The following is a 72,089-nucleotide window of genomic DNA, read 5'->3' as shown; positions in this document are numbered from 1 at the left end:
TTATCCAGATCCTGGTTTGATCCTTATCCTGATGCTGGTTTGAAACTAGGTCAATGCTAGTAATGCTACCGGAAGTAGGATTATCCTGCCGGAAGTGGATAATTCAAAAACAGCATCGCTATTTTAAGCCATTAAAAATAATTTTTGGGGTAACTTTTATTTGTAATATGTATTTAATGACTTTCCTTTATCTGTTTTCACTTTTTACCGAAAAAAATAGCGATTTTTAACGAATTTCGTTTTGTCGTATTGCAATCGTAAAGAAACAAAATGGCGACATAGTGTAAGTTGGAAGTAAATCTTCATCTTGCGAAGTTATCGTAACATACTTATATGATATTGATTGCAGCTAAAATGCGATGATTTATCCTTTTTGTGATGCGATTTCAGTAGGTGAAATAGCCCTAGTGTGTGCAACGTGTAAGCATGGAAACGTGATGGGCAATGAACATGATGAAGTTTGTGTCCTGTGAATATTTTAGCGGAAATATTATGCTTTAGCCGAAATGGAAAAGTCGTAATCCAAGGAACCAATAGATCATCAGTACAGTCACTACAACCACTCAGAGGGTATGTAAACATTTTTTTTTTTTTTTTTTTTTTTTTAAAAATAAGATTATATAAAAATGGTAAAGATTATGTGTTACAAAAAATCAAAAACTCAAAATTCTGAGCGATTAAGGCATTTAAACATGGTAAACCCATGTGATTTTAAAGGTCAATTTTTACAATTGAGTAAAAACTAAAAAAATAAATGATTTTTTTTTATTTAGAATCTGCAGATGCAGTATTCTGTAGTTAATCCACAAAGTATCAAGTCAAATTATACATAACCCATTGTTGCAACCACGGCCAAAATGTACAACCTTCTCCCATTCTGACCGTGGTCAAATGAGAAAGAATATTTTGTAGCTTGATCATCAACATTTTGTAGCTCATTAAAATACTGACAATTTGCAAATAAAGCAAAGTAAGATATTTTACTTTGATCATGATACCCAGTCGCAGCATAAGAAACACTGTTGAATGAATGTAAATTGTTCATTTCAATTGGGATGGAAAGAAACCCATGTTCACTTACAATGTCATATGACGTCACAATAAAGATTGAGGCATCAAGATAACGATTAGGAAATTTTTTGATCAAGCAGCCACGAGCAGGAGAGCTTCACGCTTACAACAATGTGGTAATATACATATATAACCTGACCGACTGATAACCAAGTCCACTCAAATGTACTTCACTCAAACGTAGTACATGTATTTCAACTTTTGAACCAATCTAGAAGTCAACTCTTAAACAATAGTATGCATGGTTACGGATTTTATCTTTGCAGTCTTAGTTAGGCTGTTCCCTATCAAGTACTGTCCTGTGTCTAGTTTACGAGTAGAATCTAGATTGTACTTAAGGCTTTAAACAGATATATTATTTTTTCAGAAGGCAGATATGTATCTATCCTGATATTTGAGCTACAATACAATGTCAATATGTATCAAATATTTGAATTGGTCATGTTGATCAGGAAGTCTTTTTTTTGTATTGAACAAGATGTGTTTGTGAAACACTGTGCGGCTGGCGGTAACAAAGTTAAAAAAAAACTGTTTTAGCATATAGGTCACAGTCTAGGTCATATTTAAAGGTCATTGATCTCAATGTCGTTTGAAAGAACTTTATCTGGAATATGTTGACGGTGCGACCGTTAGAGCGAGCGCAAACTCTTCTTTTGTTTTGCTTTAGATCGGGCTCGTCAAACCGCACGTGACATTTGGTGCGTCTAGACTCTGACGTCACATGACGTATGTAAGTCGCAATATACCGAAAAAAAGTTGAGTACGCATGCCAAATATCAAGTCTGTACCTCTCAGAGTTAAAAAGTTATGGCGAATGTTCAAATTGACAATAGACAGACGGACAAACAGCTGAACAGATAAACAGACAGGACATAAACAATATACGCCTCAGATCTATCGACCTGGGAACATAAAAATTTTAAAACAAACCATTTCTTCACAATTATTTATGAATAATTTTCATTTGATTTAAAAGAATAAGCTGTATACATGGTATATATCAGCTGTAAAACAAAATTATTTTATATAAGTGGTGACAATTATTACTGGTATGTATTTTTATGTAAACAATTTGATTTTAAATTATGTTTATCGTATATAATTTAATTAACACAAAATATAAGTATAAACAAAAAATTGCCTTATTCTTTTTGCGATATTTAAATATTTTTACATACATATTGATATACGAGTACTTAATCCTCACACAGAATCTTTATTATCGATTAATCATTTCAGCCTCAATGGCTCCTTTTAAATTTTACTGGAGTTAAAAGAGAAAAGATGAGTGTTTGAAACTGTGATCATTACTTTGATATTAAATAGCCAAATTATGTTCAAGTTAAAAGTTACTTATTGTCATTGTGCCCCTATTTCATAGCAGAAGTTTTAGTAGTCAGTGACAATTTATTTTCTTTTACCTGTAAAAAAATTAATTGCTCTAAATGTGTAATATTAAATAATTTCCTCCTCAACTTTGTATTTTGTATATTTGTGTGATGTACACATTACTCACTGTATAAAGTTAACAACTGTACTTAAAACTGTATTATTAGCATTGTTTTTTAATATTTGGCATTTTTTGAAATTAACCTAATTAATGTTTCATATTTTTCAGGCCCATGACAGAGTAAACAAAGCAGAAATTCCCCCAGGATTAAAGTATGCTGGTCTTCTCTTTGGACCTAAATCCAGCTGATGAAATTCTATCTGTTAAAATAGTGAAAATTCAACCCAGGAACTTCTGTTAATCAGACAGTGGCATTAAAACCGTTGTGATGATGTGCGCTAAATCCTTTGATGACATACATAATATGTATATACATTTTAAAGTTATCTCCCACTTAGATCTAAAATGAAATGGACAGAATTTAAAGTTTAAAGTGGATTTCAAGTGATTTGTGTATTGTACATAATTAGATATGAGATGTATGTAAATAGAAATGCATCCTGCTCTTTTGTACAATCTTACAACTGTTCATGATGATTGTCCATATATAAATTGATTTTATAGAATAAATGAAAACATATATTTTACAATATAGTGTGATGTTTGTTTTAAGTATAATGTACTAATTGAGAGATACATGTTTATATGATATTCTGTCCAAGTTGTATTTTTAGTATATACATTTTAAAAAAAATACTGCCCCTGATATTTTATTTTTGAGGACACCAACATTCCATGTAAATAGGCAATATTTCTGTTACATGTAGTATTCTTATTGAAGCTGAATGAAGTATATATAATTCTTAATTGCATTTTCATGAATACTCTAAAAATAGATTTTTTAGGTCACTTGAAAAAGAATATCAAACACTTATTGATGACTGGTAAAATTTTCACTGATGTGCCAAGATTAATGAATTGTAATGACAAAAATAGTAATACCGGTGTGTCCTGATTCATTTAATTCTTAATATTTTGAATTTAAATAAAAACATTTCTTTATTTGGATTTAATTCATTTAAAACTTTATTTGGAAAATTCCATATTTATAAATCTGCAATAAGAAACTGAATGTGGGGGTAACGCATTGTTATGTAGGGTATTTTAGACTGAAGTAAATCATTTAAATACACAGAAAAATAAGCTTGTAGTATTTTAAATGCCTGGGAAACACACTTTTTGACATTTTAAAATTATGTTCACTATCCATAGGATTTTAAAACCAGTACAGGGAATGAAAATGACTCCACCATCAGCATGAATTCATTAGGCCGAAATAAAAAATACTCTTGTTTCCTTTCCCCCCTCCTACCCTACATTTTACCCTCCGACCCTAAAAGTTTTTATTACATTTTCATTTTTTGGGTTACTATTTTACTAAAGTTGACCAACAATATTTACAGACCTAATACATCGTAAGTGTACAGGATACCTTTACTTTATAAATCTTTTTTAACTAACTTTCTTGTTATTACATACTATATGTTCTGGCAGTTCTGCATTCATTGAGTTTTGAAAATAATTTTTTTTCCCAAAATAAAATTTTTTCCCTACCTACCTACCCTAATTTTTTTGGTCAGGGGACAGGAAACAAGAGTATATTTTCTTTTGGCCTTATAGCGTGTTCGTTATAACCATGTTTTACTGTGTAGATATTTCTTCCCTTACATCATGATACTAGACAGTGTAATAAATACATTTTCCTAATTGTTTAAGCCAGTAGTTTAAATCATCCAATATTTATATATGCTCTAGTGTACCATAGATTAAGAGTTTGCTGCTAGCCAGATAATTCTTTTCATCTTGATGATATACATGTGAAATTAAAACTGTTAAGGGACTTCGACCATCAGTCAGGAAGGACAACTCTTTAATTTAATTCAAAAAGTCTTTAAATGAAGCTCGAAAATTAAATCTTTTCATGCAACAATTGTCATTATATGCCTCTCAATGTGCTTCAAGGTTCTTTGAACTTCTCAGAAAGGTCTAATTAAAAGTAGAAATTTTTAGATACCAATGTTTATTAACATGATATGAAATTAGAAGTGATTTATGGAGCTTTGCAAAGAACCTTGAAGCACATTGAGAGGCATATAATGAAATTTGTTGCATGAAAATATTTAATTTTCAAGCTTCATCTGAAGACTTTTTGAATTAAATTATAAATTAAAGAGTTGTCCTTCCTGGCTGAGGGTCGGAGTCCCTTAAGTACCGTACAAAACAAATTTCACAATTTTGAAAATGAAAACTTAACATGAAATTTACATTAACATTTTCTATCCGTTTTTCTGTTCTGTCTTAATTAAGCGCCTTGGTAAAATGTTCATTTTCTGAAAATTTAACAAAATCCTAAATCATCTTTTAAATTACCAAATTTTTCTTCTACCACTCCTTAGAAGCTAATAGTGCTGTATTAGGGCACAATATATTTGAGGTAGGAGTAGAACAACAAAGTACACATGTAAAATTTTAACTTCATGGAAACAATAAAAACAAAATTTCCAGTGTCTAAAAATTACAATTTATTTATAGTCAATGCCAAGTTAACCAATGAAATTATAATATAAATGAAACTACAAAGTGTCCCATAACATCTTTTAGAATTTTATGAAATAGTGTAATCATGGAATTATTAGATTAATAGTTTTACAATTCATGTCCCATATTCACTCTTTTTCACTTGTATTATATTATGTCAATAAAGTCAAATAAATAAATAAATAGAATCATGGTGTTCACATGAACAAATGAAGTTTTTTTTTTCTTTATCACCAGTAGTTTCTTTCAACAAATTCACTTTCTAGAATTTTTTTTATTGTAAGTTATAAATCCACCATTACATCATACTGTTCATGTCCTCTACTGTCCCTGTCCTCTACTTTTAGGAATGAAGAACACTTGTCTTTTTAAAAAGCAGAATTTTGTTTGAGTTATCAGTCTCCGACATAACTGTAGATTGTCCGGTCCTTTGAATGAAACCATATAAACCGAGTTCCAGTGTCGCAGTTCATGTAGGTGTTGGTACGAAAAAGATCTCTCACTTTTCAAAGGCTTTAGTGCTGAGTACAGGTTAAAATATGCAGCCCTTCACCGGAACGTGTTGGCGTCTTCATATGAATGAATTAGATCTAGATTCTTATGTGCAGTGATGAAGCAACAAAACTGTGGACTGTTCATAGCACTCCATTTCTATAAAAGTACAAAGAAGACAAGATTTATTTATTGATGATTGATCACCTTAATATTATAATTATTTTTTTTTTTTAATCTCCCACAATTTTAATTTGGGAAAAACACAAATAATTATTTATAGCATATATAATTATATAGACTTCCTGTTGATTAAAGTTTGTGTATTTAATTGAATTGAGATCTTATTTGCAAGGGTATAAATGGATTCAAGTACATTTAAAAAATAAATTCTACACTCAGGACATACTAGCTGCAGATCTGTAGCTCTCCAAAAAAAAATATATTGATAGACCGGAGAGATACAGTGCCACCCATTGAAAAAACTGTATATTTATTGCGCACAAAAAAGTGCGCTTGGTTCTCAAATTATTTCTCCATGTTTTAAAACTGTAATCTCAACATATTACTAACCATGTGTTCCTAACATATTCTTTCGCTGTTTCCACAACCAAACATTCCTCATAATTGTTGTTAATAATCCTCCTGAACCTGATATTGTAGTCTTCAAACATTTTGCTTATTTATACTGCCATTTTGGTTTCAAAGATAATTCGGTCCAATATGCTTCGTTAAGATGTCAACTACGAGAGAACTTGATTGAGGATAAAGGAATTTTTTAAAATCTTTCCTTTTTTGTAATTGAGGTAAGAATTTGGAAGAATTAATCAAGAACCGAGCACACTTTTTATGCGCAATAAATATACAGTTTTTTCAATCGGTGGCACTGTAGCTCTCCAGTCTATCAATATTTTTTTTTTCGGAGAGCTACAGATCTGCAGCTTAGGACATACAAACTACTTTGTATACACAATTTTCCACTATGAAGATGCTATTCATCAAACAAGGAAAAGAATATGTAGTGAAAAGTTTTAAAATAAATGTATGCATATTTTCAAGCACAGATCCTCTCTTCTATATATCATAATTATTTTAGCTATTTCAAAATGATTTTTTGTACATACACAAATTCATTTTTCTGCAGAAGTTTTTATAAAGTTAAGAACTTTCGCATTAAAAAAATATTTACACCAGATTCATTAACATAAAATCAACCATTGCATTGGATTAATTATTACGTTTTGTTCATTACACCTCAGTCTATGATTAATTGCTTACAGATAATCTCGTCAAAGGCACTGCGACTTTTATTTATGACTTCCGTAAATTTAGAGGAAATTCGGATTGAAAAACTTCGTATCATGTGTATGCCCATAAAACCCAACGGAATTTTGTAGTAATTAGTCATACTCACAATATCATACTTTTATTGTATTGTTAAACTGATTTTTCATGTGCATGCCTAACTACTTACCCCTTTATTACCGATCTCAATCAGCAATCCGTGGCGTGGCCTCACCAGTAGACTCCATAGCGTTTCCGTTTGGTGATCAGCTGATTCAGATTTGAAAATATCACGGGGTTATTGCTATTGAATTAATTTAATAATAATCTTAGGATTATATTGGCCAATTTGTCTGCAAGAAATACATTCTTTGTATTTATTTCCGACTGAAATAGGAATGTCTATTTTGCGGTTTCGTTTTGTGAAAATCAAATCTGTAGTTTTAGTAAACCAGGATAATCCTGATTTTAAGTAGGTCAATGCTGGTTTTAAAATAGGTCAATGCTAGTTCTATCCTTTGCTTGCTGATGCTGATCCAAGTAATGCTGTTTTTTTAAATGCTGATGCTGATGCTAGCTCTATCCTGATCCTACTTATGCTGATCCTGATGCTGGTTTATGTAACAAAATTAGTTCCCTGCACTGTACCTTGTAATTATCATCTTTGCATACTTCAATACTTGGTACTTTTTTATGAAGAATTTTAGTCAATTTTAGTTGCTCTTAAGCAAAGAGCTGTGTCAGGCAATTTACTATCAGCCAAATAGTTCATACTTCCATGACCGCATGGCACAGTGGTTAGATCATCCGCTTTAGAGTCGCAAAGTAAGGAGTCAATCCCTATGTTGAAGGTTCGAATCCCACTTCGGGATGTGGAGAGCGGTCCTTTGGATGAGACTGTATAAAACGAAGTCCTGTGTAGCAGTTGGTGCTGGCACGAAAAAGGTCCCTCCCTGCTCAATGGCCCTGAGTGCCGAGTATAGGACAAATTTTGCAGCTCACCACCGGCAAATGGTGGCGTCTCCTTTTGAGTCAAAAATTCTCGAGAGGGACATTAAACAATACACAATCAATACTCTTCACTGTAGTTAAATGTACCATATATATCATACTTTGAAATATGTACATGTAATTTAAAGTAAATTCGCATCCTAATTTATTTTTTATGCCCCCACCATGGCAACAGTTGCACACATTAAACTTAATGTAACATATGAATAGGAATTTGCAGGTCAAGTTCAAATTATGTCCTGGTCTGATGATTTTTAACAGTTAATAATCCTTTTTAACCTTCATACAAATTTAAAAATATGGCATTTGAAATTCTGTCTGCCTGCAGGGGCATTTGTGTCAACACATCTGGTTTAACAAAAGAACTTTGCACTGGAGAGATTATTTAATCTGGACAATTCTTAAAATTAAAAAAAAAAAAACAAACAAGAACAGAATGAATTCAAATAATTGATTCCCAATAGGAAGAGTGGTAATATTAATTAAATACTTTGATATTTAGTTTATTAAAATCTATAGATTGTGAAGACAAGATTATATGGTCATTACGCACGTGCATTCACATGCGCACGCGTGCAATGCTAAAATTTGAATGAAATTGGTACACTTCTTGGTAAACGTTGTTAAAGTCTCAAATGCATAGAGTTTGTCTTATTCAATGAAGCTTATAGGGAATATTGCACCAAAAGGGAGTTGGGGAGCGTTTGGGGAACATCTGTAACGGTCCCCGTTACAATTAGCACTAGTTTAGTATATTTTTGCAAGATGTCAGTTGAATAAATCCGATACGTAATTCACATTGAAAAGCCAATTACATTTGAGTTTTCGCGCGGTTTGCGGGAAAGAAAAAAAGAGGGCGCAATAAGCGCTTCCGGCACTATTGTTGAGAAGGTAAACAATCCTATTTAAAATCGGTGGGTGACATGGATTTTGTCGCGTTCCTTTCAGAAGATGAAGAAGACTATTTAGATTTATTGTTGAGTGGGGAACTTGTTGAAGAACGAAAAGAAAACGATGAACAATTTGATCCATCAAACCCCGATCAATTCGGGTAAGTATATAACAGCTGTATAACGATACAGGCTATACACGCTGGAGAAAAAAATCAAGAACTTTTTTTTTTACCGAGACCTAATGTAAAAATAATTAAATCAGAAAATATTATTATGGTCTTGCATTACTTTTTTCTTTGGAATTATTTTGATCCTACTGGTAAATAAAAAAAAAATTGTGAAGGATAGTCTCGACATCATATACTCTGCACATGAGCAACAGGTGCCCTTTACACTTCACGGTTCGTAAAAATAATATGCTATTCATGTGACGATCAATATACAAGACTATCATACTTTTTCTTAACTACTGTATAGTACGTACGAAATTGAGCAATTTTCAGAGGAAACATTTCTCCTTCGACATCATACTTTTCCTTCAATGCTGTAAAACATTAAATATTTAAGTGGGGAGATAAAAAGGCCAGTGCTTGGTAGAACATTTACTGAAACCCATTATATACTTTTATTCATAATTGCTCCCAATCTTATTTTGTAAATGTGTGTTAAAATAATAACTTATGAGAGTATTAGTTCCTGGTTTTTTCTTAATTTTTTTAATTGTCAATATGTAGGCTTGCTAACGCAAAGGGACGTAACTCGAGTTTCTCTAGTTTTATGTGTCTCTGACGTCATGCACATTTTTGACATCGAGGGTAGTTGTCTTTTACTGCTTATTTCTAAATGAATATGAACGATGTGTTACGAATGATTATGAAAGAAATTTAAGAAATTTAAAAAATGTTCCCGCCACATGCCTTTAGCTAGAAAGACCGTAAAGCACATCTTACCACGAAAAAACCAGAAGGAGAAGGCGAACGGTAAGCGTGTTTAGACTCTCATAATGTGAAGGCACCGATCTAACTATAATGTTTTAAACATTTAATGGATCTTGTTGCCATTTATATGCAGAATTCAAAGTTTATTGTAGTTCAAGGAATGAGAAAGTAGTTTATCCCATTTCGTGGAAACAGATTCAACGTCATTTTCTTTATTGCGGAAATAGTTTACTACCACAGAGACAATCAGCACATTTCTAAAAGATGTTCACGGACTAACAAACAATCTTCACAAAATAATTGCTTATTTAATTCAGAATTCAGTTTATCTCGCTGCCTGTAAAGTGTTGGGAATGATATCAAAATTGATCACAGCCCCCTTTTGGAGAATTATTGAAAAGAATCTAAATATTTTAGACCTTAACACATATTTTGAAAGTCTGACGGTATACCTGGAAAGACAGAGCAAGGATGCATCAGGATTTGTTTCCGGTGACGAGTTTCCATTTAAAGAGAGTTTAGTTGAAAAAGACAAACTGTATGAGAAACCTGTGGAACCAAATGCTGAAGTTGATCATTTTGTAATCCAGCTTGCCCAGTTGCTGTTTTGTGGTTTCCACAAACTTGTTTCAAATGCCTTAAAGGAACATTTACCAGGTGGAACATACAGTAACCCTTTAGAGAAACTGAGAATGCAAAGCAAATCTGTTGTTCCACACAATAAAATGAGCGAGAGAGTATTTTGAATGTTGGACAACTTTATAAGTTTTCGTCCATATGCATCAACCATAACAAATGAGGCTTTCATAATGTTTTCTTTTAACAAAACAGCAGAATGGTTAGACTCGTTACCAGAGGATGAAAAGAACAAGATGATAACCGACAGTATTTCGGAAGGAAGAGTATTCAGAACACGATTTAAAGACCGTTGTAATGCCATCATTGAAAAACGAAGACAGGTCCTAGAAGAGAAAAAGATAGCCCTTGCCAAAAAGGATCAAAATCTACCAGCAAAGCGAGAAAAACAAACTAATGAAATGGCATATTATGGACTTTGGCAGTCAAGTGGAAGAGTTGATGCTTCACTTGCAGAGATTGCCAACGAGAAGAAACAACTGAAGGCACTTCAGGCACAAATTCGCTTTAGACAAAAGATGTTGAAACAAAGACATGAAAACAAGGAGGTTTTTAAATTTAGTTCAAAAGGTAAAAAAAACATCCTATTTCTGTATTAAAAGACAACTTGATAAAACTTATAGCTGCTGCTTATCATGGCCCAGATACAGAACCGCAAAGGACCGAAACACCATTAATGGCTGGGAAAAGGGTGAAACACAAATTTTCAGACGCCATGTACATAGGAAGAGTTATAAGTGTTGTGCCAGGTTTTGTGAACTTCTATAACATTGTATATGATAATGATGTGGCAGAAGATGGAATTACTGAGTGTGTGTACACTTATAAACTTTTGGATGATTACAAAGAGGGTGATCTAGAGATTATTCTGGAGGTATCAGTTGAATGCATGGCATTCCAGATGTATTCTGCTGTTACAACTTTTGGGAAAAGGATGATGTTCAAGTTGCTACTTAATTTGTTGGAGTACTAACAATTTTTTTTACAGTTTCACTTTGATTTCTGTTCTCAATTCAGGTACTCAGGCATGCCAAGTTTGTTTTGTTTTTGAAAGTTGTTGCCATTATTTTTTTCAATTCTGAATTCAAATTTTTACGTTGGTGTTGGAAGTTATGTAACAACTGCATTTACACTTCATCACTGAAACAAAGAACAATTAACCATTTTAATTTCACTAAAGCAGAACTCATATATTTATATAAAATAGATATACGCTGTATATATAATGATTAAATTTCTAAACTCATTAAAGTCATGTAACATGTTTGTCATTTGTTTAACATCCCTGTCAAGAATTTTTCACTCATATAGAGACGCCACCACTTGTTGGTGGTGAGCTACAAATTTTGTCCTATACTTGGCACTCAGGACTGTTGAGCAGTGAGGGATTTTGTTCATGCCAGCACCTACATGTACTGCGACACAGGACCTGAGTTAAACTTTATACAGTTAGATTAGATGAAGATCCGGACTTCATGTCCCACAGTGGGATTTGAGCCTGCTACGGAAGGATGAACTCCTTACTCCGCAACTCTAGAGCAGACACTCTAACCACTGCACCACATGCTTGTACGAAATATGTTTGATTAAAAGCTTGTGAAAATTGTGTCAGAATCTGTCATATGCAAACAGCATGGGTACCTGGACAAGGGTCACTGTTGAGGAGATGTACAGGTAATCTATGAAATAATGTTATGAACAAGACAACTTTTAGTCTGTCAGAGTTAAAACATAGTATGATGTTTTTTAGCATAGAGTTTTTCTCTGATCTCATTTAGTCTGGCATCTGTCTGTTGGTCTGTCTGTAAACATTTTACATTTTCAACTTCTTCTCTAGAACCTCTGGGCCAATTTCAACCAAACTTGCCACAAAGTATTTACAAGTTCTTTAAATTCAAGACTTCCAAATCAACTTATAGTATCGGTAGCAAAGTGTAATAGTCGACGTTATGGTGATCTGGCCTGTTCACATTATCGCTTAAAGCAAATTTATATATTTAAGAATTATTTTCTTGGGCTGGAGGATTTTTGATATAACCTTCTCTAGCAGTCAGTCCTGCATGTCTAGCAAATTTTGCAGCAAGTTTCAAAAACTAATTTTTTTCAGGGGGGGGGGGGGTGGACTTGGATCTTGGATTTGAGGTTTTGATTTCTAATTAAATTATATACTTAAGACTTTTGGAATAAATGTATTTTAAATATGCTATTTTGTAAATTAAGGAAGATTGTTTACTTCATTTTCAATTACAGGTTTGTAGGCATTTTAACCTACATGTCTGTAGTGGATCTCCAAACTTTATAGAGATATTGGTCAACCTGTCCCCTGTACAAAAACAATGTTGTTTCATTTGTCATGAACATCGCAAGATTTAAAGCTTTTTTGTCTTTTCTGTAAATCAATGCTGATTCTGATAAAGGTGAGCAAATATTTCTTGTAAGGAAATACATGTACATAATATTATTCATAATCCCCAAGTTACAATGTTTCATGTATGTTATCTTGTATGGAGGCTAATGTAATCTCTAGCTACTTCAGTAAGGGGCAGCATTTTATAATGGTCTTCAAAGGGAATCTTACGGAAGCCCATTTAGGACCTATCGAAAAATATTTTTGAATCCGATATAACGAATTGTCGAATTTGTTTTTACGAATTTAATTCGTTATAACAATTTCTTCGAATTCGTTATAATGAATTTAATCTCTTATAGCAAATTTGATGATTTCGTTATAAAGAATTAAAAAATTTGTTAATACGAAGTAAACTCTTAATAATATATTCTGAAACTTGTTATAACGAATTGAATTTGTTTAAACGAATTCCATAATTTGTTATAATGAATTAAAGAACAAGGTATGGTTTCTATACAGATCTTGCCCTGTGATTTTCTAAAAGATAAAACTGGTGAAAAAGATGAAAACTAATGCTTTCTGAATCATTGAGATTCCATGCAGAAAAATTATACAAATCATTTTTCTCCCATGTGTTTTTAAATGGTAATTGTGACGTCATAAACATGCGCATTTTCCCGTATTTTCTTCAAAAGTTGCAGAAGACACCAATATTCAATTGAATTTTCTTTCAGAAAATATTGTCATCAGGCATGGCCCACAAAGATTTTGAGATATATAATTTGTTGTTGTTTTTTTTGTATGATTTTTTTTGTTGTTTTTTGTACAACATATCAAAAAATGAAAGTGGGCTGTGGACACTATTTTCTAAAGGAAGATTACCCTTGAAATTGGCTAATTTGAGGGTTTTTCTGTGAAAGATACAGAAATGCATTACATTAATGACGTCATATTGGCAGAATGGTAATCCTCTGTGCCATACTCTTTTCTGATTTATCACAGTCATTGACTTAATTAATATATAGGCCAGTTTCAAAACTTTTTGATAACATAACATTTTTAGGGCACAATGAAGCTAAAACCATACCTTCTTAGTTAAAGCGAATTCAACAAATTGTTATATCAAATTCATATATATATTTTTATAGGCCCTGTTTTTTGAATTTGATTAAACAAATTTAACTTGTTATAACAAACTTTAGAATTTGTTTAAACGAATTTGATTTGTTATAACAAATTTTTGAATTCGTTTTAACGATTTTAATTCATTATAACAAGTGTCAAGAATTCGTTACAATGAATTCAACAAATTTGTTATAACAGGTTAAAATCCTTATAACAAATTCAAAGAAATTGTTATAATGAATTAAATTCGTTATAACAAATTGGACAATTCGTAATAACAAATTGGACAATTCGTTATATCAAATTTCAACAATATTTTATAGGTCCTGATTGGGCTTCTTTAGAATCCAAGTGTGACAATTTAAAAGAAATTCAAGTCTCGGTACATGGTCATATTTGAAAAACGACACATTGCCAAATGAAGCCATTTTTTCTTATACTGTATGTATTATACACATGTATTGGTTTTAAATAAAATATTGTTTCACTTCTGTTCAGATGATAAGCTAACAAGAATACGCCATCTTTTGGAACACGTGGAATCCATATCGCAGTCCTTGTTTCAGCCATACGAGTCTGTGTCTGTGGACGAACGGATGGTAGCATCCAAGCATCACTACTCAGGAATCAGGCAGTTCATACGTGACAAACCTATTCGTTTTGGTCTAAAGTTGTGGGTCTATCACTGGCTATACCTACGCATTTTTTGTTTACCTTGGCAAGAAGAGGTCAGAACTCAAAAACAGAACAAAGAGACTTGCATACAATGTGTTGATGGAATTACGCAAGACACTTTTCAATCAAGGACATAGAATTTATACTGATTCGTTTTATACCACCCAACATTTGGCTACAGATCTATTACATAAAAATACATATCTGGTAGGTGCTATTAAAAAATCCAGTAGTGCTATGCCCAGTTGCCTGAAAGACATTGAATTGTTTGAAAAGGTGTCCACACGAGGAGATTTTCGATGGCATAGGGACAGTGATTTTGTGTATGTGCAGTGGAGAGACTGCAAAACGGTGACCATTATTTCTCCTATTCATAAAGGCTCTGCAATTGGAAACTGTCAAACAACTGTAAACGAGCGGTCGGGCTATAAGAGGAAGGTGCTGCAACCAGTTGTTGTTCAGGACTACAACAATAATATGGGAGGTGTGGACAAATCCAACCAGATGCTTAACAAGTATCCATGCTACATCAAGTCAATCTTTCATTGGTGGAAAGTTTTGTTTTTTTATGGTATAGACATGATGATTGTGAATTCCTACATAATTATGAAGGAATTCATGAAGTGTAAGACAGAAAGTTCAGTTCATGGGGTTTCAGGTACCTTTGGCCAGCTCGAGTACAGTGAGAGTCTTGCAGTTTATTTGATGAACTTGGTTCTGCTAATGAATGTAAAGTTCAGTGCTTACCGATGATATCGATTAATCGGAAAGACTATATACTGCAATGGAGAAGCGTCTTTAAAAGAACAGAAACTTCTAAGTACCAAGACACAGTATTTTTGTGCTAAATGTGAGGTGCCTCTTTCTCTGCAGAAAGAGAGAAACTGTTTTCTAAAGTGGCATTCTCCAGAGGAAACAACAGTTCAGGATTGGGCTAAAGCTAAGGGAAGAAAAAGGAAACTTTTAGGTTTAATTATTTACTTTCGGTTAGAGATTTTGACATCTCCATGTGTAAATATGTTTTTTTTTTCAAATTCAATTTAAAATATACAATGTGAGTGTTTTATCAGATGCAGCAATTGGCCTCTCCTTGTGTCATATTTCACGCAGCACTGTTAAGGCTTACTATGAGAAATCAACGGAAAATAGAAGCGCAAAAACGGGAATTGTTTTTAAACTGAATTTATTTCTATTCAGCTGTTCTGTTATCACAGAACTTAAATACTTATGGAAATAGCATATTATAACCTACTCTGTACTGTATGGAGTTTGGTCCAATCGATGAACAGTCACGTGATAAATGCATAGTAGGTACACGGAATGTAGGTCAATAACAAATTTCAATATCGCAATGGCATACCCTAGTTGAAATAAAAAAAATAAAGCTATTAATTGTTTTTGCATACTTTGTACTTTCTGGAAAGTGCTGCTGCTTTAAATAGAATTTGCGTTTTAGTAGTTAAAATTTCAAGTAAATAGGCCCATGTCGAAATATGTTTGACTTTTACCAAATATTTTGTGTATTTATAAAATCATGCTGTCGATTTAAAGAAAGCAGCAGCACACTTTTCAAGTTAAGGAACATATCCTTTATTTATATTCAAAAAATGGTCAAGATTTATTTAGTGTATGTCCTTTCGAAAGAGCGATTTAATGGGGCACCTCGATCTAAAATATACCTAACCTGAACATAAGAACAAAACAATTCTTTAAATACATTCTCTCGATAGTTAATGAATAATTGCACTAAACAAAGGATATACATTGGTATTATTAGCCTATTAAAAATCTGTAAATAATATTCCGTTTTCTAATAAAACGCATTTTTCATTGTTAAAAAATTCCCAAATTTGCCTCTCACAGCACATGAAATACAAGACAAGTTCATCGAGATCAGTGATTTGTTCAAAACCAGCTGTATGGGATTTAACTAGCGACTTTTGTTAATTGCCTGACGTCACGGCGTCAGGCTGTATAAGGATTGATATTTTCATTATCCGAAACTATGCGATCATACCTAGATAGCTAGATTTTATGCAAGCTGATTTACATTGGAATTCTTTACATGCATTTTAAAAGAAACAGTTTTCAGAAAAAAGAATGATGTTACTGATGCGAAATACTGCAGTGTTTACTTTCTTTATCCTTTTTGCATGGAACAATTATTACATGTGATTCACCGTTTCAACATGTCCGTGTATCCTTTTTTTCTGCATTTCTATACTACTGGATCAGTCCATTTTTATTCTACTAAAGGGGTGAATCGCTCTTTTCGCGCCAAATATTACTGCTTTCTTCGCGCCTTTTCCTTGGATTGTTCTATTGTATGAATGGGTGTGCTAACTTCCATGGAATTAAATAAAGTTTATCCTTTTAATCTTCTTCTAATGCTTCAGAAATTCAATCTACAAGTTAATGTTTTATCTCATTCTTTTAAACAACATATCGTATAATATATCAGTATACGGACATGCAACAATAAAGAAATGATGATTCTTATTTCTCGCGATCCCGCGGTTGGTTTATTCCATAAATGGACTATAGTCCAATAATTATAAACAACACAGTTCAACAAGTCATGGTCTCCAGATGCATGTTCTATTATATGTCTCTGTTCAGATGCACACAATAAATAAGAAACAAGTGCAAATCTTGGATTTTTCTTTCCACAAATGCCTAAGTATTGAATTTACTTATTTCATTCTCAATATATGATAATGTCACTACTCCCCCCTTTTTCTTTTAAGAAAAAACAAAGAATTAATGAACACTAATTACTACTGTTAACTTCAGCTTCTTCTTAAAGTTAGATAAAATCAAGATTTCGTTAACACAAGGTTTTCAAAATATAAAGTAAGGATACATTTTAAACCCACAAAAGTACATGTCTTGCTCAAAAGGTTTATCACTCCTCATGCAGATATTGATTGATTTAGTCAGGCAAGCTTTTTAAAAAGCTGTTACTTGTGCATAGATAAGTTTTATTGTTGTTTATTATGCTAATACAGTTTAAAGTTGCAAATTATTCCATTTTCGGTAATATGAGAATGCACAAAAGTTCTATTTTGACTACCTATAGACTTTTCCCGTATAAAGGCCCCGCCTACTTTTTCTAGCCTTAACAGTGCTGCGCATTTTAAAATACCCCAGGTCAAGGTCATTACACATTTTGAGTCACTAAAATCCTCTTTGTCAAAAAGGAATTTTTGATACCTCTTCAATACTACATTGGACTTCATTGATAAAAAAAAGTAGAAAACAGGGTAAATTTTCAAACCCCTTTTTTTCAAAGATTTTGGAATGTGGGGCTGTCAAGTTTCCGTTTGTTTTAAAAATACCTTTTTTGAATTATTAATGTCCATTTAAATGACTAAAAATAATAATTCACGAACATTAATTCATTGAATTTCATTTCTTTTAAAAATCAAGTCTGTAGCCATATGTTTCTGTTTCAATGGCAACAACAATAAATATTGCATGCACTACTTATATGCTTCTTGAATAAAGTATTGTGATGAAAACGTTTTGATGGTAATATTTGCTAAATGATGTGTTAAAACAAAGAAGATCATTAAAAATTGGAACATTTCAAATTTTTGACATATGGACTAGTTGCTTAGCAACATGTATTTAAAAAGTGTCTCCATGGTTACCTTAAAAAATGAACTATTTGTGAAAACATGAATGTTGAGGCTGTTTGTATCACAGGTTAGTTTTACCTATTTTAACTTTAAGCAAAAACTATAAAGAATTAAATTCAAGTTTTCAATTATTTTCGTTACAAATATTTAGCTTTTGGTGCTCTTTTTCCGACGGGTGTGCAAAAGGTTGCCATGGCAACCAAAATTTTATTTCATGTTGTTAATCTTGACATCCAGTCGAATCTTTTCATATATAATGCATGTATCTTTAGCTGTGTATTTTTCATTTTAGGAAGCATTTTAGGAAGCATTTTTTGAAAATCTTATTTCAGCCTTTAAATTTAGCCAAAAATGCCCGAATGTAAAAGGAAAAAACAAAATGTATTTTTACAGACATATTGTAGATTACTTAACCTTCCAATATTATTTCAGAAGTCAATGCCTCCTCTTAAAAAAAAGTTGAATAAGAATGTCTTCACATACAGACGTGTCAATAGTTTAGAATATTTAAGTGACGTACCATTGTTTTTTAAAGGGGGGAAAGCCAGAGGAAAAAAAATCAACTTATCTGAAAAAAATCTTGACAATCAAAAAAGGACATCCATACTTGAAAAAACGAATATCGTTGGAGGAGGGATGTAGGTTCCACTTCTTACTTCACTCTTGCTTAATACTGTAACATAAAAAGGGGGGCTACCTGCCTTTCAATGAAGATTACGTTTGGAAAAAAAGTGAGGGAACGAGCTCCTCCCAACGAGCCCAGAGGTTCGGGCAACAATTATAAAGTGAAAAGCAGGATAAACTTCTTTCAAAAATAATAAAAACTGTCTATGACATCACAATAGTAAATTGGTGAGGTAGACCTGGAAACTAAACAAGAGAAAAAATGTCCAAATAGAATTGCAGACAATTTTCATATACGTTGTAAATTTCTTATATAGATACATTCACAGACAAATATATGCAGAAACAGTTTTCGAATTTTTATTTGTCTTAACTTCCCGCCATTTTTTCATAGGAGTATACTCGCGTAACACGGGTTGGTCACCCGTGTCGAAGATGTCTTGTTTTATTTACAACTCTAGTCACTCGTATCGCTTAATTAATCGAATATACCAATAAGGTTGCCCCAACCTCTGTGACCCGTTTTACAAAGGAAATTAAGACTATAACCAAAAAACTTCTGTTGATTATATTATTACGGTCCTCCGTTTCCAACGGAAGACCTTCTACTGATTCTGTTGGTAAAGATTATTATTCTTTTTTTTTTCTTCTACTTCCTAGACGCCAACTTTGAGGCCTCATATCTCACTCATTTATCAACGGATTTTGCTCAAATTTTCAGACATTATAGACATTATTAAACTCTATCAGCGTGGTATCTAACATTTCAAAAATTCACTTCCGCTTTTGAGTTATTCCCCTTTAAACGAAAATTTATAGGCTTTCGTTTCCGGATAAAGGCTCAGAGACCACAAAAGCTGGAGCAGAAATTTTACTGATTTTGGGTAACAGAAGGATTGAAGTTGTGCACATCGGTTTTTGTTTTTCGATTTCTGTATTCACAATGGCGCTATATAGGGGTCAAAAATTAGAACGCCTAAAAGAGCGAAAATTTACACATATTTTCCTTTTTATCTTGAAAACTAAAAATATTTTGTTAAGACATGTAGAACAAAAGTTGTGCATAATTGCAAGGACTTTCATGTAATACCATTCAAAAGGGGCTGGCCCCTGTAATTAGGTCTCTATGGAACTTGAAAGTTTTTGCTTTATAACTCAAAAACGGTAAATATTTCGATCTAGATCTTACGAACAAAATTGCTCTTTTACACCTTTTTGATCTGATGAAAATGCTGTTTTGTTCGATTATGCCGGGAATATTGCGTAATAACGCGGTAGAAAGCAGGCAAGGTAAACAGGTAGCGTTTTTCGGATTACATTCACCTTGTTTGTTTACAATTATATAACACGCCTCCCTCGATAGCGCGGGGCAAAGTCGGTCACCGGGAATCAATCGGCGGGTAATCCAGCGACCCACAGTTATACATAAATAAAAACACAGAATGGTTAAATTCATTCTTTTAATATATAAAATTGTACCTTAATACTATCTCTGTCCTATAAAAATATTATTTTGTTCGAGTCTTACGTATTATAGGAAAGAAAGCTAGGCAGTTCTCATCTTGCTATTGAAGGAAAACTCTGTAGTCTTTATGCGCAGAATTGAAGTAAACTTGCCGTAAGTAATAAATATTTTACAATGCTGTATCACATCTCTTTTTTTTAATTAGGTTTTAAACGTGTTCTTTGGTTCCCGTTCAGAGTATTCAATGGCATCATTTTCCTTTTATTAATCAAGATGTTTCCAAGAGAAAGAGTTTTAGAAAAAAACTTTTCTTCGTTAAAATATGAACACAAACAATATGAACGAAAACGATACACGCCCGGATCTCATAAAAAGAACTTTTAAAGAGTCAAATTATACAAAAATTATTTACTGCGCAATTCTCACATTCACCTGGAACCCAGATTTTAAGTATATTGACTATTGCTGCGTAATCTTACGATTACACGCATCCAAGAAAATCTTAAGCGACACGCCGCGGCGAACCATTGACCCCGCAGTCATAGGCAAAATAATTGATGTATTAAAACCATTTTACAATTAATGGAAAATTATTATTGTCCGATATTTGAGATTAATATGTTGGCTTATCTTCGTTTTAAATTTGATCGTGATACATGTTTATCTGAAACAGCTATCTTGGTTTTGTGTTTGTTTACAATTACGCGACCAACCAATCCTTCCGTCGCTTGTTGACATTAATTTACACAGCGTGGTCGAATGTTAAATCTTATTTTACAAACTTACGGAAAACATTATTTTCTGTAAGTAAATCGAATCTTTCAAAAATATTTTAAAATATCTTAGGTTTGACTTTAGAACAAAACGCTGGGGGTATTTATTTTACATGTACATTTATCAGTCTTCAATTTTTATAGTTCGTTAGCTCCATGTGTAATTTGACTTTTCGTTTTGAGGATTAATAGCGTAAGGACTGGCGATCTGCGGTTGCTTTACTTCAACCAATATTGATTTAAATGCACAAGCTTAATTAGCGCTTTTAACACACAAATAAATCCGTTTTCAACACAAATTTTCCCAAACACATTTTTTTTTGTTCATCACAGATTTTTACCATGGCTATTTCAGTTTTAAATTTTAAAGAGAATCTTCCGAATCATAAGGATCTATTCAGAATTTTACTCATTAATTAAATGGACTAAACATCGATAAGTATCTCCGGCACATTTAAACTTCATAAGTGACTTCTGTGCTGCACAATGCCTATTTATATTACACGTTGAATAGTCAAGTTGAAAAAAAATAATTCAAGATTTTAAAGTAATGAATTTTATTTGTTTTATAATTTATTCAAAACCTGTAAATGATTAGTATAGTGTGCTAACCTTTTAATTTTGTTCCGTGATTTTAAAAATATCAGTAGCAAGTTATACGCTGTACATGTAAGTAATACATGAAATAAACCCGCATCGTATGTACAGAATCGAAAATTTAAGAATTTTATATATAACAATCTACAGCTACTGAATATCACAAACGTATCATGTAATTACACACTTTTATGACCTGATTAAATTTATACTATCAAAATCATAACCGGCACCATAGTTAAACATTGTCTTATAATCGGCACTTAGTGCCTTTGAGCAGGGAGGGATCTTTTTTGTGCCAGCACCTAAAGCGACACAGGACCTTGTTTTATACGGTCTCATCGGAAGGACAGGTCCCCACGTCCCACACGACGTAAGGATCAACTCCTTACTTCGCTAAGTAGAACAGACGCTCTAATCACCGCGCTATGCGGGCGACCTTGGGGATATAAAATGAAAACAATGAAGAAAACGGTTAGTAAAAAGTAAGAAGGGGTCGTTTTAAAGTATTATTCTTACGAACTTCAGGGCAAGAATGAGAAACCATATTTACGAAAGCTTCCTGATATAAAAAAAATTACTTTTTTTCAAATCATGACTAGAGTTTTCCCTTGCAAAGTGATTGTGTATTCTGGGGGGTAGTGTGGATGGAATGGGAATTAAACGGTCTGTTTAACTGTCCATATGTCTGTCTGCCCCTTAAAGTTTTTCCCAGAAGGTCAGGCTATAACATAAAGAAACCAGAAGCTTGTACTCGATACAAAGATTTCAAGTGATCCTAGGATGTGTCATTGTATTTATATATTCAAGGCAATATTACTGCAAATTTAAGGTCACTGGAGAAAGAATTAATGTTTTGTTGCATCATTTATATGTAATCGAGAATATCTGTAAGCTCATACTTGATACAGAGATTGCTTGTGACAAAAAGGTTTTTTTTTTACGATTTTGACTCAGAAAACAGTATTTTTTTCATTCTGACTATATTTAAGTCCATACTTGATACAAATTGCTTATAGTCCGCCGGTTTTCAAATGACTTAAATTAAGGTCATTTTAGCAAATTTAGGGCCAATGACAGAAAAGTTGTAAAACTCCTGTCAAGGTTATGAATTTCTAAAAGTTGTTTCAGATTGAGGGTTTGTCTTGACAAAGAGTCAAGGATATTCTGTTAAAATCAATGTCACTGACAGAAGAAATCTTTTCTTTTCCACGCTATGAACTAGTAAGTGAAAATCATTGGAGGCTCTTACTTGAAACATAGATTACTTATGATTAGAGGTTGTGTCATGACCCTGATCAAAGGTCTTTCTGGCAAATCAAGGTCACTGACAGAGAAAAAATGTTTAAGCATAACATTGTTATTAAGATTCACTGGAGGCTCATGCTGAGAAGAAAGAATGTTCACATTAGAAAGTGCTGTAACCTTGACCCAAGGTCGGTACTTCCTGTCCACAGCTCCAACGGAAGACCTACTCGTTGCTTTGCAACGAGCTCGGCTCTAGTATTGGAGAATTAATTGCTTTAAAATTTGTTACCATACAAATATCAATCTAAATTCCTTTTAAGAAGAATAAAATTGCAGAATTAAATTATGATCTAAGGCGTAAGTTCTTTTCGGGCCACTGAATGTCTGATAGATGCATATTGATTCACTAAAATTATTATTAATGATTTAAAATCGCAGCATATTAATATGTCGTGTAAATTACATTATGTAGTTAAATTATTAATAATTCAGTTTCAAGATAATTCAATGTGAGAGCAATTACTGTAGTATAATGATATCCTATACATTTTTACCTTGGAAATTTCGGTCAAATACAAAAAAAAAGAGTCTCACAAGCTTATCTTTAAACAAGCTAATTCAGAGAATTCGTGTCCCCCGCTTAGGGAAAAAGTCGGCTCCCCCTGACTGAATTTGTAGAATTATTAAATGTATACATGTATACTGAAGGAAATAAAATACATGTATGGCAATATGCATATAAAGATTTGATTGCTTATTCTTTATTATGTGTATAGAAGATTTTTTCATATGGTATATTTATCACACTGTAATGATGATTTTATAACCTCATAAATTTTTCATTTCACATGCTGAATACTATCATTTAGTAAAAAAAAAAAGTATTTAAAAAAAGAAAGAAAAAAAAAGAACGGTCCGACCGAGATTCGATCCCGGGTCCTCTCACATTTGAAGCGAGCGACATAACCACTAGACCACGGAGTCGCTTTACACAAAGTGAGGTATATGCAGAACTAAAGTCACATACATGTATATATTCATGTTTTCATGTTCGGTATTCTCAAAATTTTACACAATCCATGGTGTTTGATTTATTTAGCCTTTATTAAACAGTTCTAATAGATGTAATAAGAACATAAAGTCCGCCGAGAACCTGTTTTATACGCAATAACTCTCCTCATGCCCCTGCGCTAAAAATAGCGACATGTAATACTATAAATACTAATAAAACAAACGGGGCGGGGCACTTTGAGAGGGGCGAGAGACGTCCTAGGGAGTTTTGGTATAAAATTACATTGCATCAGCTCAAAATCTTCTTGAAATATCGCCCGGAAATGATAGTGTTACACACAGAGAGAATGTATGAATTTACGACCTTGAACTTTGACCTTTTGACCTCAAAATCAATAGGGGTCTTCTTTAGGCCACAGGGAGTTGTTATGTAAAATTTCATTGCAATAGCTCAAATGGTTCTAGAGATATCGTGTGGAAACGAAAGTGTTTTAACAAACAGAATTTGCTTATTTATGACCTTGACCTTTGACCTTTTGACCTCAAAATCAACAGGGGTCTTCTTTAGTCCATAGGGAGTTGCTATGCTAAATTTCATTGCAAAAGCTCAAAGGGTTCTCGAGATATCGTGTGGAAACGAAAGCGTTACAGACAGACAGAAAGACGGACGGACGGACAAACCCAAATTAATATCCCCCACTTTTCAAGCGGGGGACAAAAAGATAGGTGAGCTAGCGCCGTGGAAAATTTTACACAGAGAATAGGAAGGTTCGTGATGAACTGATTTATTAACTCCGGTCCGAAGCGGTGGTTTTTGGCATTTGGAAAATATATTTGTAAAAATTCTTTGTTAATAAATTCTTTGGGACCAAATGACATGCACACGGATTGTAAGAACGTTTTACCTTCCAACTGAGTGCAGTAGGCTGTTTGAAAGTATTACGAATTGTGCATTAATAATAAAATGGACGCCTCCCGCCAGCCAGCTTAAATCACATGTTAATTTGTCTAGAGATTTTGTGAGCCATCGGGCATAAAGAGGCTTTACTCCTGGAAGCCTCATGCCAGTCTCAATGTGACCAGGAGAACCGCCGTCACACGCAGTTGTGCTGCACATTCACCAGCATACACTGTACCCGTCTTGGAATCTTTATTTCCTTTGACTGATAACTTTATCTGTTTATATTGATCTCTTTATCGATTGAATAAGATCCAAGTTTACGCCAATGATAATTAGTAATTAAAGCAATTATGAGCCTTAGATTTGAACGATAGAATAATTATTCCTATTGTAAATAATTACTGTCCTGAGCTTTGTACATAAGTGTATTATCAGTGTATTATCATATTACATATCATATTACAACCAAATTTGGTAAACAAATTTTAACAACAGATTCAAGTACTTTGAATTAAAAAGATTGGACTATATCTTGATATTTATCACAATTATTAACGGATTTAAATGGGGTCGCGGAGGAACGTCAAAACTGAGTTATTAGTTAATTATACACTTTTAGCGTTTACAGTCATAAAAATCTTATAAATGAAATTAACTTTAAATGCTTAAATAAAGTGTTTTTTATTACTTCAGAAGCTAAAATGTATTGAATACCTTGCTTCGCTTAAAAGATATCAAATTCCAAAGACATAGGTTTGATTGAAAACAGAGAAAAAACATGACCTCGGAATATATCAAGAAGCAGCGAGTAGCAATAAACATTTTCGCGTCTGGGAAACCTTTAAATACAAACTCTGAAAATACTTGGTGGAACCAGGAAATATATATTAAATCGTCGAACCATGCATTTGGTTTAAATGGAGAATACAATTCTTGATTAGTAGAGACTTTGAATCGGGTGATTGACGGTCTGCAAAGAAACAGTTTATAATTCAAAATCTTGTCCAAATAGTTAGTAACGTTATGAAACGTGATGCGCGCTTTCATTAATGGGCATGGAACTTGTGAAAGCATAGTTACATGATAAAGAATTTGAAAACAATGACAATCTAACTTAAGGTACTAATTGTCAGCAAACTAGGTGTCAAGTGATATGGATAATTTTTTATGGATGGGGAACACCTTATAAACCGTATATGAAATGAAAAGACAGCGTAAAGTTTTAAAACTCGATCGATGTTGTTTTTGACGTACAATGTTATTAACCATGATCCGTGGCGATTTGACATGTTGCTTTTAAAACTGGCTAACATTGAGTTCCATTTAATAAAATGGAATAAAAATTCACACATCGATAAAAAAATGTTTTTACATATAAAAAAAAGGTGTACTTAAATTTAAGAAAAAATATATAATGAATCACCCTCGTAAAAAAGTCCAAACTACGGAGAATCTCTCGCTCTCTCTCTCGCATTCTTGTACAAAAAAAATTATGAACCAGATTGAAATGAACATTTTCAGCCTTATACAATGTTTTTAATATTTAAACCAAAAAATCCATTTTTGTGAAACTTTGAGAGAAAAATTAAAACCTACGCTGAAAAATGATTCAGGTTGTTATTTTCAATTTTAGGACAAAAGTTTGTATCATCTGTCCTTAAAATCGAAAGGGATACCAGGTAAATATTAGTTGATGCTGCTATTCAAAATCAATCTCGAATTGCCATTTAAAATAGCTACTTTTATATCTGACCCTATTCAGAATATTCAAAATTTGAGTAGTATCGCGAGATACATGTAGATAGATAGATAGATAGATAAAATCAGTCAGATGAAAACAGGTGAAATGACATACTTATTCAAAATACAGCTTTTTAATTTCTGTTTGATTGAGTTTTACTGTGGTGTATACTCGTCACTGTCAACTTCCGCCCTTTATTTCGTTATCCCCGGATGTGAAGATAAACTTGGAAATAATGACCTTATATCTGTGGAGAACACAGACTCGCTGACTGAATGTGCTTTATCCTGTGAGACGAGTTGTGTCTGCTTTGGTTTTCATCGCGGACGGAAGTTATGTAGAAAGCAAACACAATGCAAATCGTCGAGAATGGACCAAATTGAGATTGGATGGATGTACTTCACACCCAATAGAGGTATATATTTTTCGAGATACATTCTTCAGCATGATTGATTTTGCTGTATTTTTGTATAAGAGGTTGTTTTCAATAATTAAATTATTGAAGTATGCTGTGTTTGAACAGTAATTCATTGTAGATTTTGATACAGGTTGGACATGTAACAGTGACACAGGCAGATGTTATAGTCTAAACAGCACAAAACTATCTCAAGCAGAAGCCATGGTAAAATATTGCTTTTAATAAGGTCTTTAAAAAGCTAAAGTATTCGAAATTAATACGCAAACTTGACTAAGTAGTTTGTTACTTGATATATAAAATACATAATATATATAAAAAAAAAACGCATGCCTCATGTGTCTCAAATTTTGACGCCCGTCAATAAATTTTGGCGTTTTTAAATGCAAAATTTATTGCAACTGACTCCCTTAATAAAATTCTACAAAACACATTAGCTAAAATTTAATGTCTTTACAAAATATATTATCCGGTTTCGTCTCTGCAAGATTCGTTTCTCCAAAAATAAAAATAACACAATTACATTTAAGATATCAAGATCAATAATTTAAGTATAAATCTAGCAAACTGAAAGTAATGGAGAATCGATTTATTTTAAGTCATTCCCGGTTTAATTTATTAATTTTCGGTAGAGTCTCTTTAAATGTTTATCTAGCTCTTATTGTTTTCAAGTCGTCTGTTTATGTAAGTAGTATAATTGAAAGTTGTGTTAAATATCATGACTCTCACTTTAAGCTCCCCTCTTTACGAGAGATCCAATCGAAACCAAGTTAATTAACTATTACATGTATATTTGTTTGTTTTTCATTCTACGATTTGGATCAAATCTAGGAAAACAACTTGTTTCAATTTATTTAGCTCACCTTGTCAGAAAACAGAAAAGCTTATGTAATAGAAAGGTGTCCGTCTTTCTGCGAACATTTGTTACATTAAACGTTTAAATCTAAAGTTTAACCTTGATAGTTATAGATTAGTTTAAACTTTAGATTTAAACATTTAATGTAACACATTTATTAAAAAAGCTACTCTAGGACAGTTCTGGTCTGCTTTCAGTATAACTTGGCACAAAAGTATACCACATTAAAAAGATACAGAATTCGTTATGTCGGTTTTAGAGTTAAATGAACATTGTTGCCATGGTTACTTAATATGAAATTGCATTAAGTTTATTTCTAAATGTATCCACAGTTTTAGACTGCTTTTAATATAACTTGGCACAGAAGAAAAATAAACTAAAACAAACAATTTTAAGTATTGTTGTTGCAAAGTTTCAAATCCTATTGCTATTTTCCTCTCTCTTGGTTATAAGTATGAACCAGTAGATCTACAGTCTAATTTGAGCCATCTGTATTTCTCGATGTACCATAATAAGATCTATAAAATTTGAAAAAAATATACAATAACCTTATAATTTTACAGCAGTCTTGCTATAGGCGCAACTCCTACCTCGTGGAAATCAATGACCTGGAAGAAAACACCTGGATTACTACAAACATTCTAAACGCTGCTTGTAAGAAAGTTACAATTACCTTATATTTCTTCAAATTTCATTTATTTGTAAAGCAACAATTTGAGTTTTTTTTTTTTTCAAAGTCAGCAGTAAAATACAGTGTAAACTGTCTAGTAAGACACCAGAGTAATCCAAAATTCTGTTAATTCCGGGGTTAAAATTTTCCATTTTACTATTTTCCCCTGTTTTTAACACATTGAAAGAGTATTCAACTTCAAATTAGTTCGTTTCTCCCTCAGCTTGTAGCAATCGCTATCTTTGTGCAACATGGACCGGGGGAAGTGACAGGGCGACAGAGGGCGCGTACATTTGGGAACACTCAAACACGACGATTGGATTTACTCACTGGAGCAGGTTTAACCCGGACAACAACAATTTTCCAGAACTAGAAATGGATTGTATCGACATTTTTTATAACGGAGAGTGGAATGATCGACCCTGTTCTTACTTAAATGCTTTCCTTTGTGAACGGGAAAACAAGTAACAATGAATAATTTGTCTCCAGCTTTAGTGTACAGTAAAAGAATTATTGTCATGTTCTCTTTCATATTCTTTTTACATATACAAAAACAACTCAAACACAAATATAGAGGAGGCGACAATGTTAGCCTCCTCTGTATATGTCAGTCCTGAAGCTTCTAATTTGAATTTCCACATGAGTATCGTAAAAGGTAATATCTGATCTCGTAATATTGCACAGCTCTCTGGCCCTGACAAATCCTGCATATCCAAGAACAAAGAATAATCTAATATGCAAATCAAATAAATTAGACAAGTTACTTTTCAAGCTAAAGACTAGGAATTATAGGTTTTTCTTGTTCATTGAAGTATTTGTAAAGTGCATAAAGCTCCTTCAAAAGTCATTTTCACAAGTTTGTCAGAACACGGGTTTAGAAACAATTTTTTTCTCATGATACCATTGCACTGCATGAAAATGAGGGGTTAGCATTGAAAATGTTGATTTACTCCGAACAAGATGAGATATGAAGAAAGGCACTGTTTCAAGCTTTCCTGGTTGAAAAGATAAATAAATTGAGAAATAAACACCAATGACCGAATTTAGAAAAATGTGTATTGTTTTTACTTAAAGTGTACTTTAATTTTGATGCCCCGATAAAACCTGGTATATTTCAATCAGTGTAACAATGTCCCCCTCTTGTCCAATGTACCCAATGTGAATGGTTGAAGAGCTGAAATCATAACAAAACGATAACATATAAAGTTTTAATTTTATGAAGAACAAGTTGAATTCAAATAGTAAACAGTTTCAAAAAAATTTAATCCTGGCTGTAAGCCTTAACTAATATGCATTTAAAATTCATTTTGACTCTCAGCCTACAAAACGTACTATGTATCTAAATCCTGGCTCTCAGCCAATGAATACAAACATCAGGCTCTCAGCCAAACATACGCATAGGCTCTCAGCCAATCAATACACACATCAGGCTCTCAGTCAATCAATGCACATATATCAGGCTCTCATCCAATCATTACACATATCAGGCTCTCATCCAATCATTACACATATCAGGCTCTCAGCCAATCATTACACATATCAGGCTCTCGCCAAAATTAGGCACTCGTATTACGATGCAGAACATCACTCCTGACTCCCAATCAAAATTACGGATAAATGTCTCAACTTTAGAACATAAAACACAAATGCACCGAATAAGTCTAAATATCTAAATTAACACGAAGTACTAGGTATAACGTTGGAGAAAATTTTCACTCCAGCAAAAACACTTTCTTAAAAGATCCTGTAGTGAAAAAAAATTTCTTGGTTTGTCATATTCAATTTAGTACGACGGCGTATTCGTGCCATATTGAAAATGAAGAGAAAATTTTAAAAAATCGTTTGTACGATTTTGTAAATCGTTTGTACGGTTTTTTTAAATCGTTTGAATTTAGAAAATCGTTTGTACGATTTAGAAAATCGTTTGTACAATTTGTTAAATCATTCGTACGATTTGTAAAATCGTTTGTACGATTTAGAAAATCGTCTGAACGATTTTAAATAATCGTTTGAACGATTTAGAAAAATCGTTAGTATGATTTAGAAAATCTGTATGAATGTTGTTGTTATGGACCTTTGTTAGCATACAATCTTCGTCTTTATCTATTTTTTTCCCTTAAACACACTCCCTCCGGATTTTCTAAATAGAATACATCGAATATCTTCTTGAGAAACGGTAAATCCTGTCATAATAGCTTTCCAGTACAACCACCTGTATCCATGCAATTGACCACATGACTCAAGTGTTTCCTCGATGAAAAGAGCTACGTCCCCTATGTCGGATTTATTCTTTCGTCTCAACAGTCCCAACTTAGCTGTTGTCCTTTCCAACGTCCGTTCACTAACAAAGACTCGGTGAGATTGCTAAAGGATTTGTGCAATTTCCGAAAAGTGAAATATTCCTTGATCAATTTTTCTCTGTCATTCATCGTGTGATTTATTAAATGTGCTATGCGTGGATACGTTGTCCTACTTGTGCAATGTTTTCTACTAGGCTTCGATGTGTAATAACAAGAAATACAATTCGTACAAACGATTGTCTAAATCGTACTAGTCTAACGATTTTCTAAATCGTACTAACGATTTTCTTAATCGTACAAACGATTTTTTAAATCGTTCAAACGATTTTCTAAATGGTACAAACGATTTTCTAAATCGTTTCAGCGATTTAAAAAAAAACGTACAAACGATTTTATAAAATTTTCTCTACATTGTCATTATGGCACGAATACGCCGTCGTAATTTAGCAAATCACAAAATCTTTAAATTTTCCATCTAACATCTATACTTATAAATTAACAAATTTTACAAATAAACTCTGAAACGGCTGCACAATAGTTATTACTAAAGCCTGTAGGAATACAATAGGTATTAAGTGATGTCCGTAAATTATATTCAGATTTCACTTGCATAGTAATTATCGTAAATCTAATTGAAAGTCTACTTTGATTTTCGAATAACAGCCTCGAAATAACACTGAAGAGAGTAAAGTGGTGGCGGATCTAAGTAACTGGCATTTATTAAAATAACACAACAAGCACGCTTGTTTATTTCATAAAGCGTCATTAACGAATTATTCAATCAAAAACTTGATTTAAGTGATGTAAAAGAAGTAAACTGTGGTCATTCATTAAAAAACAAAATGTGCAAATCCTTTCTGTTTATGTCCGATCTCCTATTTGTTGAAATTTCTAGAAGTCAGGTTCACATCGAACCCGATGTATAAAGAAAAATGAATGGACATGAAAATAAATGTCAAAAAATTGGTAACAGAATGAGGTTGTGAGTATATCCTAGTAAGTTGTGCTTAAATGTTTTATAAATAAATGTCTATTAATGGCCATGGTTATTTGTTTAGACATAAAATGGTACAATATTATTTTTAAACAATTTACTTAAATACTATTAAAAATTTGTTCTTTAATGAATACATTTCAGTTGATATGATACATGAAGTCTTTTATTTTTAAAACATTTATACCTTTTAGGTCTGAATGTACCTTTTGGATTGAAAAAAAAGCTTAGTTGTACAGTTAAATGTGCACATCCATTCTCTTATCCGTGATGTAAATGGAAATAGATCATCTGAAGTATATAATAATCAATAATTTATAGCTCAAAATATATTAAAATGAGGTTTCTAAGTAAACATGTAAAGAGTAAGTCTCAATGAGCACCTTAAGTACATGATGTATAACATAGTACAACAGAATAAAGATAGTTTTTGGAATAGTTCTGTTAGCAGTAAAAACAGATTGAATTTTCACCGCGCTTGCACGGGATTTCAACTAGTAGTTCAAACAAGAGGCCAAGGGCCACATCGCTCACCTGAGCAATTGGCTAGAAAAAAGCACATATCAGATCTGAACTGAAAGTTAACTGAGGAGGGGGGGGGCTTGAATTTTAACCCCCAAGGGGGTCATGATTTGAACAAACTAGAATCTACAATACCTGAGGATGATTCCCTATAAATATCACTAAGCTTTGAAGTACTTGAAAAGAGGATTTTAAAAGGTTTCCCTATATATTCCTATTTAAAACTTTTAACGGCCATTTGGCCCCACCCTACCCCCGGGGGTCATGATTTGAACAAACTTGAATCTACACTACCTGAGGATGATTCCACATGAGTTTCATCATTCTTGTATCAATGGTTCTTGACAAGATTTTTTCTATATATTCCTATGTAAAACTTTGATTGGCCATGTTGGCCCCACCCTACCCCCGGGGGTCATGATTTGAACAAACTTGAATCTACACTACCTGAGGATGATTCCACATGAGTTTCATCTTTCCTGGCCCAGTGGTTCTTGAGAAGAATTAAGATTTTTAAAAGATTTTTCCTATATATTCCTATGTAAAACTTTGATCGGCCATTTTGGCCCCACCCTACCCCCAAGGGTCATGATTTGAACAAACTTGAATTTACATTATCTGGGGATGATTCCACGTGAGTTTCATCTTTCCTGGCCAAGTGGTTCTTGAGAAGAAAATTTTTAAAGATTTTTCCTATATATTCCTATGTAAAACTTTGATCGGCCATTGTGGCCCCACTCTACCCCTGGGGGTCATGATTTGTACAAATTTGAATCTACGCTGCCTGAGGATGATTCCACTTGAGTTTCATCTTTCCTGGCCCAGTGGTTCTTGAGAAGAAGATTTTTAAAGATTTTTCCTATATATTCCTATGTGAAACTTTGATTGGCCATTTTGGCCCAACCCTACCCCCGGGGGTCATTATTTGAACAAACTTGAATTAACACTACCTGAGGATGATTCCACATGAGTTTCATCTTTCCTGGCCCAGTGGTTCTTGAGAAGAAGATTTTTAAAGATTTTTCCTATATATTCCTATGTAAAACTTTGATCGGCCATTTTGGCCCCACCCTACCCCCGGGGGTCATGATTTGAACAAACTTGAATTAACACTACCTGAGGATGATTCCACATGAGTTTCATCTTTCCTGGTCCAGTTGTTCTTGAGAAGAAGATTTTTTAAAAATGGCATTAATTTTTCTCTAATTCATAATTATCTCCCCTTGGAAAAGGTCGTGGCCCTTCATTTGAACAAACTTGAATCCCCTTTAGCCAAGGATACTTTGTAGCAAGTTTGGTTGAAATTGGCCCAGTGGTTCTTGAGAAGAAGATGAAAATATGAAAAGTTTACAACGACAACGACTACGACGACAACGACAGACAACGGACAAACTTTGATCAGAAAAGCTCACTTGAGCCTTTGGCTCAGGTGAGCTAAAAAGCGAAGATATCCATTTGGCACAAGTTTACCATGCACTCTACACAGACCTAAATGATAAATAACGTATTGTTTACAGTGTAAGCAAAGTTGAGATATGTTATTTCCTAGACTTCCTTTTACCGTTTGTACATTTACATTCTCTTTTTCACAAAACAAAACATCTCTTACCATTTTAGGTACATTGATTATCTGTGGAGGGTCCATATACTCACTGGTAACATCCCAGCCGTACTTATATGTAATTCTCATAACTTTTTTTCAGGTATTTAATATGAAGAACAGCTTTTTGATTATTTTGTTAGCATTCAAAACATCACGTAGTCAATAAATTTATCAATACTTTAAAAGTCACTTTGTAAATCTGTTTAAAACTTGTACCTTTCTTTGTGATGTTTCGACTTGAATCAACAGAACTTTCTTTGAAAACGTAAGTTGAAATTTTGGCCTCTAACTCCTTTAAAAGCACCTTTTTGTTCTTGGCTAACGCTGCATATAACTTGCAGGAGCGTAGACAGGTCCTCATCCGAACAGTTGCGGCTAAACTTATTGTTGTTGGACGCGCCTCTATTTTGGTGGTGAGTAACACTTATCCCCGGACTACCACGTGGAGATAGCTTGCTACTGTCTGAATCGGACATCTTTAAACCTAACTGAAAAGTCGTGGCAAACTTTTGTCGAATGACAAAAGAAAGTAAAACACGAGTTTAAATACCCTTAGACCGAATCACCGCATGCCGCAAATTAGACCCCAAAAGATATCTAAATTAGTAAAGCACATAAGTGAGATAAATAGATATTACAGCTGTACCCACGTAATATGGACAACCGAATTAACACACACACCTTGAATAACAGATAAACATCAAAAAGGTCGATAAATCTTTCCGAAGCTTTTTAATTTAGTAAATGAAATATGGAAGTTTATATATAAATATTTGCAAGTGTGGTGCGCTTTTCTGTTTGCAATGTCCGTACGTTGAGACCTTGGGAAACACAGAAAGTATATGGTTTCAGGGAATTTATTTCACGGAATTTCAGACGAAAATACATCTTGATATGTCACCGACCTAATAAAATCGCGATGGTGCCGATGTGTACTTTGTGTATTTTTAGGTAGAGGGTATATAGAAGAAATAAATATCTAGTTTATAAACTTCAATGGCAATTGTAGAAGGCCGGTCTCGTGATAAAATTCTGTGAAGGTCGAGGGCCTTCTCAGAAGATTTGATCTGGTGACGGACCAACTTCAATTTCTATTGAAGTTTATAAAGTTATTATTCATTACTTCTATACATTTGAGATGGACAATTAAATATATTCAGATATGAATATTGCTCTAACCGATCGCCGTAGATTTCTTACAAAAGTACGCAAGATGTAAATTGGCTTGAAAGGCGGTTACGCAACGAATTCATTAAGTTAAGGATTCTATTTCGAAGGAAATATTTTGTTAAAGGCTACTTGATCAATAATAGTGTCTGGGAACCTTTTATTTGATAAAATGGATTATCAATGCTGAAAAGACAAAAGAAAAACGTCCGAAGACTGATGATAAAAAGTTAAAGGAATTTCGGTCGCCTGAAAGGGATGTATGGATGAAGACACTTGCCCATGCCAGTTAATTTGCAATCAAGTATTCTAAGGTGATCAAAAACATTCAATCTACGATTTCAGTAACTAACAGCATATCTATGATGTAAACATAGAGACACTGGCGCATGCCTGCTTTGTAAAATCCATTTTTACCGCCATCATTTATTTTCGCGGTTTTCTATCATTTTTAAAACAAAGAAATATGCGGAGTTTATGTCAGTAATTATGTGTCATTAAACTATACCAAATAGATTTTTAAACCATGAAGAAAAAGCTTACGCAGAAAAAAATATATATCAATCTCTATTTTCGCAAAAATTCTAACATTTAACCCTGGGTATACGTACAGTATCATGTTTACGGTTAAGTTTTATACATTAAAGCCCTCGCAGCATTCCAACCCGCTTCTTTTGTTTGATAAACGTCCAATATTTTTGACAACTCGTTGCTCACTGCTTGCTTCCCTTAATTGTTCAAACGTTTGTGGTTGTTGCGTGTATTCTGCTGATCCCAAAGATAATGGAAGTGTAAGTGTGTCAGACGTGCTTTAATTGCTTTGTTTACAAAGTACATCTCTGGCAACACAGAATCACAAGTGTAAGATTGATTATGTGTCATTGTCCAAATTTATTAGGATTCATTTATTTTCCCAGGTTTATCAGAATAGGAATTTTCAATTCTGACGTGTAAACCTGCCATGTTTGCACGAGTTTCGATGTTTACCAAAGCTGTTCTGATTTTGAGCTGTTTTATCTTATATTTTTGGACGAGTTGGAAAATAATCACCTTTTTACAACCATAATTACCTTTTTGTGGTTGTCTGAGTGCAGTGTTAACTTCATATCTTGTATACTGTATTTTTGGAGTAAATGAGGTTAATCTTCAGTTTGAGCATATGATGTAAATTAGCATACTCACAGGTTAGATGTTAAAGTCATTTATTAATTTCTATTCACTTCAATTATTCATTACTATCATGCCTTCCTAGTTTATGATATAAAGTATTTGTAATTTTTGTACTCAGTATTATCAGTCAATTCAATATTGTCATTCGTCATTTCAGTCACTAATATAATGTACATCATTGTAAGTTCTGTTTATTTTGTTTGTTGTAGTCAATCTTTTCCCTTTCCAATACCAATGTTGGTGGAAATAAATGATGGGAAACGAATGTGACGGCTATTTATGAGAAACTTGAAAGGAAAACAGTTTCATATCATTACAACAAGTCCTTTGTTGAAATCTAAACAGAATGTTTTCATTTTGTTTTGCACAATGTGTATATGTCCTCGTCAACTTATTCTTGTTTTTAAAGCGTTAAATTTAAAATTTTATAAACATGAACATTTGTAAAAAGTTCATACATTATTTTTACACTTCCAAAAAGTCTACTTCAGACTTGAAAGCCCTATCTAAATGAGATAAGGTTTCGGCCCAGTTTTCTGCAATGTCCTCTTTCTTGACATAAGGCTTCATGTGGAAAACTCTTTCTCTACCTTTTCAATAAAATTCAAAACAAAAAAAACCTGTGCTAAAAATTCCGTATAAATAATTTGAATTTACATACATGTGATTTAAGGAAAATTCTCTTCCGGGGGGGGGGGGAGCAATTTTGAGGATGCATGTGATTTAAATTTTAAATTATCTACAAGAAACTGATTATTATAGTAAAATTTGAATAAAATTTTGAAAGTAATTTGAATGAGAAATGCATGTATATATATGAATTTATTTTATTAACAGTTTACACAATATTTTTAACGGTTGACATATTTTAAAAACTAATTTAAGTCCGTCGGACGGGACGTTAAATGGTGCCCCTTGCCAAGGATGACAACCCCCTTCGTATGTAAAAGATCTTTTCTCTGGAGTTCGAAAAACAGTAGGCTCACTGGGGGCCGCCAAAGAAACTAAAAACTTTAAAAAACCGATCATTTAAACTAATAGTCCGCCGAAATATGACTGAAAAATTGCCGACTCGGCGTTAAAATATCTACAACCAATTAATTTATCAAGTCTGAACCTGAATTGAAGGTATGAAAATTTGGTTCAGAAATTCATTTGCTGCTCGTGTTTCATTTTTCTCTATGTTCATGTTTCAGTTTTGGAAACATTTTATTGCAACATTTATTGTTAGCAGTCTTTCTGTGGAGCTTCGACGTTTTAAGCAGTTGGAAAAGAAAGTCTCGTTCTTCCACAAGGAGAAGTCTTGAAAAAATCCCCTTATGATGATCATTAAGGTTAACAATTAAATTTGATTTACTACATATAACTGAAAGAATTTTGAATGTACACGTAATGCTGGATAGAACTTCTATATAACAGCAATGCATTTCCTCTGATTATTTTTTCAGCCTACTGAAATGAAGACAATCACAAATAAGACACAAGACCCTTCGAGACTAATATTTGTACAATGATGTGCCAGGACAGGGATATGTAATAGTTGGTGGCGGGGTATAGATGGAGGTACCGTCAGACTTCAAATATTTCTTTACCTACCTCATGTTTACAAATTACATTTGGGATCTGGCATATCTGAAGAATTACCAGATCCTTGTGTTTTGCAGGTGTAAATCCTGCAAGACAGGGAAAATAAGTTTGCCATGAGCCAAAATTATCTGAAGTTCACAAAATTATTTGATGACATGAAGAAATAAATATTAAATGATGTAAAATAGAAACATTGAACCAAGGCTTATAATATTTGTACTTGTTTCTTCAGTGTAGGACTTATGCTTACAATCATGTTTCCATGCATAAAGCATGTTTTAAAGAACTGATTAATATTGTTTAAGGATATAATCAAAACCAGTATTTTGGGGGTAACAGGTGCTCAATTCATTTGAAAACTTCATTCATCACCTTTCGAATTTAAACAATCTTCTTTTTTTTTGGGGGGGGGGGATGTAAAGGGTTGTGGTACAAACATTTTAATAAAGAAAAATAATTTCAATATTTCAAAATAATTGCAGCTCAATTCCTACCTCCATAGCCTATTTGACCGGATAAATTATTTAATATTAATTAATGTTAACCTTTTCAAATATAAAAAAAATGTAACAATGTCCCCCTCTTGTCCAATGTACCCAATGTGAATGGTTGAAGAGCTGAAATCATAACAAAACGATAACATATAAAGTTTTAATTTTATGAAGAACAAGTTGAATTCAAATAGTAAACAGTTTCAAAAAAATTTAATCCTGGCTGTAAGCCTTAACTAATATGCATTTAAAATTCATTTTGACTCTCAGCCTACAAAACGTACTATGTATCTAAATCCTGGCTCTCAGCCAATGAATACAAACATCAGGCTCTCAGCCAAACATACGCATAGGCTCTCAGCCAATCAATACACACATCAGGCTCTCAGTCAATCAATGCACATATATCAGGCTCTCATCCAATCATTACACATATCAGGCTCTCATCCAATCATTACACATATCAGGCTCTCAGCCAATCATTACACATATCAGGCTCTCGCAAAAATTAGGCACTCGCATTACGATGATGCAGAATATCACTCCTGACTCCCAATCAAAATTACGGGTAAATGTCTCAACTTCAGAACATAAAACACAAATGCACCGAATAAGTCTAAGTATCTAAATTAACACGAAGTACTAGGTATAACGTTGGAGAAAATTTTCACTCCAGCAAAAACACTTTCTTATAAGATCCTGTAGTGAAAAAAAAATTCTTGGTTTGTCATATTCAATTTAGTACGACGGCGTATTCGTGCCATATTGAAAATGTAGAGAAAATTTAAAAAAATCGTTTGTACGGTTTTTTAAAATCGTTTGTACGATTTTTAAAATCGTTTGAATGATTTAGAAAATCGTTTGTACGATTTAGAAAATCGTTTGTACAATTTGTTAAATCATTCGTACGATTTGTAAAATCGTTTGTACGATTTAGAAAATCGTCTGAACGATTTTAAATAATCGTTTGAACGATTTAGAAAAATCGTTAGTATGATTTAGAAAATCTGTATGAATGTTGTTGTTATGGACCTTTGTTAGCATACAATCTTCGTCTTTATCTATTTTTTTCCCTTAAACACACTCCCTCCGGATTTTCTAAATAGAATACATCGAATATCTTCTTGAGAAACGGTAAATCCTGTCATAATAGCTTTCCAGTACAACCACCTGTATCCATGCAATTGACCACATGACTCAAGTGTTTCCTCGATGAAAAGAGCTACGTCCCCTATGTCGGATTTATTCTTTCGTCTCAACAGTCCCAACTTAGCTGTTGTCCTTTCCAACGTCCGTTCACTAACAAAGACTCGGTGAGATTGCTAAAGGATTTGTGCAATTTCCGAAAAGTGAAATATTCCTTGATCAATTTTTCTCTGTCATTCATCGTGTGATTTATTAAATGTGCTATGCGTGGATACGTTGTCCTACTTGTGCAATGTTTTCTACTAGGCTTCGATGTGTAATAACAAGAAATACAATTCGTACAAACGATTGTCTAAATCGTACTAGTCTAACGATTTTCTAAATCGTACTAACGATTTTCTTAATCGTACAAACGATTTAAAAAATCGTTCAAACGATTTTCTAAATCGTACAAACGCTTTTCTAAATCGTTCAAACGATTTAAAAAATCGTACAAACGTTTTTTAAAAATTTTCTCTACATTGTCAAATGGCACGAATACGCCGTCGTAATTTAGCAAATCACAAAATCTTTAAATTTTCCATCTAACATCTATACTTATAAATTAACAAATTTTACAAATAAACTCTGAAACGGCTGCACAATAGTTATTACTAAAGCCTGTAGGAATACAATAGGTATTAAGTGATGTCCGTAAATTATATTCAGATTTCACTTGCATAGTAATTATCGTAAATCTAATTGAAAGTCTACTTTGATTTTCGAATAACAGCCTCGAAATAACACTGAAGAGAGTAAAGTGGTGGCGGATCTAAGTAACTGGCATTTATTAAAATAACACAACAAGCACGCTTGTTTATTTCATAAAGCGTCATTAACGAATTATTCAATCAAAAACTTGATTTAAGTGATGTAAAAGAAATAAGCTGTGGTCATTCATTAAAAAACAAAATGTGCCAATCCTTTCCGTTTATGTCCGATCTCGCTATTTGTTGAAAGTTCTAGAAGTCAGGTTCACATCGAACCCGATGTATAAAGAAAAATGAATGGACATGAAAATAAATGTCAAAAAATTGGTAACAGAATGAGGTTGTGAGTATATCCTAGTAAGTTGTGCTTAAATGTTTTATAAATAAATGTCTATTAATGGCCATGGTTATTTGTTTAGACATAAAATGGTACAATATTATTTTTAAACAATTTACTTAAATACTATTAAAAATTTGTTCTTTAATGAATACATTTCAGTTGATATGATACATGAAGTCTTTTATTTTTAAAACATTTATACCTTTTAGGTCTGAATGTACCTTTTGGATTGAAAAAAAAGCTTAGTTGTACAGTTAAATGTGCACATCCATTCTCTTATCCGTGATGTAAATGGAAATAGATCATCTGAAGTATATAATAATCAATAATTTATAGCTCAAAATATATTAAAATGAGGTTTCTAAGTAAACATGTAAAGAGTAAGTGTCAATGAGCACCTTAAGTACATGATGTATAACATAGTACAACAGAATAAAGATAGTTTTTGGAATAGTTCTGTTAGCAGTAAAAACAGATTGAATTTTCACCGCGCTTGCACGGGATTTCAACTAGTAGTTCAAACAAGAGGCCAAGGGCCACATCGCTCACCTGAGCAATTGGCTAGAAAAAAGCACATATCAGATCTGAACTGAAAGTTAACTGAGGAGGGGGGGGGGCTTGAATTTTAACCCCCAAGGGGGTCATGATTTGAACAAACTAGAATCTACAATACCTGAGGATGATTCCCTATAAATATCACTAAGCTTTGAAGTACTTGAAAAGAGGATTTTAAAAGGTTTCCCTATATATTCCTATTTAAAACTTTTAACGGCCATTTGGCCCCACCCTACCCCCGGGGGTCATGATTTGAACAAACTTGAATCTACACTACCTGAGGATGATTCCACATGAGTTTCATCATTCTTGTATCAATGGTTCTTGACAAGATTTTTTCTATATATTCCTATGTAAAACTTTGATTGGCCATGTTGGCCCCACCCTACCCCCGGGGGTCATGATTTGAACAAACTTGAATCTACACTACCTGAGGATGATTCCACATGAGTTTCATCTTTCCTGGCCCAGTGGTTCTTGAGAAGAATTAAGATTTTTAAAAGATTTTTCCTATATATTCCTATGTAAAACTTTGATCGGCCATTTTGGCCCCACCCTACCCCCAAGGGTCATGATTTGAACAAACTTGAATTTACATTATCTGGGGATGATTCCACGTGAGTTTCATCTTTCCTGGCCAAGTGGTTCTTGAGAAGAAAATTTTTAAAGATTTTTCCTATATATTCCTATGTAAAACTTTGATCGGCCATTGTGGCCCCACTCTACCCCTGGGGGTCATGATTTGTACAAATTTGAATCTACGCTGCCTGAGGATGATTCCACATGAGTTTCATCTTTCCTGGCCCAGTGGTTCTTGAGAAGAAGATTTTTAAAGATTTTTCCTATATATTCCTATGTGAAACTTTGATCGGCCATTTTGGCCCAACCCTACCCCCGGGGGTCATAATTTGAACAAACTTGAATTAACACTACCTGAGGATGATTCCACATGAGTTTCATCTTTCCTGGCCCAGTGGTTCTTGAGAAGAAGATTTTTAAAGATTTTTCCTATATATTCCTATGTAAAACTTTGATCGGCCATTTTGGCCCCACCCTACCCCCGGGGGTCATGATTTGAACAAACTTGAATTAACACTACCTGAGGATGATTCCACATGAGTTTCATCTTTCCTGGTCCAGTTGTTCTTGAGAAGAAGATTTTTTAAAAATGGCATTAATTTTTCTCTAATTCATAATTATCTCCCCTTGGAAAAGGTCGTGGCCCTTCATTTGAACAAACTTGAATCCCCTTTAGCCAAGGATACTTTGTAGCAAGTTTGGTTGAAATTGGCCCAGTGGTTCTTGAGAAGAAGATGAAAATATGAAAAGTTTACAACGACAACGACTACGACGACAACGACAGACAACGGACAAACTTTGATCAGAAAAGCTCACTTGAGCCTTTGGCTCAGGTGAGCTAAAAAGCGAAGATATCCATTTGGCACAAGTTTACCATGCACTCTACACAGACCTAAATGATAAATAACGTATTGTTTACAGTGTAAGCAAAGTTAAGATATGTTATTTCCTAGACTTCCTTTTACCGTTTGTACATTTACATTCTCTTTTTCACAAAACAAAACATCTCTTACCATTTTAGGTACATTGATTATCTGTGGAGGGTCCATATACTCACTGGTAACATCCCAGCCGTACTTATATGTAATTCTCATAACTTTTTTTCAGGTATTTAATATGAAGAACAGCTTTTTGATTATTTTGTTAGCATTCAAAACATCACGTAGTCAATAAATTTATCAATACTTTAAAAGTCACTTTGTAAATCTGTTTAAAACTTGTACCTTTCTTTGTGATGTTTCGACTTGAATCAACAGAACTTTCTTTGAAAACGTAAGTTGAAATTTTGGCCTCTAACTCCTTTAAAAGCACCTTTTTGTTCTTGGCTAACGCTGCATATAACTTGCAGGAGCGTAGACAGGTCCTCATCCGAACAGTTGCGGCTAAACTTATTGTTGTTGGACGCGCCTCTATTTTGGTGGTGAGTAACACTTATCCCCGGACTACCACGTGGAGATAGCTTGCTACTGTCTGAATCGGACATCTTTAAACCTAACTGAAAAGTCGTGGCAAACTTTTGTCGAATGACAAAAGAAAGTAAAACACGAGTTTAAATACCCTTAGACCGAATCACCGCATGCCGCAAATTAGACCCCAAAAGATATCTAAATTAGTAAAGCACATAAGTGAGATAAATAGATATTACAGCTGTACCCACGTAATATGGACAACCGAATCAACAAACACACTTTGAATAACAGATAAACATCAAAAAGGTCGATAAATCTTTCCGAAGCTTTTTAATTTAGTAAATGAAATAGGGAAGTTTATATATAAATATTTGCAAGTGTGGTGCGCTTTTCTGTTTGCAATATCCGTACGTTGAGACCTTGGGAAACACAGAAAGTATATGGTTTCAGGGAATTTATTTCACGGAATTTCAGACGAAAATACATCTTGATATGTCACCGACCTAATAAAATCGCGATGGTGCCGATGTGTACTTTGTGTATTTTTAGGTAGAGGGTATATAGAAGAAATAAATATCTAGTTTATAAACTTCAATGGCAATTGTAGAAGGCCGGTCTCGTGATAAAATTCTGTGAAGGTCGAGGGCCTTCTCAGAAGATTTGATCTGGTGACGGACCAACTTCAATTTCTATTGAAGTTTATAAAGTTATTATTCATTACTTCTATACATTTGAGATGGACAATTAAATATATTCAGATACGAATATTGCTCTAACCGATCGCCGTAGATTTCTTACAAAAGTACGCAAGATGTAAATTGGCTTGAAAGGCGGTTACGCAACGAATTCATTAAGCTAAGGATTCTGTTTCGAAGGAAATATTTTGTTAAAGGCTACTTGATCAGTAATAGTGTCTGGGAACCTTTTATTTGAGAAAATGGATAATCAATGCTGAAAAGACAAAAGAAAAACGTCCGAAGACATGATAAAAAGTTAAAGGAATTTCGGTCGCCTGAAAGGGATGTATGGATGAAGACACTTGCCCATGCCAGTTAATTTGCAATCAAGTATTCTAAGGTGATCAAAAACATTCAATCTACGATTTCAGTAACTAACAGCATATCTATGATGTAAACATAGAGACACTGGCGCATGCCTGCTTTGTATAATCCACTTTTCCCGCCATCATTTATTTTCGCGGTTTTCTATCATTTTTAAAACAAAGAAATATGCGGAGTTTATGTCAGTAATTATGTGTCATTAAACTATACCAAATAGATTTTTAAACCATGAAGAAAAAGCTTACGCAGAAAAAAATATATATCAATCTCTATTTTCGCAAAAATTCTAACATTTAACCCTGGGTATACGTACAGTATCATGTTTACGGTTAAGTTTTATATATTAAAGCCCTGGCAGCATTCCAACCCGCTTCTTTTGTTTGATAAACGTCCAATATTTTTGACAACTCGTTGCTCACTGCTTGCTTCCCTTAATTGTTCAAACGTTTGTGGTTGTTGCGTGTATTCTGCTGATCCCAAAGATAATGGAAGTGTAAGTGTGTCAGACGTGCTTTAATTGCTTTGTTTACAAAGTACATCTCTGGCAACACAGAATCACAAGTGTAAGATTGATTATGTGTCATTGTCCAAATTTATTAGGATTCATTTATTTTCCCAGGTTTATCAGAATAGGAATTTTCAATTCTGACGTGTAAACCTGCCATGTTTGCATGATTTTCGATGTTTACCAAAAGCTGTTCTGATTTTGAGCTGTTTTATCTTATATTTTTGGACGAGTTGGAAAATAATCACCTTTTTACAACCATAATTACCTTTTTATGGTTGTCTGAGTGCAGTGTTAACTTCATATCTTGTATACTGTATTTTTGGAGTAAATGAGGTTAATCTTCAGTTTGAGCATATGATGTAAATTAGCATACTCACAGGTTAGATGTTAAAGTCATTTATTAATTTCTATTCACTTCAATTAATCATCACTATCATGCCTTACTAGTTTATGATATAAAGTATTTGTAATTTTTGTACTCAGTATCATCAGTCAATTCAATATTGTCATTCGTCATTTCAGTCACTAATATAATGTACATCATTGTAAGTTCTGTTTATTTTGTTTGTTGTAGTCAATCTTTTCCCTTTCCAATACCAATGTTGGTGGAAATAAATGATGGGAAACGAATGTGACGGCTATTTATGAGAAACTTGAAAGGAAAACAGTTTCATATCATTACAACAAGTCCTTTGTTGAAAGTTTTCATTTTGTTTTGCACAATGTGTATATGTCCTCGTCAACTTATTCTTGTTTTTAAAACGTTAAATTTAAAATTTTATAAACATCAACATTTGTAAAAAGTTCATACATTATTTTTACACTTCCAAAAAGTCTACTTCAGACTTGAAAGCCCTATCTAAATGAGATAAGGTTTCGGCCCAGTTTTCTGCAATGTCCTCTTTCTTGACATAAGGCTTCATGTGGAAAACTCTTTCTCTACCTTTTCAATAAAATTCAAAACAAAAAAAACCTGTGCTAAAAATTCCGTATAAATAATTTGAATTTACATACATGTGATTTAAGGAAAATTCTCTTCCGGGGGGGGGGGGGGGGGGGAGCAATTTTGAGGATGCATGTGATTTAAATTTTAAATTATCTACAAGAAACTGATTATTATAGTAAAATTTGAATAAAATTTTGAAAGTAATTTGAATGAGAAATGCATGTATATATATGAATTTATTTTATTAACAGTTTACACAATATTTTTAACGGTTGACATATTTTAAAAACTAATTTAAGTCCGTCGGACGGGACGTTAAATGGTGCCCCTTGCCAAGGATGACAACCCCCTTCGTACGTAAAAGATCGTTTCTCTGGAGTTCGAAAAACAGTAGGCTCACTGGGGGCCGCCAAATAAACTAAAAACTTTCAAAAAACGATCATTTAAACTAATAGTCCGCCGAAATATGGCTGAAAAATTGCCGACTCGGCGTTGAAATATCTACAACCAATCAATTTACCAAGTCTGAACCTGAATTGAAGGTATGAAAATTTGGTTCAGAAATTCATTTGCTGCTCGTGTTTCATTTTTCTCTATGTTCATGTTTCAGTTTTGGAAACATTTTATTGCAACATTTATTGTTAGCAGTCTTTCTGTGGAGCTTCGACGTTTTAAGCAGTTGGAAAAGAAAGTCTCGTTCTTCCACAAGGAGAAGTCTTGAAAAATCCCCTTATGATGATCATTAAGGTTAACAATTAAATTTGATTTACTACATATAACTGAAAGAATTTTGAATGTACACGTAATGCTGGATAGAACTTCTTTATAACAGCAATGCATTTCCTCTGATTATTTTTTCAGCCTACTGAAATGAAGACAATCACAAACAAGACACAAGACCTTTCGAGACTAATATTTGTACAATGATGTGCCAGGACAGGGATATGCAATGCCTTTATAGTTGATGGCGGGGTATAGATGGAGGTACCGTCAGACTTCAAAGATGTCTTTACCTACCTCATGTTTACAAATTACATTTGGGATCTGGCATATCTGAAGAATTACCAGATCCTTGTGTTTTGCAGGTGTAAATCCTGCAAGACAGGGAAAATAAGTTTGCCATGAGCCAAAATTATCTGAAGTTCACAAAATTATTTGATGACATGAAGAAATAAATATTTAATGATGTAAAATAGAAACATTGAACCAAGGCTTATAATATTTGTACTTGTTTCTTCAGTGTAGGACTTATGCTTACAATCATGTTTCCATGCATAAAGCATGTTTTAAAGAACTGATTAATATTGTTTAAGGATATAATCAAAACCAGTATTTTGGGGGTAACAGGTGCTCAATTCATTTGAAAACTTCATTCATCACCTTTTGAATAGTTCTTTTTTTTTCTAATTTTGATATATTAAACAATCTTTTAGCATTTAAAGTTTTTTTTATCTGGAAAATTAAACAATCTTCTTTTTGGGGGTGGGGGTATGTAAAGGGTTGTGGTAAAAACATTTTAATAAAGAAAAATAATTTAAATATTTCAAAATAATTGCAGGTCAATTCCTTCCTCCATAGCCTAATTTGACCGGATAAATTATTTAATATTAATTAATGTAAACCTTTGCAAATATAAAAAAAATGTTTAATTTGTTAGAGGTCAATAAGAGCTTTTTTTTTTTTTCGTGTCAGCCTTTTGGTCAGAAAATTAATGTCCGGCGTTTTACTGATTTTTACCTCAAACAGCCTATCTGACAATGTTACATGTGTAGTCTTTAGCTTATAACAGTGATTTAGAATTTCTACAAATTTTAGAAATTTATTTATTGACTCACTTTCAACTTCCTAAATTCAGCGTATTAAGATAATATAATTATGACAGGAAAAAAATAGAAATGAACAAAAAAAAATCCGACTAACTGACATCGTCGTGCGTTTCCGCTACAATTAAGTAACAGAAAAGTCAATGGAAGCATGTCAAAAACACAGCCTTTTAAACGGGGTAAGAAACACATGAAAACACTGCTCGATTTGCTTCCCTTTTACTGGATTCCGAATACGTGTATATAAAATGAGAATATGACTTGGAACATATGAACAATTCATTTCTTTTTTGATCAGTTTGAGCAATTCAGAGTCAATTAAGGTAAGCAGTATTATACAAAGTTTATTGATTTAGCTGATTGGTGATTAAAACTGATGGTGTAGTAAATTTAAGAACATGACATAGCTGTAGGAAAGCGAGTATACTTTTCTGCGCAGCGGAAAGTGATACATACGGTCTGAGTAAATATTCATTTTTTTCCGATTTTTCTTTTTTAAAGAGCAAAGCTTTGAAAGGTAAATTATTTAGGTGCTTGAAAATTTTGATATCTTGCTGATTCTCAAGACATTATTTTGAAAGACAAGTTTAATGAAATAGATAATTAGGGATTTTTGTTTTGGAAAGAGAATTACTTTGCTATATCAAACCTCCTTCAGTCAGCACTACATGTGGATGAAAATTGGCGTGTTTGTGTTTACGTTCATAGAATTATCTATGCATTTTGTATTCAATTATTTTTTTTCACCTACTCGCAACTACCTTGTAACATGTGAACATTTAAAAAACAGCCTTGGTTTTATAATCGATTTAAAGTTCTATTAACTCAAATACAAATTTTAAATCATATATATATATATCCATTTATTTTTAAGTATCCGCGTACTTAAAGTTTATCACAGTTTTATCTATGTTTACAAATTGTCGCAGAGACGGTGAAGAGAACAGGTAATTAGATTTTGTACTTTCAAAAATTATATAGATTAACATTTGTTAAGGTACATTTATCAATGCTTTCCATGTCCATTGTTTCACAATAAAGGACAGATATCTAGTAAATGCAGTGAAATAACTGATACGTAATTGTGAAAATAATACATCACAGTTTTGTTACTCGGCAGTCTTTAAATGTGGCGATTTAAACTTGCATTGTTGCACATTCGGTTTTTTAAAGTTAATATATTAGTTTAGGATTTCAGTCATGTTATATTTTGCGGTGAGCTGACCTTGGAACACAAAACCCTTTACATAAATGTCATTAGTAGAGGAAAATACGACGGCGAAGTACAAACTGTTAAATTACCTAAATGTATTATTATACATCAATGTTGAGATTTAAAAAAACAGCATATATTTAAAGTACCGGTAATAAATCATTCAAATAATGTGCAGTATTATATATATAGCCAATAACTTTGGAAACAATCTCTCATCAAATATTTACGACCTGTTAATAAAAAAAGATCAGAAAGGTCACCTAAACCCATATTATCTAATAAATGATACTACACGGGCTAACAGAGGGTAAAGTAGTGTATTGTAATTTTATCACGCCATAAACTTTGCATGTTGAGCAATAATGCACACTTTATATCTGCCAAAGACATTCTACAATCATCCATGAAAACGACTGGAGAGGTATGAATATATTTAGTATCCACTCTTTCTTTAACTAAAGAAAATCTAAATAAAGAAATATTGTAGATAATAATATTTCTGGATAAAAGATTATTAAGGGATCTTTCAAAATAATACAACAAATATTAAAATAAAAACAAACTACTGGGGAGGGACCCCGTTTAGCATTTTAAAAAGATCTTAATTAGTTACTTTCTTAACTGATTATTTGTCGAAAAACAAGTGAATTTTTTAGCGAAATAGATCACCTGTACAAAAATCATTCTGAAGTTTGTATAGAAACCCATGCAGACATATACAAGAAGTTTACAAAGTGATAATCAAGACAATTGTTCATTTGCCAAAAATATGTCACATTTTGAAAGCGATTTACTGTGGATTGAATGTCAAATGAAAGCAAAATTAAAGCATTGTAGATAAAAACAATATAAAATCATTTGTCGCTTGGATGAATTGTTCTACAACACATGGAATAAATGCTGGATCGATAAGACTTGCATGATACATCGAAATGGAATTTAGACCTTTAAACCCTTTAAAGAGGAAGTAAGTCAACGGTTATACAATGAAATGAAATTGAAAATTTTGTTTTACGTTTTGTAGAATAACAGACATGAAGAACGTTAACATGTTATTTTGAAAGAGCTTCGTAAATTCATGGTACTACGACATGATCTAGTAAAAGGGTCAAAATATTGTTAAGAAATATCAGGAAATGACTTTGTTTCTACTGCCAACATTATTGATATTTCAAGGAGTTATTTTAATTCAAGGTAAGAAGGCGTTTTAAAATGAAATTCTGTTGACAGGTGTACAAATCTGCTGTACAAAACTTTAGTAAGGTGTATTGGCTGGAAATGAATTTTAAGAATAAGGAATGTGTTCATTTTTTAAAATCAATAAAATTCCAAACCATGGACACAGTCGCTTCCTTCCTGTAAACTGAGTTGGGATGAACAGAAAGTATCCCCTATCAACCTTATCAATCTGAAGTATGCCTTTTGCTATGCGTAATCCCCTCCCTTAAGATTTGCAGTGTTTAACTTATTTGTTGCTATCTTATTTAAATAAATATTTTTGTTTGCGCAATAAGCGTATTGCTTGATTTCAATTCTCAAGGAAACAAAAAAAGAAAAATTGTTTACATTTACTGCTGACAGTACTTTAGAAATATAACACAAGGAGTTAAAATGAAAGAATTCGTACAAACCTATTTTTTTTATCAAAAGGACAGTAATATAATTTTATTTTAGATTTTTATCTTTTACATAAAATTAATATTTATTTAAGAATTAGAAATGTTACCAAATATAAATAGATAAGACGTGTTTAACAAGATGGGCATGAGGTTTTTGATATAAAAAATCTACTGCAATGAACCATAGGATTGTTTTGACAGCACGTGCTTCTAGTTATAACAGAACATTGACACAGTTATATTTCGTACATTGAGCAGTACTGTAGGAAAAATATTGTTGGAAAGGATAATTAATTCGTGACTGTGTAAATTGATTGGACTTGGTACCACAGTTAAGAGATTAAACACTTTAATGAGAATATGATTTCTTGGATCTCCTGGATCCACACAACCATAGAAAATTAGAACGCTAAGAAAAAAAGGCATCTCATTGTAAGATACTATGTAAGTAAAAATCAATTGATTAGATATCTTGTGATTCTTGCCTTTGTTTTAATACTTACATGGTAGGAGAAACTTTAAAATCATTTTTTTTTCACATTCTTTGTTTAAGGTATAATCAGAAATGAAGAGGAATTAGAAAAAGGACTTGTCATGCCGAAGAACTGCGGGTTGAGGTGTTAATGGAATGTCACGTGAACATCGTCCGGATAAACATTGTGTCAAGACTGTCTCAGAACAGCTTGGCAGAATGCTACAATAATAGTGGAAATATAAATTGCTTCAATGGAAACAATGTGAAAAGTTTCTATAACGGCAGCAGTGGACTTTTGGTATTTATTACAGAGTTTAATCACACACATCACGCAGGCTATAGACTGTGGGTTAACGCTACATGTCATAATCAAAATAATACGAAGGAGAACGTCCTACTAAAACCATGTGGTAAGTTTCCCTATTTTACCTTTATTTTCACATCCGAATATTAATTCGGTAAATATAGACTCGGAATGTTATCTGCCCTTTCTTCGTTATCTTCTTCTCAAGTCTGGACTTATCTCTTTCTAGTCACCAACAATGACTAAAATGACATCTTGCTAATATTAAATAATTTTCCAGGACAAGTAGCTAAATCTACATTGTCTTAAAATCCAACTATACGGGAATTTTGAATCTTTAAAGGTACTTGGACACAGATTTGAAGTCAATATTTTTTCTATAATATTACGACTTATATATTTTAATAGCATTTCACACAAAAAATTAATTAAAAATCTTATTTTCTTGAAAAGTTATTAAAATTTAAATTTTTTTGGCGGGTTTGATTGACACATCCTTGCACTTTCACAAATTTTAACCTTTTTCTTAATCCTTAGGGAAAGTGGCAATCTTGTTGTGTATTAATGAGAAATATTAAAACTTTTATCCAGAAAAAAATTTTATTCAGAGTAGAAATGTTAGAAAGCAAAACTCCTTCACAAGTATAGTCATTCCGAACTAAGAGTTGCGTACAGAGTTTAGCAAATCGAGCACACTCGTGTGACATGTATGTACACAGTTTTTCTAAACAGGGCACGAGTTCTGTTTTTGTTGATGTTTTCAATTCACCGGGTGCGTTCAATCGTCACAGTCTGCTTACCACAACTGCACGGACTGACAATATAGTGTTTGTTTGTTTGTTTTCCTTTCGAACATGTCTACTCTGAATTTTCTGTATTAATATTTTTCATTTATACACAACGAGATTGCCACTTTTCCTAAGGATTAAGAATAAAATTGATTTGTGAAAATGCAAGGATATGCCAATCAAACCCGCCCAAAAATTTGAAATTTTAATATCTTTTATATGAAATAAGATTTTTAATTAATTTTTGTGTGAAATGCTATTAAAATATATAAGTCGTAATATTATAGAGAAAATAATAATTTCAAATCTGTGTCCAATGCAAGTACCTTTTACTCCCCTCTCTATAAGGCATTGTAACCCTTTTGAATGTGTTGATCGGACAAATACATATCATTATGGTTTCCAATTAAAAAAACATTGACTTTATGACAAAAGTCCATGCTTACAAAATCTCATTTTTTTATTCATTAGTTGTTTAAGAATAAAGAAATTACTATAGAACGATTATACAATAACGAGTGTAAATGTGTATGTGGTATCTTTTCAGTTAGTGGTTTTAGGACATCGGCCTACCATAATGGTTCTCATGTTACAATTACATGTGAGCATGACTCGTTCAAGATGTCGGAAAAGGGTATACGGATTGTAGATAAACAAGACTTGGCACATTGCTGGTGGAACATAGTTAATCTAACCAACCACTGTTTCGGAGAGGCTGAAGGTGACTCTCTACAATACAAGTATAGCTGTTAAACGGAGTACTCAAATGATAACGGTCGCACGTATTGAATTATTTTGAGATGGCAATAACCCGCTTAAAGGAAAAAAAGTACTATATTTCGTATAAATTTCAATCGGTAATGTAACTTATTTTCAGCTTTAGAGAACGGCTTACAGTTAACAAGGCCATACACAGCAGAAATGAACATCAGTTGTAAATTCGACGAACAATCCACAAACATTAAGGCTGAAGAGCTGACATCAACGACAGCTACAACATTGACAGTAACCCATCCTACAAATACAATGACAACGTATGACACGACAAGTTCCACTACTCCTATACCAACATCGCCAAAGCAAACAACCACAAGAGCGACAACTCGTAGAAGGACAAGTGAGAAAACTGCAATTAAATCTTATTGAAAGGCTACCTTTTAAAAATTGTTTGGTTACCCTCTTTGATCGACTGGCCAAAACTCAAAACTCTTATAAATCTCCTTGAAGCAATTTTTTCATGTATTCTGGGAATTAGATTTTAAAGATTGAGCATTGTAATGTTCTGAAAAAAAGATACTGTAGATTAGCAAATAATCACGATGGTTTTAATTTCGCTGTTTTCGCGATTTATCATTATTCCGCGAAATTAAACCCATCGTTAATGCTATTATTAGTTTCTAAAAACGTTTAAATGCTTATACGAAATTCGAATTAAATTCTTGCAGCGCGAAATTAAAACCATCGCAACTGATACTTTTTGAGATATCGTGAAATTTTAACACCGTTGAATTAAAACGATTTACAGTATTTTCTAACCTACAAACCGACCCAACTTTTTAGCTCATCTGAGCCGAAGGCTAAAGTGAGCTTATCTGATCATAATTTGTCCGTTGTCTGTTGTCGTTGTTGTTATATTTGTAAACTTTTCACATTTTCATCTTCTTCTAAAGATACAATGGGCCAATTTCAACCAAACTTACCACAAAGTATTCTTAGGTAAAGGGGATTCAAGTTTTTTTTTTCAATTAAAGGGCCACGCCCTCTTTCAAGGGGAGATAATCATGAATTTGTGAAAAATAAATGGCATTTTTAAAAAATCTTCTTCTCAAGAACCACTGGGCCAGGAAGGATGAAACTCATTTGGAATCATTCTAAGATAGTGTAGATTCAAGTTCGTGTAAATCATGACCTCCAGGGGTTGGGTGGGGCCACAATGATCGATGAAAGTTTTACATAGGAATACGTAGGAAAAGTCTTAAAGACATCTTCTTCTCAAGTACCATTGAGACAGGAAAGATGAAACTCATGTGGAGTCAGACTCTGGTAGTGTAGATTTGAATTTGTTCAAAACATGACCATCAGGGGTAGGGTGGGGCCACAATGGCCGATCAAAGTTTTACATAGGAATGGTAGGAAAAATCTTTAAAAATCTTCTTCTCAAGAACCATTGAGTCAGGTAAGATGAAACTCATGTGGAATCATCCTCAGGTAGTGTAGATTAAAAATTTTTTCAAATCATGACCCCTGGGGGTTGGATGAGGCCACAATGGTCAATCAAAGTTTTACATAGGAATGTTTGGGAAAATCTTAAAAATCTTCTCAAGAACCACTGAGACAGGAAATATGAAACTCATGTTAAATCATCATCAGGTAGTGTAGATTCAAGTTTGTTCAAATAATGACCCCCAGGGTAGGATGGGGCCACAGTGGCCAATCAAAGTTTTACATAGGAATGTGTAGGGAAATCTTTTAAAATCTTTTCAAGTACTGCAAAGCCATGATTAGTGATATTTGTATGGAAGCATCATCAGGTAGTGTAGATTCTAGTTGGTTCAAATCATAACCCCAAGGTAATGGGGGATCCAAGTTTAACATTATTTTTTTTAGAAAGAATAGCAAAGCCATGATTAGTGACGTTTATATAGAAGCATTCTCAGGTAGTGTAGAATTTAATTTGTTCAAATCATAACCCCCAAGAGTAGGGTGGGGTCTCAATGGTGGATAAATTTTTACAAAAGGAAAATAAGGGGAAAATCCCAAGAACAGAAAAGCTATGTTTAGTCATATATCTAAAGAACAGCAACGTTATAAGCTGTATTAATATTGAGGTTTTTCAAGTTGTATCAAAATTCAAGCCCCCCCCCTTTTCAATTCTGATATAATTTGTGCTTTTTCCTAGCCTAGTGCTTAGGTGAGCGATGTGGCCCTTGGGCTTCTTGTTTAACCTTGGTCGAGGAGGGGCAGGCAAACATTATTTTAAAGGTGGCCGTATGTATTAAAGACTTAAGAAGAATGATTACTTCAGCAGCCATGTTTACTCTGGCACACATGGGTCACATAAACTCCAAAGGAACATAAGTGTTTTGGCTTCTGGAGTACTCAGTGCTGTTTTACTATTTAATTAATGTTGCAGGCATTTCTTTTTATGCCCCCGTATCGAAAGGTCCCGAGGGTATATTGGTTTTGCCCTGTCTGTCTGTCTGATGTCAACTTAAACCTTGCCCATAACTATTGCGCTGTAATTGGCAAGTGTATACCACTTCAGTCTACGTCTCGCTCAAGAATTGTTTACATCGGTGGTCAGAGTGTTTTCACAATACATCTTGTTTGATAAACTTCGTACGCAAAATTAATGAATTTTACACTTAAATCTAAAAAAATACTTGTACATGTAGTATCCATATTTTATGATTTTATTTCTAACACTTAAACCAAGAATCAGAAATTTCTGACAGGCAAAGTATTATATTTAGTAAGTAAGAGAAAATATTGCCATAGTTAGGTCAAGTGCTCAACATTAGAAACATGGAGTTTCATCTTAAATACAGTGTTTGCTTACCTCTTTACATTCTCTGTAAAAATATAAAATTACATCTCTATCAAATAAACGTCAAATTTTTTTTAGCTGCATCTTCGTCCTACGTCTACGCCGGGAGCGGCAAGACGAATCAGATATCCACGACGCCTTTTGTGTTTACTGTATTCATTTATTGCGACACATTCCGTTGAGAAAAGAGGGAAATGAATAAAGATAATGATTACTTGTGTTGGTGCCATTACAATGCAGCAGGTCAGGAATTCGCGCCGTTCCAAGCATCTATAAACGTTTATCAGGAAAAAAATAACCAAAATTAAAAGCCAACTATTTCCAATTTGAATTAATGTATAAATTTACAAATGCCTATCATATACTCAAGAAAAGTACGTGATTGTTCAAAAATTTTATATGTTCTACTTATTATGTTAAATGTTCGTTTACGTGTTCGATATGTTGTATATAGTCAACAGCTATTTGAAGAAATTTTTGCAGAGGTTTTAAAGCTAAAATGAATGAGATAGGTGCTACTTGTTCTACTATGCAAAAGGAATATTTGTCATGTACGTGTTTTTAACGTATATCATAAAAATGAAAACCCAGCGAAAAACAGAAAAAAAACTTCTTTGAAGCGTAGAAGTTTTGCCACGAATAGCTTGATGAAAAAAAAATGAATGGTTCCTCCTTCTTTTCAGTGGATTTGTTATATTATAAAAACAGAATTTTGTCCATAATTATTTATGTTTTGATGACGTTTCACATATTTTTTAGAATATTAATTTCAAGATTTCGATGTTGTTTTTCTTGCTTGTTATTTATTGCTTTTTTTGTTCATAAATATACATGTACCTAAGTAATAAAAACCTTTCTGTAATGTATAATGTAAAACATATATTCACTCTCGTTGAACACAAGAAGCTTCCACGTATGTTTCAAGGATTCTTCTGTTATCTGCAGCGTGTTGCTACGTTTTGGGGTACTTCTACTGTATTGATAGCATATTATCGTATTTTACGGAATTAGCCGCATGATATTAAAACTCCTTAAAAAAACATCAGACTCGTACACAAAAATGAACGCAAAAGAAATCAAAACCCTAAAACGCATTATAATTTGAGAAGAAAAAGTACCACGAAAACGCAAATTATTTTTACTCTTTTTTTATTTATTTTTTTTTTTTACACTTTTACGGAATAAACCGCATGATTCTAAATCATCCTTAAGAAAGAACAAACACAAGAAATTAAGACAAATCGGAAAACGGAATAAGCATCACGAAGCACGTGGTATTTATTGTTGATAAACTCCTAGAGCAATTACCCGGACTGTATAAAGTTAAATGTCTTGTTAACATTTATGAAGATACACCTAAATTATTAAATAATTTTTTTTTTTGGATCTACAGAAAAAGCCACATGAGGCACATATGGTTTACCTGATAAATAACTATTTCTATATCGCATTCCCTTGACTATTTTGTTAATATTCATCGGTAATTTTCTCATCACTTTAATCTATTTTGTAAACAATATTTGACTGTATTTGTTGTGATAGTTATATTTTATTTCAATAAATATTCTTATATTATACTTTTTAGAGGTTTAACCAATTCTTTTAAGAAAATTACTGTTTTTTTTTTTTTGTTTTTTTTTGTTTTTTTTTTTTTTTTTGTTTTTTGTTTTTGCTTATATTCAGTTGAAATAATGAACACTGGAATGAATAAAACAAGTTTCTTTAATATTCGATTTATCAAAACCAGCTTCCAGGAAAATCTTCCGCATAATACAGAAGTTAAGGGTTTGCTTTTGTGTGCAACCATGTGAGACTCGCAAAAAAATAAAAATCTAAATATCTTCATAAAAAATGCTTTCTTAATAGTGAAAACTGATCTTTATTATCTCTCTTATGAAACATATCATGAGATATGGACAGTTTTGTTCGAGACTTGTACAACATTGCAGCTATGATGTGCATATTTCACGTGCGAGTCTGCACTCATGCAGGTTCTTCAAGATGAAAGTACGTCTCAGTTGATATATAGTTAGAAATTTAATTGTCATAGGTATACAACTATTTGTTTCGTTCCAAGCAAGTAAATGCCTAATATTTATATGTTTGCTCATTTTTCATTGTGTCATGAAACACACAAAATTTTGCAACCTGCCATTTCGGTTACACAAAAACGAAGCGTTTCTAAAATCTGATGCCTTGAGTACCTCGATCACGCACGACATTTTTACAGACAAACTTCAAACACATGTTTATTTACTTAATCTTTAATCATTGAAACGTAAACCAAGATTATGATGTTTAATATAATTGTTTACCACATCTCGGGAGAGTGACTAGGTTGAATTTTACATTTGCTATCCATATATTCATACGCGTCGAATTTTAGCAGTTCCGGAGTGCAGTTAGGACTTGTAAAGATATTTATTAGTTAGCACATACTATATTTAAAGAAATCAAGATTAATTAGTAATTAATTTGTTTTAATATTGGATGAAAACGCATGTCGTGTTTTGGAAAATAAAGCTTTATTTCCTTTGCGTAGTACTTTTCCATTGAGCTGTCTGTAGGCTTCCGGTGAAAGTGAAAGTGGCATGTCGGTAGGTTGAAATTCGTTGACTTTATTTTTAATTGTAAAAAGATTGTGTTAGATATTCCAACAAAATCAAAATTCCTGATCTACATCACTCCCTCTCTACATCTTTACCTGTGATCTCATTCATTCAGATAAATTTTAAATATTTACACGCTTGATCCAATACTAGTCTTGTATGTGTTATATACCACGTGTAGATAGTGTGGGATTCCTTCAGGTAACTTTTACAAAAGTTAATTAGTTACATTTAAAAAGAGGTAAGTACTTTTATGTTATATACCTGCACTGAGCCCCTGATACCCTCTGTTTAACATCCAGTGACAGTGAAGCAGATAGTAAAATCACTGCATGAAATTACGGTGAGATAATTGTAATATTGTAAAGTTGTTTTGAGTGAACACATTTTCAAAATTCTCATGACTTTCCTGGAATATTGGAGTTGGTCTTCATTTTTACTTTGAAATGTGATACTAGTACATGTATTTTATGGTATTTAAAATAAGTTCACTGTCTATATAATTAATCATTTTGGTTTGTGGTATGCACTTTATGTATTTTTTGCTCTTGCAATGGGTTGTCCCAAATTTCGCCATCGTCGCTTTAATAGTGCAAGAGGTGTCAATTCAATGAAATACAAAAGAAGACAGAAACCAGCAAACACCAAACACATTGTTACAGGTAAAGCAAGTAGTAAGTAGGGAACAAAATACACATCTCAGCAACTTATAAAGAGGAAATCTTCATACAGGCTTGTTCAACAATTTTTTCTCAATGGTTTAAGAATTACTGTGAAAAGACTACAGCAAAGTAAAAGTAAGCCACGCCCTTTGAGAGGACTGCAGTATGGTTCATTAGGTGCCAAGGTAATAGTTTCGAAAGCCATTTTTTTTAAACTCCAGATGGTTACAGAGTAATCAATGTCAATCAGCTTTCTAAATTTGTGTCTGTTGTAAATTTTCATGGGGCGATGTGTACAAAATTTGTCCCTCAGACAATGTCTGGAATTTCATCATTTTCTTTTTCTGAATGTAGTGTTCGTGGACTCTTTAGTACTCTTAAATTAACATGTAACGTACTAAAGATTTGGAATTAACCACTAGTACCTACCAGACCAACCGTAAGGAAAGTGATATTAATATACGCAGTGTATGGGGGTCCATTGCATCTGGAGGTGGCGTATCCAGTTTAAATGAACTTTTAGGTACAATGGGAATACCAGGTATTCTTTCAAACAGATACTCTAAGATTGAAACAGTAATCGGGAATGCATGGAGGGACATTCGGAAAGAGGACATGAAAAAAAAAAAACGGGGGAAAAAGAGAAGAGCTTAGCCATTGCCCGGAACGATTTTCACCATGCGGTTCCTGCCATCTCTGTTGTGTGTGACCGTGGCTGGTCCAAACGATCACATAAAAATAATTACAAAGCGTTAGGAGGTATAGCAGTTATATTTGGGGCGGAAACCGGAAAACTTTTACATATTGGGGTGAAGAATCGGTACTGCTACATCTGCAGTAGGGCAGTCCAAGGGTGACAAAGAATATAAGCATAACTGTTTTAAAAACTGGAGTGAGAGCAGTCAGGCCATGGAAGCAGACATCACATTAGAAGGCTTTTAAAGGGCAGAAGAGGTCCATGGAGTGCGTTACATGAGATACATAGGGGATGGGGATAGTTCTGTGTTCGCACGTGTCCAGGAGCAGGTTCCGGTATGGGGAGAGATGTCACCAAGACTGAATGTGCTAACCACTCATGTAAGTGTTTGCGTGCCAGTCTAGAAGGCTAGTAGATTGATTGACTGTTTATTGTTTAACGTCCCTCTCGAGAATTTTTCACTCATATGGAGACGTCACCGTATGCCGGTGAAGGGCTTCAACTTTTGAACTTTACTCGGCACTCAGGACCACTGAGCAGTGAGGGATTTTAATCGTGCCAACGCCTGCCGCTGACACGGGGCCTCGTTTTTTTTAAGGTCGCATCCGAAGGACCCACAACTTTCACTTCAAAGTGCCGAGCACATGGCGAGGAAGTGTTGCTACCCATTTTTAATTGACTAAGGTCAGTCGCAGTGAGAACAAAGTAGGGATTACATTGAATACCCTGTACATGGTTACTGTAAACCAATTATTATACGCGTCATTTTTTATTCGCGACTGACCGCTACAGAACTGATCCACGACGATTTATTTCCGCGAACAAGTGGTCTTTTTTTTCCACAAGTATTTTTTGTATCAAATTAAAATCTTATATCCGCCCCTAAATTAGGTAAAATGCTACCGTTAGTACTGCTTACGCATTATTCAAGACATTCTATGCGTTGTGTCTATTTGAAATCTTCGATCCGCCCCTAAAGTGGGTAAAATGTTACCATGAGCACTTCTTATGCATTATTCACGACGATCTGTGCTTCACATTGTCACTGGCTGTACTGACACGGACTGACCATGTCGTTACGAAAATATCTTATCCCAAAGAGGGTTGCCCATGGCCAATGTATATCAGATATTTCAACTTTACTTCCAGATCCTGCCGTCGAGAAGACACCAGAAAAAGTAAAGTGCATACAAAGTGCTAACGAACATGTTTTAAACGTTTTAACACCCAGAAAACGTAAACGTGGAAGTTATGCCAATTACACACCCGAGGATAGAGCAAAAATTGCCAAATGGGCCTGTGAAAATGGTAACACCAGTGCTGCAAGACATTTCTCAAAAATTCTTGGAAAAAATATAAACGAATCTTCAGTACGGACAATGAAGCAACACTACTTGCGGGAAGTAAAGTCAAGTGAAAAAGACCTAACAGTTTTACCCAAAGGTTCTCAGGGGAGACCGACACTTTTGGGAAAGTTTGAACCCGAAGTAATTGAATATATTCGCAAATTACGTGAAGCTTGATCTGTTGTAAATAGAACAATTGTAATTGCAGGAGCGAAAGGCATAATTGAATTCAAAAATAGATCACTTTTGGTAGAAAATGGTAGACAGCTAAAATTAGACCGATCCTGGGCAGAATCCTTTTCAAAAAGGATAGGCTTTGTCAGGAGAAAAGGGACGAAAGCAGCAAGAAAGCTTCCGTTCGATTTTGAAAACCAGAGCCTTGAGTTTATAGAGACTGTGAAGAAAATTAGGGCAGACCACGAGATCCCCCCAGAACTAGTTATTAATTTTGATCAGACCAACTTATCCATTATACAGTGTGGCAATTGGACCCTCCACCAAGAAGGTATGTACTGTTTGTTATTCAATTTATTTTAAATGGAGCTGCCCATTTTCCCTGTTGAAAGAATATTAATTGATCTATTATGTTTTCATTGTAGGTGCGAAGCAGATTGAAATTGTTGGATTGGAGGACAAAAGGCAGATAACCGCTCTTTTGTCTTGTACGATGGCCGGCGAAATACTACCCCCGCAGTTGCTTTACCAAGGAAAGACCGAGAATTGTACACCGACTTCTGTGAAATTTCCAAGTGGCTGGGATGTATTTTATTCAGAAAACCATTGGTCTAACGAGACGACAATGTGCAGATTTGTTGACACGATCTTAGTGCCTTATATCACGAAAACCAGGGACGATTTAGATTTACCTTTGAAACATCCCGCTCTATGTATTTTTGATCTTTTTGCTGCACATAGAACCGATTCCTTCCTTCAAAAGCTGAAGAAAGCGGGTATCATTGTGAAATTTATTCCTGGGGGATGTACTGGGGAGCTTCAACCCTTAGACATCTCAGGAAACGCACAACTTAAAGATCTCGTGAAACAGCAGTTCACAAATTGGTACGCCGGGCAAGTGAAATCTCAGATGAAAGCCGGGAAAAAAATCGAGGAGATAAAAGTTGATCTAAAACTGTCAAGTGTAAAAGTGCCCCATACAAATTGTATAATTGATGCTTTCGCAGATTTACATGGCCAAAGGGCAGTTATTGTTAACGGTTGGGTCCGAGCTGGACATGGCCATAATTAGTGCTAATTATCCACGCTACCTCTGACTTCCCTATGACGAAAAATGAACAATTTATAACACAAGCTAATATAATTTTAGACATTTTTAATCATTTTAAGATAAAAATAGTTTTAGATTTGCCATTCGTTATTATTTTTTTACTGAATGTTTGTAATAAAATTTTAACTGCTTCTAGTGCAATAAAATTCTTCCATGATCAATTCGATTGTTATGTGATTACATATATTGAAGCGTCGGGATCGGTATTCAAAAAAGTGCAGGTAACTCTAATCATAACATTGGAATATTATAACAAACAACTGGTTCGCGACGATAAATATCTGCGAGCAGAGGTTACTCGCGGAACTCGCGGATATTTATCGCACGCGTATAATACTTGGTTTACAGTAGTCTGTCAACACTTTTTGTTTATTTATTGTTCAATATAGAATTATTTAAGTCATAGTTAAAATTAAATTCCATAAAATTAAAAACTAGAAATATGTCCATAGGATATGAATTCCCCGCCGAGGATATATTAGTAAAGCAACATGTAAATTTGTATGTGTATAAAATTTGATCAGAATATCTTGAAATAGTGATACAGCTCAATTGCTTGTTTGGAAAATATAGGTCAGATCCAGTATCCGAAGCAAGTCTGGTAGTGTCCATCCCTAGATGCATCATCCATGCAAGTTTGGTTCAGGCAGGGCTTATAATTTACTTGGGACTGAAAATGTAGGTCAGATCAAGCATCCGAAAGAAGTCTGGTAGTGTCCATCCCTAGATGCATCATCCATGCAAGTTTAGTTCAGGCAGGATTTTAAGTTACTTGGGAATGAAAATATAGGTCAGATCCAGCATCTGAAGCAAGTCTTACAGTTCCTTAGGAATGGACCTGCTCCAAAAACTTGAACCTGGTCACTCATCTGGAAAATGTAGATCAGATCCAGCATCCAAAGCAAGTCTGGTAGTGTTCATCTCTAGATGCATCATCCGTGCAAGTTTGGTTTGGGTAGGGCTTACTGTTACTTGGAAATGGACCTGCTCCAAAAACTTGAATTTGATCACTCATCTGGAAAATGTAGGTCAGATCCAGCATCCTCATCAAGTCTGTTAGTGTTCATCTCTAGATGCATCATCCGTGCAAGTTTGTATCAAGATGTGAAGTTTAATAACACCATCTTGAATGGTATGTTTAAAACTGAGCTAAACACTAATTTAAGAAAATTCAGGTCAAGGTAAAAAAAATGATGCAGTTGCGTAGCTCTCGTCAATATCTATCAGCATATGAAGTTTGATGGAAATATCTTGGATAGTTTCTTTGAAACTTAGCTTTGAACAGAGCTAAACGCAAAGTGTGACGGAAGACGGAAGGACAGAAGGAAGGAAGACGGACATGACAAACACTATATGCCCCGGCCATATTCATGTCGGGGCATAAAAATTTCTTTTTCTTTAAATTAAAGAACCACCACCACCAGTTTTGGATATGATGAACCTTCTTTGCAAAACGGAGGTTCAGATTACCTCAGAAATTTCAGTCAGTATTTCAAACAACAAGCAAGAACCTTTTCAAGAAACGAAATACAAAGAAATGTGAGTACATGATTGACTTTTATGTCAACAACAACAAAATGATTGTGTTGGATAGGAATAACGAAGTTACAATTTTCTATTGGAAAATTTATTTATAATTCATTTAGAATTATTATAGATGTTCTCTTCTTTTATATGCAAATGTTTGATTACTAGGCACTATGTTTACAAATCTTGAAAAAAGTCTTTATAAATTTATTCACTCAAAAATTTAAAAATCAAGACAAACAAGAAGATAGACCACTGATACTTCAATATTCAGAATGGCCAGGAGATTCTTCAAATACATACTTGACAGAGGAATTGGATCCTTACATCCCCTCTACACAAAATCTACACACTCATTCGTGCATCAGTCATTACCAGTCATGGCTCCACAGCCAAACACTTCCATATTGCAACAAGTTATGCCTCAAGATCCAAACACTTCTATGCCACAACAAGTAATGCCTCAAGAGCCAAACACTTCTATGCCGCAACAAGTAATGTCTCAAGAGCCAAACACTTCTATGCCGCAACAAGTAATGCCTCAAGAGCCAAACACTTCCATGTTGCAACAAGTAATGGCTCAAGAGCCAAACACTTCCATGTTGCAACAAGTAATGCCTCAAGAGCCAAACACTTCCATGTTGCAACAAGTAATGCCTCAAGAGCCAAACACTTTCATGTTGTAACAAGTAATGCCTAAACAGCCAAACACCTCTATGCCGCAACAAGTAATGCCTCAAGAGCCAAACACTTCCATGTTGTAACAAGTAATGCCTCAACAGCCAAACACCTCTATGCCGCAACAAGTAATGCCTCAACAGCCAAACACTTCCATGCCTTCTGTTCCAGATTTCTCGCCCAGGAGATCGCCAAGATACGACACAGGACGACCAAGAAGTAAGTACATAAAATTGATACTAATTTACATTTATTAATTTCTGAATTCTTTAATTTCATATAATTGTGAGATCTTTTATTTCTTATGGTTCAGTGGTTGCAGAGAAGAAGCTAATAATGTTCCAAAGTTTACGACCGATTGACGACGAACGACGTATGACGACGGACGAAAACAGATAGCAACAGGTCACCTGAGTGACTCAGGTGACCTTTAAAACAGTTTAAACTGTGTCCATGTCCCCTTAAAAAAGTAAATTGGTTTCTGGTCAAATTTATCAATACCATTTGAACAACGTCTTAGATAAATTTATTTCAACTTTACAGACCCAACTTCACCTCTGATACATTGTTAACATCAATTCATCAAAAATTTATTGATGTAAACAGGTTAAGGAAAATCACTAGATCAACCTAAATATATAGGTAGATTTTTTGTGTCAGAATTTCACGAGGAAGTTCTCGCATTATGAAGAGTAGTTGTTCCTTTTTACTGTATACCGTTGTGTTTTAAACCAAAAGTTTTACATATATTAATACCGCGTTAACATACACCAAATAGGAAAAGAAGACACTTGATCTATCCTTTCAAGTTTTCTTGTCTATAAAATTGAAAGAATGTCTTAAAAGCTTTATAAAAAGTAAAATAAAAAAACATTTCTCATCTGCGTGTTCCTGTGCAATGTCGTTACCGGAAATACTGTTTGTAATCTGAAGGCAGGATGCGGAGCAGGTCGAATCCGCATCTTTCAGTGAAATATCTATGAGAGCACATAAAATGCAAGAAATACGGGAATTGAAAACATAACATATAGCTTGTTTATATAAAAATAAAAAAGAGGTTGATTGTTATGATTTGGTTAATCTGATATAATTGTTATCCGGAATTATGTAATCCTCTATTGTTGGTTCTGTGTTATGTAATACTGTTGCGTAATAATACAATAAAGTAGGGTAGGGTGGTGTAATTTCGACCGATTATTTTTTTGTACTTACGATTTGTTAAAGTATGTCACTGTTATGTTATGCTACAACTTTAACTGGATCCTTTTACCTTCGAAATACCTTTTATCTTTCAGATTACATCGATTTTGTATATATTTTTGGTCATGATATAAAATAAATGCGTTCGATTTACAAGTTGGGTAATTTCGACCGCACACGGGGTATTTTCGGCCGTTGAGCCAATACAAAGGAAATAATTGGCGTCAGCTCTAATATAGTTTAAAAATATTTATTTTAATTTTTCTGCTGTACAGCATAAAAGATCGAGTAAAAATACTGACCCCCCAAAAATGACAATTTTTAAAATGTACGTAATTCGAAGACATCGAGTGCACCAGATGTCTATGACGCCGATATGCCAATTGGTTAAGGCATGCTACAAATGTACATGTACAGGCATCTAAACTGCATGTAAATAAAACAAATGATTTTTCACTATTGTAGTACTAGTTTCTACCAGGTGTTAATGTACATAATTCTTAGCCCAATATTTTTAAGCGGTTAGCTTCGCTAACCGCTTTATGGAATGTGTCCGATTTTTATCGACACCGGAAACTTACATAAGGCGCTACATATCGACAACGGAAACTTCAACAAAGCCTCTACCTAGTACCTATGATTTGTTTCTAACACATATAACATATGTTAAATAAAATCAAGACTATCAAAACAACATAATCTTTCGTTTTTTTTTAATTTTTTTCTGATTTTGATTGTCAATGAAATAAAATTATAATTGTTGTATTAAAAAAAGTTTATGTATAGGAGCATTTGGTGTCGAGATTAAATTTCCGTGACATCAGCTGATGGCGATCGGGCCCTCGAAGTCAGCATGAAGTTTAGCTAATAACATTATCAACGCGTTAGATTTAAACTTTAGGAAGAAATGTATAGCGAGAAATATCATATTTGAACCCAATGTTACACGAAAACCAGTAGGCATTTCCGATATATGTGTTAAATTGAAGCCTGAATCGAACAGGTGGTCAAAATGGAGTTGGACACCTTGTGTATTTATATATAGAGGGGGTAGAATGTTTCGATATTTGGCTAATTTAGAGACTTACTGATAAAAATTCAGGTGCCTGTGATTAATTATAAGGCACCCCTCATGAACAATAAATATTTGACCGAATTATGCTACTGGGCACAGTGAGGACGGGTTAATTACTGGCTAAAGGGGTTGAAGGTTATTACCGACTGCAAAACATCGGAGAATCTCTCGATCGAGTTTCATTTTCCAAAATATTTAGGCATCCCTTTAATTAACTTAAGTAATACTAGTACACGAAGAAAACCTTTATATAAAAATACTGAATACATCTGTAAGTTGTACAGTTATGGATTACTTCCACAATGAAACGTTTGTTTTCTTTTCCTTTTTTTCTCAATTGAAATTATTTAAAAGATGATAAAAGTTTTGTTTCCAGAGATAAATTCTGTACTCGGTCTAATTATTACAAACGATTTTAAACGATCATATTTTTATTTAAAAAAAAATAATGGGAGCCTGAAAATACTAAAATTAATTTTAAAAAATTGGAGAAAAAATTTAATCGGCATTCGATCCTTTTCTAAAAATCAGCCGATATAAAATATGCACAGAAAAAAGAGGCATGAAAAATCTTGATGATAAGCACAAATTGAAAATTATATCTAATGAATGATTATTTTTGAAAGTTTGCTAAATTCCTATGCAAGGTATAAGTTGTAAAAATACTTTTTAAATTTGAATTTGTCCAATTCGTTAATTATCATTTTGAGCCTTTGAGAAAAAATAAAAATTAAAATACAGATGCTTACAGACATATTGATAGAAATTCGCATACTTGTTTTTACTAAAAAAAAACAAAACAAAAAACAATGTATTGCTTATGCGACATATTGAAGAAAGTGACATTGATACCTAGGTAATTCTTGCAATGGACAATTAAATTGTTTGTTATACACTGACTTCTAGTGAACCTTTGAATTTTTAAAATACTAGTATTGATGGATTAAACAACAACTTTCCTTTTCACACGGTTTTTTTTTTTATACAATATTTCATGAAAAATATTTGCCAAATACTCAGTATATGTTCGTTTATACATATCGTGCAAGACTCTTTTTTAAATAATTGTCATATACCATTTACTTATTCGAACATTTAATTGTATGAAAAGTCAATAATGTACATTTATTAAAACTTTATTATCTTGTTTACTTGTCTTTCTTCCTGTGAGAGAAATAGTTCATAATATTAATAAACAGATGTACTCAGTATCTGTATCAAAATACAGAATGAACAGTGATCGGTCTCAAAAGAAAAACGGATCCTTGAAAGTTCCGGTGCCTAGGAGAAGTAAGCATCCCCAATGACAGGTCACACCTGCTGACCCGCAGTGAGCCTACGAAACTGAAGCTCTCTGAAATTAATTAATTCTCTGCTCGTCCATCCGTTTTTCTCAGACTAGCCAGCTAAAGATCTATGTACAGTACTCCTAATCAATTAATCTAAAGAATTTGAATTATCATTTTATTTTCTTTTGAGTTGTTTGCTATAGTAGCCTTTACAGTTACCTACTTTCAGAATCAATAGAGCATGAAAGCAAATTAAATTTGCAACATCAACATAATTTTTTTTTTTTCGTTCTGAGCAATTTTGGACGCCACCAATGGAGACAATTAGGGAGAAATTTTTGAAATTGAACTTCCTGTCTTTCAAACTGAAAATCTCAGGTTGATATTTTGAAACAAAAATTTGTGACATCAGTCTGGGATGTTATTGGTTATACCATTTAGTTAAGTACTACAAAATTCAGTGTGTCTGCTTCTTCGCTGATGACACTGGAAAAAGATATGCATGCCTACTTTAATATCATGATTCAATGCATTTTTTGTTATTGTACACTGTACATATTCGATGAAAGCATGCTAACCGCTTTTCAGTACTTTCAGTACTTTGATTTCCGGACGGTCTTAAATTCTTTCAGGTGACAGATACTGAGATAGTAAGTTGCGTCATTTTACATTGGTCGAAATGTAAAATAATATAAATGTACATACACAATTTTACGCCAAAAACAAAATATATTAAGGTTTTTATGAACGGTCGAAATTAACAAGGTGGTCGAAATTACACCACCCTACCCTAGTTCTAAAATGGCAGCCTTCTTGTAAGCACATGTGTTCAAGAACCCATTGTATAGACAGACATAACATTGGCGACGAGGATCGTTCAGGATTGCAAAATTCGCAGCCATTGGTCGTATCGACATCTTCGACAACAGTGTCGAAACCTGGAACTCGTACAGTGAGCGCCTTGACCAGTATTTTGTGTGCAATGTTGTCAAGGAGGAAAAGAAAGTTCCCGCATTGCTAAGCCTCATAGGTGGTAAGACTTACCAGTTATTGAGAGGTTTGACAGCATCGACTAAACCGGCAGACGTGGAATATGCCGCACTCGTGAAAATCCTTGGTGATCATTTGAACCCCACTCCTGTAGTAATTTCCGAGATATTTCGGTTCTACAAAAGAGACCAGCGGGAAGGTGAGTCTATTAGAGACTACATTGTAGATCTTAGAAGATTGTCAGAACACTGTGCATTTAAAGACAGTCTGAACGAATCGCTACGTGACAGATTAGTTTGTGGCCTTCGGAGCAAGGCAATTCAGAATAAACTGTTAGCAGAAAAAGACTCGACATTAGAGAAGGCGACGCAGATAGCGCAGGCTATGGAGACCGCATTCAAGGATGCAACCAAGCTGCAGTCCAAACATGTTGGAATGGTAAACAAGCTAGGGGTGAGACAGAAAAAGGGATATCACTCTGCTGGAACTGAAGTAAAGTCGCCACAACCCAACATGCCTAAGGTGAAACGAGGTACGAATTCAAAGAAACGTTTTCGTTGTAACAGTACAGCTCATGATCAAAGTCAGTGTTATTACAAGGACAAACTTTGCTACAATTGTTCAAAAATTGGACATTGTAAAAAGGCGTGTAGGTAAACAAAGGAGGTACAAAACGTGAACTGGAGTGAGAATCTCATTGGATCATTAGGTGTGAATTCAGTTGAAAAGACTCATTCTGGAGCAATCGTAGTCAACACAAATATTGATGGTGTATATGTTGATATGGAACTTGACACGGGCGCAGCAGTTTCCGTGATGTCCAAGAAAAAGTTCTATGAGTATTTTCCAGGAAGGATCAAGAACTTACCTGAATCGAATATGTGTTTGAAGACATCTACTGGTGAAATCTTGAAGCCTTGTGGAGTGGCACGTGTAATTGTGAGTCACAACAACCAGAAAAAGGATCTAGACTTGTACGTGATGCAGAAGGCAGGACCAACGCTCTTCGGAAGAGACTGGCTCCAGCAGATTTCACTCGATTGGCCGTCCATCAAGTCCATGTCGTATGTGACAGACTCCAGACACTTGTTCAGATAATGTGAAAGCGGACTTAAAACACATGTTGGAAAAACATCGTTCAGTCTTCCAGAGTGATATAGGTACGGTTAAGGGTATTGAAGCTACACTCAACTTAAAGCCGGACGCTAAACCAAAGTTCTGTAAAGCCCGCTCAGTACCGTATGCTCTCAAGCCTAAGGTCGAGGCTGAACTGGACAAATTAATCAGAGATGGTATCATAACCAAGGTGGACTACAGCGAATGGGCAACGCCTATTGTCCCTGTCATCAAGTCTGATAAAAGTATGCGCATATGTGGTGATTTCAAGGTGACACCGAATCCTGTTCTTGAAATCGATCAGCATCCGCTGCCCCGCATTGAAGACATTTTTGCAGCACTCGCGGGCGGTAAGCGGTTCACCAAGTAAGATTTACGACATGCATATCTGCAAATGAGAGTCAATGAGGAGTTTCGCAAATTATTGACAATAAATACAGAGAAAGGACCCTACCGCTACAACCATTTAGTTTATGGTGTGGCCTCAGCTCCTGCGATCTGGCAGAGGACAATCGACACAGTCTTACAGGGTCTCACAGGCGTCAAATGTATCATTGATGATATGATAATAACGGGCTCATCTGAGGAAGAACACCTAAAGAATTTGGAAGCTGTATTAACGCGCCTGGATGAATACAACTTGCGTGTGAACTTGAATAAGTGAGAATTCTTTAGAGAACATGTTTCTTATTGTGGACATGAAATAGACAGTGAAGGTCTGCACAAAACGCAATCAAAGATTGAAGCAGTTGTCAGTGCGCCGAAACCGAAGAATGTTTCTGAGTTGCGATCATTTCTGCGCAATTAACTATTATGCCAGATTTTCAAGTCTTTTGTACCCGCTACACCAGTTACTGTCCAAGAACCGGAAGTGGTCCTGGTCTATCGAATGTGACAAGGCATTTTCTGAAGTCAAACAGTTTATAACCTCTGATGAAATTTTGACTCATTACGACCCACAGCGAGAAGTGCGATTAGCATGTGATGCTTCACCTTATGATTTAGGGTGTGTATTATCCCATGTCATGGACGACGGATCAGAGAGACCAATAGCATATGCATCGCGCTCATTGTCATCAGCAGAGCTGAACTATTCACAAATAGATCGTGAGGCTCTGGGGATAGTATGGGGTGTGAAACGTTTTCATACATACCTCTATGGAAGACACTTCACTTTATTGACGGATCATCGCCCTCTGGTGTCCATCTTCAACCCCAGCAAAGGTGTATCAGTCACCACAGCAGCACGCATGCAGAGATATGCTTTGTTTTTATCAGGGTATGATTATGACATTATGTACAACAAGAGGCCCACGGGCCTTATAGGTCACCTGAGTATTGTGTAACAACTTTCAAACAATTAAATTTGGTTCGTGATTTAAACCAGAGGCCATGAAATTCACAATTTACAATTTTGAAAGAGGCACCATTGCTTATCATAATTATTTAACTTAGCATGCTTACTCAGTTTACTTAATACCCAGAGGTAGACCAGAGTAAGTTGTGCACCTCACCCTAAAGGAACCACTGAACCATGGGCCACATACATGTTTTTCAAAATTTTGCAAATTTTATCATAAAATGGTTGATTAATACCAAAGAGCAGATTTCAAAGCATTAATTTATTTTCAGACTATGTAACCCCCCTCCCCCTCTGACCCTGGGGGCATAAAAAAAAAACACTTTGCTAGATGCACCTTTCTTCATCGTAAATATATATATACTTGGATCATTGGCATAAAACCCAGAAGCAAAGGAAAATATCTTAAAAGAATTAATGTATTTTTACTATATAATCAATAGAGCCCCGCCCTAACACCAGAACCCCTAACCCTGGGGCCATAAAATTCACAATTTTGGAAGAGGCACTCTTGCTCATCATAACTATGTACTTAGTTAGTTTATTTAATACACAGAAGCAGAGAAGAAGATTTTCAAAGAATAAATGCATTTTCACTAAATAATCAATAGAGCCCTGCCCTAACACCAGAACCCCTGACCCTGGGGCCATAAAATTCACAATTTTGTAGGAGGCACTCTTGCTTATCATAACTATGTACTTAGTTAGTTTATTTATTACACAGAAGCAGAGAAGAAGATTTTCAAAGAATAAATGCATTTTCACTATATAATCAATATAGCCCCGCCCTAACACCAGAACCCCTGACCCTGGGGCCTTAAAATTCACAATTTTTGGAAGAGGCACTCTTGGTCATAATAACTATGTGCTTAGTGAGTTTATTTAATACCCAAAAGCAGAGAAGAAAATTTGCAAAGAATAAATGCATTTTCACTATATAAACAATACAGC

General features: G+C 33.8%; 1 protein-coding gene and 1 long non-coding RNA gene across 3 annotated transcripts; both read left to right on the top strand.

The window, feature by feature from the left end:
• Window positions 1–26,794: 26,794 nt before the first annotated feature.
• LOC134278127 (uncharacterized) lies at window positions 26,795–28,394 on the top strand. The gene is made up of 3 exons (XR_009994384.1): window positions 26,795–26,879; window positions 27,013–27,086; window positions 28,299–28,394. It is a non-coding gene; the product is annotated as an uncharacterized LOC134278127 (long non-coding RNA).
• A 21,205-nt stretch (window positions 28,395–49,599) lies between these two features.
• Window positions 49,600–56,124, top strand: LOC134278139 (uncharacterized). 2 transcript variants are annotated; one of them, XM_062760456.1, is made up of 5 exons: window positions 49,600–49,793; window positions 50,771–51,075; window positions 52,305–52,478; window positions 52,635–52,874; window positions 55,383–56,124. In XM_062760456.1, exons 2-5 carry the CDS (start codon window positions 50,814–50,816, stop codon window positions 55,484–55,486), a joined length of 780 nt encoding a protein of 259 aa, XP_062616440.1. In that variant the 5' UTR covers window positions 49,600–49,793; window positions 50,771–50,813; the 3' UTR covers window positions 55,487–56,124. The 2 variants fall into 2 exon arrangements, with proteins under 2 accessions (XP_062616440.1, XP_062616437.1); XM_062760453.1 differs by having other exon boundaries at window positions 49,600–49,765; window positions 50,744–51,075; window positions 55,383–56,123.
• The last annotated feature ends 15,965 nt before the right edge of the window (window positions 56,125–72,089 follow it).

Source organism: Saccostrea cucullata, unplaced genomic scaffold, assembly GCF_032062105.1.
Source record: "Saccostrea cucullata isolate Sc308-1 unplaced genomic scaffold, CSIRO_AGI_Scuc_v1 ctg2372, whole genome shotgun sequence".
Taxonomy (NCBI): domain Eukaryota; kingdom Metazoa; phylum Mollusca; class Bivalvia; order Ostreida; family Ostreidae; genus Saccostrea; species Saccostrea cuccullata.
This window is presented reverse-complemented; position numbering and strand designations above follow the sequence as displayed.

What these genes read in the sequence shown, in the direction of transcription:
- LOC134278139 (XM_062760456.1), top strand. Translation starts at nt 50,814, where the DNA reads ATGGAATGTCACGTGAACATCGTCCGGATAAACATTGTGTCAAGACTG. An exon ending in CGTCCTACTAAAACCATGTG is followed by an intron (nt 51,076 to 52,304) that starts GTAAGTTTCCCT and finishes GTATCTTTTCAG; the next exon opens with TTAGTGGTTTTAGGACATCG. An exon ending in CTGTTTCGGAGAGGCTGAAG is followed by an intron (nt 52,479 to 52,634) that starts GTGACTCTCTAC and finishes ACTTATTTTCAG; the next exon opens with CTTTAGAGAACGGCTTACAG.